At 35.0% G+C, this 72,089-nt stretch overlaps 5 protein-coding genes and 1 pseudogene across 6 annotated transcripts; 3 read left to right on the forward strand and 3 right to left on the reverse strand.

The window, feature by feature from the left end:
• The first annotated feature begins 5,192 nt into the window (after positions 1-5,192).
• Positions 5,193-11,877, forward strand: LOC143588800 (sialyltransferase-like protein 1). The gene is made up of 11 exons (XM_077069714.1): positions 5,193-5,343; positions 5,427-5,503; positions 6,324-6,410; positions 6,519-6,596; positions 6,681-6,772; positions 6,943-7,144; positions 7,266-7,356; positions 7,722-7,780; positions 10,253-10,401; positions 10,772-10,853; positions 11,445-11,877. The coding sequence occupies exons 1-11, from the start codon at positions 5,232-5,234 to the stop codon at positions 11,835-11,837; spliced, it is 1,422 nt and encodes a 473-aa protein (XP_076925829.1). The 5' UTR covers positions 5,193-5,231; the 3' UTR covers positions 11,838-11,877.
• Positions 11,878-13,990: 2,113 nt separating this feature from the next.
• LOC143588801 (uncharacterized) lies at positions 13,991-14,561 on the reverse strand. The gene has a single exon (XM_077069715.1). The coding sequence runs from the start codon at positions 14,557-14,559 to the stop codon at positions 13,999-14,001; it is 561 nt and encodes a 186-aa protein (XP_076925830.1). The 5' UTR covers positions 14,560-14,561; the 3' UTR covers positions 13,991-13,998.
• Positions 14,562-17,868: 3,307 nt separating this feature from the next.
• LOC143588802 (aspartokinase 2, chloroplastic-like) lies at positions 17,869-22,737 on the reverse strand. The gene is made up of 13 exons (XM_077069716.1): positions 22,342-22,737; positions 22,169-22,248; positions 22,056-22,096; positions 21,719-21,873; positions 21,301-21,450; positions 21,112-21,207; positions 20,904-21,020; positions 20,262-20,381; positions 20,090-20,182; positions 19,549-19,665; positions 19,115-19,231; positions 18,947-19,009; positions 17,869-18,122 (listed from the first exon to the last, which is right to left on the reverse strand). The coding sequence occupies exons 1-13, from the start codon at positions 22,735-22,737 to the stop codon at positions 17,994-17,996; spliced, it is 1,674 nt and encodes a 557-aa protein (XP_076925831.1). The 3' UTR covers positions 17,869-17,993.
• Positions 22,738-28,871: 6,134 nt separating this feature from the next.
• Positions 28,872-37,757, reverse strand: LOC143588808 (uncharacterized). The gene is made up of 5 exons (XM_077069722.1): positions 37,687-37,757; positions 35,596-35,728; positions 31,780-31,861; positions 29,695-29,778; positions 28,872-29,212 (listed from the first exon to the last, which is right to left on the reverse strand). Exons 1-5 carry the CDS (start codon positions 37,755-37,757, stop codon positions 28,896-28,898), a joined length of 687 nt encoding a protein of 228 aa, XP_076925837.1. The 3' UTR covers positions 28,872-28,895.
• Positions 37,758-37,798: 41 nt separating this feature from the next.
• LOC143588803 (pentatricopeptide repeat-containing protein At3g26782, mitochondrial-like) lies at positions 37,799-40,498 on the forward strand. Its single transcript, XM_077069718.1, has 2 exons — positions 37,799-38,775; positions 39,406-40,498. Exons 1-2 carry the CDS (start codon positions 37,828-37,830, stop codon positions 40,447-40,449), a joined length of 1,992 nt encoding a protein of 663 aa, XP_076925833.1. The 5' UTR covers positions 37,799-37,827; the 3' UTR covers positions 40,450-40,498.
• Positions 40,499-52,628: 12,130 nt separating this feature from the next.
• LOC143588809 (histone-lysine N-methyltransferase SUVR4-like) lies at positions 52,629-61,262 on the forward strand (annotated as a pseudogene). Its single transcript, XR_013145169.1, has 6 exons — positions 52,629-52,859; positions 53,055-53,714; positions 54,221-54,483; positions 60,665-60,731; positions 61,037-61,087; positions 61,161-61,262. The product of XR_013145169.1 is annotated as a histone-lysine N-methyltransferase SUVR4-like (transcript).
• The last annotated feature ends 10,827 nt before the right edge of the window (positions 61,263-72,089 follow it).

Below are 72,089 nucleotides of genomic sequence, written 5' to 3' on the forward strand. Positions count from 1 at the left end.
CATAATATAAATGTGACAATATCTATTTAATTATTTTATTTCAAATGTACACACAGTATTCAAATATAACAAAATAATTCAAATAAATATATATAACAAATTTAAATTCATGTTGGTCTTCATTTAAACCCTAAGGTCTTTCTAAGTGTCCATACTTCAATTCAATAGCAACATGCATATGCGTAGAAAACAGAGTTTGTCAACAACACATGTTGAATGAGTTTATCACCAGTTTTGCAATAAAATAATGTTAATATAGTAAATAAGTTGTTGTCGATTAAACCATTGACAAGCGAATCGGGCGCCGGTAAATCAACCATGAGCAAATAATAATAAGACCGTTGCCAAGCGAATCGGGAGTTGGTCAATAATATGAGAACCCAATACAAGGGGATATGCGGGACCTCTCCGAGCACGAATGCGCACATAAACAAGTAAGCACATAACAAGTATATTTGATTAATCACACACAATTACACGTTTGCTATTGTTTGATATATATATATATATATATATATATATATATATATATATATATATAATATGATATGATATACGCATATGTCCCCAAAACGTTTTAGAAACCTGAGTAAAAGAGGGGAATGATAAAACTCACCTTAGATTAATGACAAGCGATTAATAAATGCGATTAAACGAGCTAACGAATAAGCGAGTTGTCCACTACACGTCAAACGATATGAATAATCATAATTTGAATCTTTGAGATATGATAATACAAGTGAAAACGAACTAGTGGCCGCTGGAATCAATCCAAACGGACGTTTAGAACACAAGTTATGTTATATTTAAGATTTAAGCGAGCTGGTACTGACCAGAATCCAAACAGCGAGTCAGAAGTCGGGTTTTGGTCAGCAGCCTTAAAATTTCATTACAATAATAAAAGTCTTCTGGACCGAACGTTGAATCCGACCAGAAGTATAGAAAACGGATGGTCAAAGTTATTGACTATTTTGCCCTTAAACGGGCTCTAATTGATCTGTCGATACTCCTCGATCTCAAAAATTGATTAAGGGATCAACAGGTGAGTATTAATGAACGTTGGATCAGTTAACAACTTACCCGGATGGTGTTTGTTTTAGCGAGAAATCGAGGTCAAAGGTTTAACGAATGTCGAAGTCAAACTGCAGCTCTTAGTCTTCAAGTGAACTGTGACATTTGTCAATTTCGGGTCTTGTTTGTATTCGTTTTTGTATTTGTTTATTATGTAAACCGACCCGATTTGTAAACCGAAGCTTATGTTATAATCAAAATGATGGATTTATGTTACAATATTGTTTCACACTTGTTGGGTCTTAAAAACATCATATTTTTATTTGTATTTTTATTTATTTATTTTTTGTTGTTTTGTGTTTTTGTCTTGATCCTTTTGCATGAAAACTCTTGTGTCTCACACCCATATTTGACCACCAACATTACCCTATACATACACCACATTTCCTCTTCATTTTCCCTTGCTACAACTCCAAAAAAAAAAAACTCTCTCAAACATCAAAGATTCAAGGTTATCTTCTTAAGTGTTCTTGAAGGATTTTGGTCTTTCATCTTAATTAGTTTATGTAGCATTATTAATACTTGTTTATGGTTGTGCAACATACATATAATATACACCCTTTGTTTACCTTTGGTAGTTACTTCTCCGATTCCGGTCGGTGAGGTTTCGGACCCCATAAGACAAGGCTTCATGGAGGACTTCGTGTCCTTTATATATATACATCTATATAATTTGTTCATACATATTAATCTTGCTTATTTTAGTTTGTTGGTCATGTTTACAAGTTCTATGGTTATGGGTTTTTAAAAGTCTATGCTTCGGTTTAACCGTAAATAGCTCTAAACCGTAAACCGAACTTTGTTACTAATTTTGTTTGTTTAAACATACTTAGTGTTAGATCTAAGTTTCTAAAATCATTTTTACAAATTCTATGGTTATGGGTTTGTAGAATCTTACCTCGGTCTTAACCCGAAACACGATCCGAACCGAAAACCGAACTTTTGTTTAAAGACTTTATTGTTAACTTTTGGTATTTTTTTATTTGTACATTATTATACAAATTCTTTAGTGTTTGGACATGTGGAAACCATCTATGAACTTGTTGTGAGATGGAAACCGAACCAAACCGATTCTTGCTCGCTTAAGACACACAAGTGTGTTTTTTTTTTAGCCATCAAGACTTGTATATTTCTTTAAAAATAGTTACAAATTGATTTTTAAATATTTTCTTAAGTACTTTGAAATGTTGGATCCAACTTGATCTCATAACAAAGTTTGGACCGACAAAACTGAACACTCGCTTAACGTGCGTTGTTAGTTCTAAAACAATGGAACTACATGCTTGGTTAAGTCTTATTAAATTTTATTGAGTTATCTCATAACATTCAATATTTTGGAAAGTTGACTTTGGGTTTGACCAATTATCAAGACCCGAACCGACAACCCGAACACTCGATAAAAAAAACTCGTTTTAGTATCTTTATTCCAAAGAGATTTGCATTATTGCATTTACCCACCTTATTACTTAACATAGGTTGAGTAAATATTAAGGTTAGATACTTTAACCCGGTTTCGAGCAAACTTACATTTTTAAAGGGTTATTATTATAAATTCTTAAATAGTCACATTTTAAACCTTGAACTTTAACTATTTACATTTATCAACATTTATTTTGTTTAAAGACCTTCAAGACAACCTTTATAAATTCAAGACTTTTTTTCTTTTTAGGCATTGTGCGTTAAACTCGTCGTTCCGACAAATCTCCAAATTATCATATTTAAATACTTGAAGGTGATTACTTCATACCCCATTTTCCATCTTTTATTTTGGGGGTGACATTTCATACTTATTCAACAAAATGCTTTATATTTGAATCTTAAACCACAAACGTAGTTGTATACTTTACCTAAATAATTGCTCGATTTGGTGTTCTATGCTTATATGCCTATGTGTTTATCGCTTTTGGTTGGTGGAACTATAAAATCCTAGACTATTTGGCATCCCCTTATAGCAAGGTGTCGTTAACGTAATCCAATTAACGATAACTATAAAATCCTAGACTATTTGGCATCCCCTTATAGCTAGGTGTCGCTAATGTGTTTAGCGATATCTATTTATCCAAATCACCACTTTTATTTATCGTTTCATATGCAAGTTTTGTGGCTATCTTTATTATATACTAATATGATTAAACTTATGAATTGCTCACCGACCTTTGTGTTGACAAACTTTATTTTATGAAATGTTGCAGGTTTGCATATTGGTTGATTTATGATTGTGAAGAAAACGAAATCAAAGACCTTAGGATATTAGTAAAAATGAACAATATCAATTTGCCATATTTTGTGATATCTTGTTTATGGTTATTTTATGGATAATTGTTATGTGACATTTTCGATGTTGTGAAATGAAATGAGTTTATTAAATACTGTCACTTTAATTAGTGTCATGTGCTTATGGACAATCGTTACACCTCGGCATGTTCCGCCGCCTTTGGTCGGGGTGTGACATGAACGAGCAAGAAAACGTCGGTTAAGAGTAGGTGACGATTGGGAATACTTAGGTGCAGTAAACTTTAAGGTTTGGAGAGTTTATATAGATGTTAAACCAACTCGTTGGACAAGAAACGAGTCGATTTTGGTAACGAATCACATAATTAAGAACGAAATCGGGTCATATATTCATCAATATATTAACCAAATTACTGATTATGAACCTAGACATCATTACACGCTAAATACAATAACTTGTGGCTCAATTTTCGTGATTTATGGTTGATTTATGAAAAGATTTAGCATTAAACGAATATCTGAAACGAAAATGGCTGATCTGATGACATCTTCGCGCGCGCTAAGTTGCAAGGCTGACATCTTCACGCCGCGTGAAGGTGCAGCTTCTCCAGACTTTCAACTTTTGACAGTTTTAGTTCCTATAGTTCCAAAAACGCATTTTTAAGCCATTTTAAATGATTTTAAGAGTTTCTAATAGCTATTTGGCACAAATGAAAGTTAAGGAATTATAAACTCAGATACAAATAATTATTTCAATAATAATAGCATAACTTTATTAATGAAAAAGATCCGAATAAGGTTCGTAACCCGATAAACGAATACAAATATGAGTACGGAAAAACCCGAAATGTTACAATATAATGTTATGAAATTATAAATAAAATTACTAAGTAATATATATTATTTTATACATAAAATTATAATAGAAAAAAGTATAAAAATAGCTATAACTATATAAAAAATAATTAATAAATAGTAAACGAGTCGAGCATGAGCTTGAAAATCTACTCATGAGCCGACTCAAGCTCTGTGTAAGTTAAACGAGCCGAGCTCGAGCCTAGTCGAACTGTAGCTCGGCTTGGCTCGTTTGCACACCTAGACTCAAGTTGTCTCACTCTGGTTAAACTATGATGTCTTGACTGAGTCGACATTAGCTTCAGAGTTTGGCTATAACGTTCCCCCGAGAAATCATACGGTCTGTTTTTGGTTTATTTACGGCTTTTGATTATTCACACACCCTTTAACTTACATTCATACGAGTTTTGTGATACCTATATCACTTTTAAATTACCCTTCATTTTCTTTTTTTTTTTAATGAAACCCGGTAACACTCATTTTATGATTTCCTTTTCTTTTTTAACTTAAAACTCGATAATACAACTGTTCTTTTCTTTCCCTCATTTTCCTTTCCCCTCTCTCATTGATCGGCATACCTTTTCTATATGTAGGACTGTCGACACATTAAACATTCTTTTATTTAAAAATAATATAAACATACCAGACAAAAAAGAGCAATTTATTATAATACTTCTTACACAATCTAAAGGGTGTTTGAGATTGCTTATTTTCACCGACTTATAACTTATTAATTTTATAAAAAGGAACCGGGTGTTTTGGATTCTTATTATTAAGTTAATGAAAAATTCCAAAGAGTTCAAATACCCCCCCTTGTCCCCTTCATCAAAGGGCTTGGGAAATTTTAACCAAAACATAACACACCGTGAATCAACCCGCATTGGTGCGAATCTGGAGAAGAAGACGAAGAAGAAGATCAATTGCATTCTACGTTTCCTTCACTTCACTCCAATCCGATTCATATCAATTTAAAACCACCAAACACCACTCACGGATCACAAATCTGAACCAACTCACACTCCACCACCACCGACCGACTGACATAGATCGAACAAGCTAGGGCACCGGCCACCATGACCAGACCTCTAAAATCCTCACCAAGAAGACCTACATTCATTCACCTCATCTGCGCCGCTACTGTCTTCTCTCTCCTTGTATTCGTCCTTCAATTGGTTTTCTTCACCGGTAAACCTAATTTCGTTTTGTGAACTATTTTCAGCTTAATTCAACTGATTGCTGTTTAATTCGTGTGTTTCGGTTTCTGTTAGGTACTCGAACTAAGTTACTTAATGCGGAAGATGTACAGATCTTAACTGATTTTCAGTCTGACGTTCAGCAGTGCGTTGTAAGTGATAGCTTCCTCATCACTCTTTGTTTTATATACACATGAAGATTTATGAGTTAATGTATGTAGTAGGTAGTTATGTTGTGTCGAATTGTTGTGTGAATTTGGAGTGCTGACTGCTTGTAAGATGTTTGCTAGTTTTTTAGATGTTGTATCGAAATTAGGCAGATCGCTTCATACCGATTGTTTATGTTCGGTATATAGTGTACACACTTTAGTGTCTAGGAACACAATTTAACCTCTAAAGTTGTGTTCTTAGAGACCAAAATATGTACACTATATACCGAACATGTAAGAAACGATATGCATATTTTAGAGATTAAATTGTGTTCTTAGAGACTAAAATATGTACACTAGTTTTTTAGGTATTGTTGTATCCAAATTAGTCAGATCACTGCATACCGTTTCTTATATGTTTGATATATAGTGTACATACTTTAATCTCTAAGATCACAACTTTAGAGATTAAATTGTGTTTTTAGAGACCAAAGTATGTACACTATATACCAAACATATAAGAAACAGTATGCATACTTTTGAGATTAAATTGTGTTTTTAGAGACTAAGGTATGTAGTATGTACACCATATACCGAACATATAAGAAACGGTATGCACACTTAAGAGATTAAGTTGTGTTCTTAGAGACTAAGTATTGAAGTATTGAACACAGTGAACTTTTGGATGATTACATACTTTCTAAGAACACAAACTTTAAATGCTTACTTTGTGAATACGCTATATATAGTCCACTATTATTTATTTGTTCAAGTATAATGATTGCTAATTCTCTGTGGCATTGTTTATCTGAGTCATATGCAGGCAAACAGAGGATTTGGACTTACTGCACATATCATTGACCATTGCAAGTTGATTCTTAAGTTTCCTGAAGGGACAAATAGCACCTGGGTATCTCTCTCTTCATCTACCTGTCTGTCTGTGTATTTATTTATTTGTTTATGGATTTCTCTTCCTATTGTATCCAGAAATTGACCGCTGAATTTTGTTCACTTGCAGTTGAACCCACAGTTTAAAACTTATGAGCCATTGGAGTACAAATATGATGTTTGTGAGGCAGTTCTCTTGTGGGAACAGGTTAATAATCTATTGTTGGATGTTCACAGTTTTTTAATCTCAATGCCTCTGCTCTAAATAATTTTTTTTCTTTGTTTAATGCAGTATCGCAACATGACTACAGTTTTGACAAGAGAATATTTAGATGCACGGCCTGATGGCTGGATGGACTATGCAGCCAAAAGAATAGCACAACTGTAAGTTTTATTATTATTATTATTATTTTCTATTTTCTAATAACCAAAGAAAGATATATTCGGGGTGTATAATATTTTCCATGTGTTTGCATCATTTACTTGGTTGAGTGGTTCAAACTTGACAATTCACATTGGTTCTTTTCTCACTTTGATTTTTTTGTTAACCCTAGAGGCGCAAAGGATTGCAGCAACCGAACACTTTGTGAAGAGCACCTTAATCCAGTTTTGCCAGCCAAACCTCCATTTCACCCTCGACAGTTTCACAAATGTGCTGTTGTTGGAAACTCAGGTGATTTGCTAAAGACTGAATTTGGTGAAGAAATTGATAGTCATGATGCAGTTATAAGAGACAATGAGGCTCCAGTTAATGAGGTAAATTGATCACCACAAAGGTGAAAGGTGTCTGCAAGCCATAATTAGAATATTTAGCTGACATTTTCCAGAAATCCTAATATTGTCTAAGTTACTCCCCTGTTTATACACTTTCTTTCAGAAATATGCAAGACATGTTGGTCTAAAGAGAGATTTTCGACTAGGAGTTAGGGGAACTGCTCGTAACATGGTCACCATCCTCAATGGATCAGGTAAACTCCAAACCCTACAAGGCAATATTTTAATGATACAGTCATCATTTTTCTTTGAATTTGAGCTAAATATATGGTCTCTATGTGTGTGTTAGTGTCACATTGGCTGTCTACCAATAATATATTCTTAACAAGCCCTAGGGACATTGTTTTATATAACTGCTAGCACACTTAATGGGTGCTATGCTACATTTATTTTCTTTTCTCTTTTAATAGTAAATTGTATCTCATGTTTTTGTTTTCACTAGAAACCACAGTTGCTCTAGAGACCTTAGATGAACTCATGAACAGAACAGTTTGCAAACGTGCCTGTCTTAGAAGTTATTTGCATGTCACATTTTTACAGTTTTTTCTCTCTCTTGCAGATGATGAGGTACTTGTTATCAAAAGTGTGACTCACAGAGACTTCAACAAGATGATTGATGTACGTTCTTTACTTCTTTTATGCAGATACGTTAAACTTTTTGGCATCTTTTTTTTACATGTGTTGATTACAATAAATCTGCTATTTTCTGTGTATTATTAGTTGAACACTTGATCCCACTATATAGTTGACTTTTGTGAAATATGGTACCATCTTTCTAGTCATATTTCTAAGTTGCTGTCTGCATCAGTTGTGAGAAACATATAGACAGGCAGTTGACCACATGAAAGTCATGTTTTTGATTTGTACCTTGCATGAAAATCTTTAGGAAAGAAAGAGAATCTGTGTTTATTGGAGAGACAGATTCAGCAAGATGTGCCAGTTGTTAGGCACCAGGCCAGTCCTCCTCCTCTCTATCTCTAGGGTTGAAAGATACATGTTCTTCTATACAAACTTGGTTTTTGTGTATAAAAATAAATGCACTTGTAGCAACATAGTATTGCACATCTACTCATAAAAGCAGCATACTTTGGAAATTACTAGAAATGGCATCACACTTCCATTTTTCTTTAGATCTTTACTTATCATAGCTACCACGCGGTTCATTTTGTTGCCATTTTTGGTTAAAAAAGAGATTAAAGTGGTGCATTGCTATCGCTGATTGTTTTTAAACTACACTGCTAATATTTGTAGAAAAGTTTAATGCTTCTATTTTGTGCAATCATTCTTAGTATATATGCGCAACTAGAGGTAGAAACCATAAACCTGTATGCACCAATACTTCAAAGCTCATGGGCAGATAAAACAATATGTCAGCTACACAAAAAAGGACTATGTTTTTATGTTAAATCAACAAACAAGTATTTGGTCAGACTCTATGCACTTTAAGGGCCTTTCTTAATGGCAACCCTAATGAATTATTGTATAAAAAATAATTTAGATGATTCCAAATCCAGTCTAATTTTTTTTTCAATTGAGCACACTTATTATGTGTGATATTGTTGACATTTATGGTTTCATTGTTGATTGTGGTTACACTGAATGGGTATACACATGGGGCAGACACCATAAACCCAAAAAGTCAATTGATATAATCCAAACCCAACTTCTACTTTAGCAAAAAACCCTCTTACATACCTAATTAACCTTTTGTTATTATACTTTCATGAACACATTTTGGTTAGATGTAGTGGACCGAAGAAGTAAAAAAAATCTTACCAGTGAATCACATAGATTTGAAGGAAAATTTTCAGCATTATCATATCTTTGCATGAATTATACAAATTTTATAAACTTACACCTGTTATGAGAGTAGTAGAGAACGAAATGAATGTACAATTTGGTTGGATAGCGGCACCAAAGGCACCTTCTTGGTACCAAGGCGTCTGTTTCTTTTTAAAAGAGTTGTAGTGTCCAGCAACCACTAGATCTCGGCCGACCGTAACCAGAATCATGTGGTCGTTGCTTGCTTCTGTTTATGACTATATTGATTCTTGTATGGTTGACAGAGATCCGGTGGTTGTTGCTCGCTTCAATTTCTTTAAGAAGAAAGAGATGCCTAGGTTCTGGTGAGGTGTCTCCGGTGCCGTTGCCTGGGCATTTCGTTCGTTCGGTTTCTTTCAACTGGTCCCACAAGTCTAAGAGGATCATATATCTATGTGTCGTTGGAAGCATCGGATAATGTTGTAGGATTTGTATCAAAATGTGTGGTTCACTGGAAAGATCCTTTTTTTGCGTATAATTTCATTGCATTGAACTGAAATTTGTTCATGAAAACACCATAACCAAAGCTTAATTATGAATAAAAGACTTACTTTTTTGTTATGAAAAGTTGGATTTGAATCACTAGACTGTATCAATTGACTTTTTAAGGTTTGCTATAGTGTGTTTGCAGCCTCAATATCAGTTGACATCAATCCGCACATATACCAACTAACAAACATACCCAGTAAAAATACCACTCATATGGTAGGATTTTTATTTTCATTTTTGTTTGTTTTTTTTTTGGTGGTGGTGGGGGTGGGGGGGGGCATAAGTTGTGTGTATTAGACTATTAAAAGAACTTTGAAACGAACTAGAAACAACACACTTCCATTTTCTTTTAGACCCATCTATCATAGCTACCTTGAGGTAAAGTTCGTTGATATTCTAGGTAAAAAGGATGAAAGTAGTACATTGCTGTCTCTGATCATTTTCAAAGTACACTAAAAGGTATTTTGCGCATTATCCTTATTATATATATATGCAACTGGAGGTAGAAACCAAAAAGCTGTATGTACCTATTGCCAAAGCTCATATTGAATGGCTTGATTATAATTTTAATTTAACATAGAAGGCCTGTCTTCTATATTAAATTAACAAGCAAGTATTTGGTCTAAGACACCCTCATGAAACTGTTCAGTGAGCCATCAAAAACATAGGTGTGCACTCAGTCAGAAAAGTTATAATGAAATGTTTTTAGTTTGGTGTAGATATTAGCCATCTCATCACTCAATGCAAACCTAACAGATTATTTTATCAAAATATATTCAGACAATTCCAAATCCAGTCTATCTATTCCAAGGTATTGTATTACGCAGAGGTGCCAAAGGAACCGGGATGAAATCAGTTGAGCTGGCACTTTCTATGTGTGATATTGTTGACATTTATGGTTTCACTGTCGATCCTGGCTACACTGAGTGGTCAGTTTACTCTCTCTCTCATACACACACCACACACATTAAATACACACTTGAGAAATGTATAATTATAGTGATATGAGAGAACATGAATGTAAGTATGGCAATTAAGGTGTAGCAATGTAGCTTGATTTGTAGGGTATAGGTTAGGGTCAGTTTGGGTCTATATCAGCTTAAAGGATACAGTTGAAAGTCAATCAAAGTGTAAATTTAATGTATATGATCTTTCAGATTACTTTTAAGTAAAAAGAAATAGGTTAGTATTGTAGTTATATAGGATTTATAACTATATACTCAATATTACTTTCAAAAGACCAAACGTGTTTGCAGACCTGACCCTGACTCACATTAAAATTACCCCTTTTGTCTGTAGGACCAGATACTTCTCTGAACCAAGAAAAGGACACAATCCACTTCAAGGAAGGGCTTATTACCAACTTCTAGAATGCCTTGGTGTAAGTAAACATTCTATAGTTTCTTTTTTGGTATTCATATGTTCCTGCCGTCGCAAATTACTGCAACATTTTCATGTTAGGATATATTCTACATAAAGAGTAGGGCATAATAAACTACAATTGGTATCTAGTATCTATATATAACAATAGTGCCAAAATTGTACATTGTGCTTGATTAAAGCGTTAACTTTTAAATTATCTTGACTTCTTTTTCTTCTCTTTTCAAAAAAATCCTTGTTTTTGACATTTTGTGATAACTCCTACAATTTGTTAATAATAACAAATTCGCCAGGTAAAGTCCCTAACTACATAGAAAGGCCTTTTCGTTGGCTTTTATAGTCCAAGGATTTGATCATACAAAAGTGAAATCAAAGGACTTGTATGATAACTCAGAAACAATTCTTAAGTTTCTTCGGCTTTTCCATCAATTTATCTAATGATAGTATATTAATTTAAATCTTATTTAGCACATTGATAATTTACAGAATAAAAAAAATAGATACAGATGTAACCAACCAGTTTTGACCGCTTACTCAACCTTTTCGACCCACCCATTTTGCCATCTCTAACGTGTAATATTTAACATTTTAGGTGATTAGGATACACTCTCCTATGAGAGCAAAACGGGCCCAAGACTGGTCTGATGTGCCAAGTCATGAGAAGATAGGCAGGGCTCATGCAGCTGCCACACGACTAAAAAGAAGTGAAGAGGGCGAGTATGATAAAGTAGGACAATTTGGCAACTGTAAGGTGTGGGGCAATGCTGGCCCCTATGGTAGCGGGCCCGTATCAGGGCCAAGAAATATGAGCAGCAAAAGGAGGAACTCAAATTACAGTAAGTGGGAAGTTATGCCTTTTAAGAGTTTAAGAAAAGAAGCACAAGAACACTATAATCAGATGGAAGGCGTTTCACTGTATAAAATGGATGGCAACAAATTAGATGATCTTGTGTGTGTGAGGCATTCGTTAGATTCTGAATCATAGGTTTAAAGTGGTAGATTGTGAAATGACGGCTAGTCATGCTTAATCGATTTTTGGGCGTGATTAGTGTGAATTTCAAGATGAAGGGGAACTAGATGGTAACGTGGAGCTCCATCGTGTTTATTATTTCCAAGCGCGGGTGGAAAAAGTGCAAAGAAGACTTCAAAAAATCTGCAGTTGTTCTATAATGTACTGTTGTTACCTCTCACTTTTGATATGTAACGTTTTAAACTATATATTGAATTATTATCTTCATATTTATTTATCATCATCATCATCGTACTCAGTATATCCCACCAATAGCAAAACTATGGTAGGGTCTGAGGAGGGTAAGATGTAGACAGCCTTACCTCTACCCCATGGGGATAGAGAGGCTGCTTCCGGTGAGACCCCCGGCTCGATAGTAGTTTTGCATCAAGCCTTGGACATATTACATAAGGCACATAGCACTCAATCATCGGGACGCCGGCTGATTGGTGCATGTACCCTTGTCTTTCGGCTATCAACGCCACCACATGATGCCTGATGAACCTTCCATCACTTTTAACGTTATTTTCACAAAATTAGTAAAATAACGTCAAAATTAGTGCAATTTTACTTTTGCCCACCCGAGGGTTCACACATATATACATTATATGCGCGCACCGCAAGCACGGCACTTCATATTTATTTATAAAGGTTATAATTGTCACTTGTAACTCGAAGCAATGAAGTAATGGTTAGGTTTGCTTTATAATACTTGGCCCTCAAAAATGAAACTGAAACCAGGCTGCAAATAAGCCTGGCTTCAGATTGTCATGGCTTGATCTGGACTCCACCATCTTAGCAACAAAGATTAAAGTTTGAATAGTTTGAAAACAATAAAGATTAGTTAACCGAGCTTGATTCAAGCTGTTCAGATTTCGAAGAAGCTTGAATAATGCGAAAAGAAATTATTTAATAATATGAAGTCAGTTTTAAACAAGGAACTGGTTAAATCTATGCACACAAATGTGCTAATTACTTTGAATTTGATACATATACAGTTATCTAAACGAATAACCACTTTTTTCAATCTCAACGTCTCTCACTCTATTTGACCAACACCATATGCCTCAAGCTTGGTAAAACATACTGATTGAGTCAGGTGATGGGTCAAAACAAGTATAAAGCAAATTGAAATCGGGTCAAAACATGCTCTTTGCTCTCACAAAATAGACACAGATGCTAATGGACCGGCGGTGCTGACGAAAGTCAACAGTAGGGGGCAAGGACGATGGTATAGAGGTAGCGGTGGCGACATAGCATTGACAGGTAGGTGATGAAAACGAACAATTGTTATAAGTAGCGCAAATCCATTTGAACTCGTCAAGTTACAAAATGGCCCGTTTTAAGTTCACGTGCTTATAAGATTACCCGCTTTAAACCCATTGTATGATTCAGGAAACTAAGCTGACCTGTTTTTAATTTGAAACTAGTTTTTCCAAAATATCTTCAACTAGTTCATTAGTTGTTTCATGCTATCACACTCGATCTTTCCATCCAACTTACAGAGGATTGTGTAGGTTGTAAGAGATGCGAATCCACTGCCCACTTTTACCACTAATCTATACCCGCTCCAACGCAATTATTATATATAAATAGCATGCGCGTGTACACGGTGGCTGACCTCTTTAAAATAAAAATTCTTGTAGAATCGAGAATGAAGTGTTTATTTTGTACATGCCAGCTCATACTTTTTTCCCTGGGACGGCTAATAAAACAGGATCTATACATCTCGATCAGAAAAGAATCAAGAGAAAAAGAAAGAATCGAAATCGATCGATATATTTCTCAAAACAAATGAAAAGAAAAAAAAAAGATGAAACCTAAACCAGAGGACACAGAGTCATCACGGAAATTCCCTGTTTCCTGGATCCGGATGCAACATTTTGTTATCGCACTTCAACGGGCAAATACTCCCCTGTTTTGCCTGTGCTCTTACAAGCTGAAACTAGAAGAGCTTAATACCACCTTAAGCCTAACTTATAAAAGCACATTGATGATAAAATTAAAGCTCATATAATAAAAACATAGCATCACAATGAGCATCAGTCATGTAACCATCAAAATTGAACTTTGTTATATAAATTCTAAACCAAACAAAAGACATTAAAACCAAAACAACCAACACAAAACACAACCCCTACTTCTTAATCAGACTATCCGGCACCACCTTCAACACCTTCTTCTTCGACTTCGACTGCGCAATCTTCTTCAACGTCTTCGGGTTCGTAATCTTCTGAAACTTCGACCCGGACTTAATAATATTCTCCTGCTTCCTCTTCTCCCGCTCCTCCTTCTTCTTCCTCTTCTCAATCTTATTATTCCTAATCTCCTCCTTCAACTCCGTCATCTTCTCCTTATACGCTCTCTTTATCTCCTTCTGCTGTGCTCTCTCCTCAAACGTTGACTTCTTCAGGCTAACCCTAACCGCCGACGACCGCTGTGTCCTCGGCTGCTTCCACTTCCGCCCGGACACTCTTCCGGCGATGACGCCGTCGTAGGTAGGCTTGCCGAATATCGGTTTGTTAGGGTTTTCGGTGGAGGAGATGGCTATGCGTTTGGAGGATTGGATGTCTTCGGTGGAGTCGAAGTCGAGATCCATGGCGGCATCGATCTCTTGTTGCTGTTCGGCTCGCTTTCGCTTGTAGGTTTTGCCGCCGAAGCCTTCATCTAGGCGTCTGAAATCAATGGTGGACGCCATTGATGCAGCCGCCGGTTGGTAGAATAAAACCCTAGAGAGAAATTGAGAGGAAGAGGGAGGCTTTTATACGCATGCGGTCTTTAATATCTATTGATATAAACGGTCCCTGCATTATTGATATTTAACAATTCACTCTGCTCTATTTTTTTTTTTCGAATTGTGAATGACAATAAACCGGGCTATGCGCTAGGTAGGGGTGTCTTCAGGTTTGTTTTTTGGGTTTCAGGTTTTTTGGATCGGGTTCTTCGGGCTTCAAAGTTTTAAATATTAACTCGAAACCCAACCCAAATCTCTCACGGGTTTTTCGGGTTCGGGTTTTTTCGGGTTGGGTTAATCGGGTTTCGAGTATTCTAGAAAATGAAACAAAAACAAAAAAATTTAAAAAAATTCAATGCTAATACTAAAACTACATTTTCTTCTTTGCTCGTAACGCAAATAATCAAATAAATAAATAACATAACTTGATAAAGTCATAAAACAATTCAAAAGAAAAGTAAAACTAAGTAACTAATTCGAACCATAATCGTCTTCAATTAGACGTGATTTGGTTGTCTGATCATGGTTGCTATTAGTAATAAACGGAAAACATAAGTTAACAATAAACAATCTATTCATAATAGTTGTAATGACAAAAGTCGATTAGGTTTAGATTCTGATAAATTTATTGACTAAGACTAAACATATTTTATCTAAAAATATATTTAATTTCTAAACTACGAGTTTATTCGGGTTTTTCGGGTTGACCCGAAACTTATAAATTAAACCCGAGAACCAACCCGAATTACTTCGGTTCGGGTTAATCTTTTCTTGGGTTTGGGTTTTTCGGGTCGGGTTAGTTCGAGTTTGGGTACAGGTTTTTTCGAGTTGGGTTTCTGGTAAAAGTGACAGCCCTAGCGTTAGGGATGAGCAAGTTATACTGGGTACCAGTACTGAACGGAGCATTTCGGTACCAAAACCAATTTCATAAGAAACTCAGGATCAATACTGGCACTGGTATTTACCAAACTTTTGCCTATGGTATCAGTATTGAACCAGACATTTTCGGTACATGTACCTAGTTTTTGAGAAATTTGGAATCTGGAAATTCAGAACCAGTGTCGGTTCCGTATTGAGATTATCTCTAAACAAGGCCGAAGCAAACAATTAGTCTACAAACTGGAGAGGGACAAACGGTAAACAATTACAATAAGACAAATTTACACCAAGTGGACTAAATTCACGACTTACAAGTTACAATTCGATTTATTTTTGAACCGAATAAAACCCAAAGACTTGATGCCATTAATTATATTTTATATCTTCACCTACTTACCTTTAAAAACCTTCTCGTTTTTTACTTTCCAAATGCTCCAACAAAGGAATAATCCATGGAACACTTCCTTCTCATGAGCTCCGGGACCCACATTCAAGTATAGCTACACTAAGTTGTGAACCGAGAAAGCAAACAATAGAGGAACCTTGTGTCACGTGCTCAAAGCATCCCAAACAACGGATGTCACCGCATAACTTGTGAAAATATGATAGGATAGCTCTAAATCATGATCATACACAGGCGATACAGAACCTGAATAATTCTTTTTTCTAATTTCATTTTACAAGGATGTTCCCATCTCAGCCTTTCAAGCATGTATGCTGCACTTAATCGGTACCCATTTACTCCATATTGTCCCTACTTAGCATCAATTAATGTTAATGCGTGCATTACAATTGTATAAATTAAAAATTAAATAAATGAAAACTTTTTAATCTTCGTATATAAATTTATATATTACGAACGGCTGAAAGGTGAAATAAGAAAAATGAGAAAAAGAATGTTGGATTCAAAAAATTATAAAACATGACTGTGGATTTTTACTTATTTATTAGGTATAGATTAGTGGTTTAACAATAATAGCTTTTGTGTACTTCATTTTTTTCTTTCAAGAGTGCCTTCCAATTCTAATAAACCACGAACTAGATCAGAATCATTCTCAATGAGTCCATGCTCAACAGTTAACTTTGAACTAAAACGACAATGAAAGTGAGTCTTTTTGATAAGCTATTGTTGGCATAAGTAAAATTATAAATAAAATGTTAATTAACCCAACCTTTCTTTAATTAGCATATTGACATAAACATACTATTATTTATACTTCTCTACTTTTGTTCGAATGATCTCCCCTTTTTCTAGCAAGCAGTGATTCCTTGTACTACGTACATATTTTATGTGTACGCATAGATGCATACATGTGATATGCGCCCTGAATAAAGAGCTACCAATAGGCTTATAGCTCAATGGTATCAAAGTGTTGTTAAAATGGAGAGCTCACAAATAGTGACGGTTCAAATACCATAGTGGACAAAAGAAATTGGTGTAATAATTTGCCGTTAAAAACGAGCTATAGAAATACAGAAAAACTTGAAGCATGTATGCTCTGGTGTGTGCCAAATAAAATAACAAATCCAAGCTTGATTGCATCATCTTTAGGTAAATGGGATTAACAGAACACTAATATATATATATATATATATATATATGGGTTTCTAGTTACTTTGTGAATAAGCGTGGTTTGTTTTCGGATTAAAGCCTTTTTATTGAACTTTTGAAATCTTAATTGTATAATTCAAAGCATATATGCTAGTTTTATTTTATAAAAACATGCACCCGAATTAGACAAAGACTATTGAGTCTTCACTTGTAGACGATAGGTATGTCCAATTCTTTATATGAATACATCTTGAAATTCCAAGTTAAAACTGGCCTTGCCCTAATGCCCCATCAAAAGTGTAAGATGCCACAAAATTCAGTAGATATGTATATTACTTGCTCATTTCATTTAGCATTGCTAGTGTATTTATTTGATGTGTCCTTTAGAAACATCTCAGGGTGTGAAGAAATCGAGAATCAAAAGTTCAGTAGCTCATATTTTGTGTTCTGTGACGACTTTTTTTTAGTCCGTATCTGGTAACCTGGTTAGTTTTGGATTCCATCAGTGTCGGTATACACATATATAAACACTTTTTTAACTACGTGTTTGATTTAATACTAAGGAAAATATAAAGCTAAATCGAGTAACATTATTAAAAAGTTTAGAAGAATTAATTAAAATCACTAGAAATGAAAGAAGCCCTACTTGATGGTTGCATGCTGACTAAAAAATACAAAACATAACCAACTTATTGTGATGACAACGCACAGCAAGAAGATAACAATCTTAATAAGGAAACACAAATACTCTGGTGACCTTCCATGGAGTCGCGAGCATGACTAATGGTTTTAAGTTTGTGACAATTAGCCTCTATAATAGAAACAACCCATAACGTGTAAGTTATGGGTTGTTTCTATTATAGAGGTGAATTGTCACAAACTTAAAACCATTAGTCGTGCACACGACTGCATGAATTATCGATTTATTCAGCCCTGAGCCTTCTTAGAGATTGATGATGCTTAAGTTCTAGCTTTCATTTGGACGTGTACCGTTCTCATAGACTAGGTCGGCTAGATTACTCTCAAAGAAAGCCTCGTGAAGAGCCCGGACACATTTTTCAGATTCGCTGTCATTAACTATCAATGATATATTCACCTGCAACAATCATATAAACACTCAGCATCTTGTGCATCTCAAGGCCACAACTAAAAGACAAGTGGTCAAAATATGTTTTGAGTACTTTTATGTGGGATAGGCTAGGCCAACTAGAAAAAAATATTAAATTTTGTAAATAACTATATGCAGTTAGTATGAATGCATGATTACAAATGCTGCTATGATATTAAAATAAGAGTTAATAAATGTGGAGGCAACACATGTGCAACTTTTCTCTTGATGGCCGCGTGGTCTATATTAGGCTACCAAAGTATGTAGCTGGTATCGTTTTTTATAAAGTACACCCTAGTTTTTACATCAAATCATCATTTTATAGTATATTGATACAAGGGGTATTTTTGTCTTTTCAGAATTTTTTAATGCATTTCCGCAGCAGGCATGTTTTTAGCCAAAGCAGTTTTAGTACAATGGATCTCTAGATGAAAAAAGGTTGAATATATAGTTGGGCTCCACAAACAATATATCAAAAAACAATAACATACTGTTTCTTTTGCATAAGAAAATTTCACATGTTAATATTAGAATACATAGTAACCAGGTTTTTACCAGATCAGCCCATTAGTGTTTCAATTTTAGTTATGTTCTTAATACTTAAGTACTTAACCCATTATCAAAAACAGAAAACCCAAATTGACATCAAATCATCATTTTATAGTATATTGATACAGGGGTATTTTTGTCTTTTCAGAATTTTTTTAAAGCATTTCCGCAGCAGGCATGTTTTTAGCCAAAGCAGTTTTAGTACAATGGGTTCAGAATTATCACCTCTACATTCAATCACATTAGATGGGCGGAATAAATACCTTGGATGCTCCTTGAGATATCATCTGAACATTGACTCCAATTTTGCGAAGAACATGAAATGCCTATTTAGTACACATAAGATATCAATTAAAGAAAGATCACACAAAGAGTCAACACAGCAAAGACTTTTTTAAATTAAGGTTTGACTTTTGAGTCTGTAACGATACCTTCTCTAATATTAGTGAGGACCTTTGAACATTCCCGATCAGTGAAATAATCGATCGGTGTTGTAGGAGATTCACTTTAGCAATTTTTTCAAGTTCTTCCACAACATTATCAAGTTCCTGCTTGACAAAACAGCAGGCAACATTCACATCATTTGGGTGTAATTTGTAAAAAGAGCATATTCAAGGAATATGCATGCACCATATTTATTTCAACTCCATTGAGTGCGCCAAATTTCTTTATCGTATATTTACCTAGTTCTTTCAAACCTAATTATTCAATCAACTTACTAGTGACTAATAAAAGATTCTAACGACCATATTCAAAATGGTTTAGAAATAAATTATTTTTACTTTTTATGTTTATATTTGATTAAGCATACGAATTATAAAATCTTTGTCAAATTGAGAATAAAATCATATATTCAAATACTTGCCTGCTGAATCAACTCCCTGCTCCAAAGCTTAGAAGGATCCAAAGTTAATGAAAGACTAACTTCACTAGTAGCTACAACATCCACCGAAATACCCAACTCTTCAAAAGTAGCGAATACCTAAAATATGTGAAAAATACACATTAAAAACTAAATAAGCTGTTCAAAGAATGATGGATAGTAGTGGAGGCAAATTCTTGAGTTTGGGTTGGGTAACAACTAACAAGTTGAAAATTTGTAATTTTCAGCACGGGTCAAAACGGAAGGTTGGCTTCCATTAACATTTTTTCTTCTTTTACTTATATACTTATATATAAAATTAATGATTTAATTTTGACTGCAAAATTAAGATATGTGCATTTGAATACATATCAGATGACTTTTAATTTGTTTGACCTGCTCGACCCGTTTGACATGCTACTCTTTTAATCTATAAGCTTAACCCGTTAGACCCACCAGCGAAAAAAAACCCTATCCCAAATTGACCAGTTTAGATACAAACGTGTCCAAATGGCCACCTTTAGATGACAATTATTTTTTTTACCTTGGCCAAGAATCCAAATTGCCCAAGCATGCGAGTGCTAACAATGTCCAGCATGGTTACGTTACGTTTTAAAACAATGCTAGTCAGAATTGCCTGAAATTGTGGAAGGCGGATGTTTAGGGTTTCAGAATTCTGATAATGACTTTTTGGTTATACTTAATATGCTACTCACCTTTGACATATCCCTTGATTTAGTGATTAGGGTACCTGGAGCATTACGGTTGTAAGAATTTTTAACCCGAACGGGAACATCACCCTCTCTTGCAGGCCTCATTGACTGTGGATGCAGAACCTACAAAAAAGAGCAAAATGAGAGAATAAGAATTATATGGAAAGGGTAAAGCAACAATGTTTTCTCATCTTTATCTTGTTATATTGACATACATGATGCAAATGGAGAAACGGGGAGGAACACCCTTTGTCCTAATATTTGAACTCTTTTAATAAATGATTAATATGTTACTTATTATTAAAAACAATATTCTTACAATAATCCAAATCTTTGAACAAAAATATTTTGAAGGTTGGGTGCATTAAATACATTTAGGTGACTTTCACCACGTTTAACCTGCTCAACCAAATGACCAATTTGACCCATTTTCCCTATAACTAACTTTTTATTTGACCATTTGAGACAGACCAAAACACCAAGAGACTCGTTCATAAGAAAATGGGCCGAAATTGGCATCATTAAAACCAAGGTACATAAAAAAGGCCCATTCCTTTAAAAGATCCCCTTTAAGAAAAAGGACATTTAGATTTAGGAAGCAACTAACTTTATGACATACAAACATTAAAATAAATAAATAAATACCTGAGCACCAAAATATGCAAGTTCAGCAGCTTCGTCAAATGTTAAATATGGCACAGGTTCAGCACTAGGATATATGGTAGGGTCACATGTCAAAACACCATCCACGTCCTTCCAAACCTGTATAACAAACATACAAAAATAATTAATTTTTTTCATGTCCAGTAGGATACACCAAATTAGTAATTACACTTGCTTTGAAATATTTAACCTGAATTTCTCGTAATCCCAATCCTTTACCGATGGTTGTGGCGGTCAAATCACTACCACCTCTGCCCAATGTAGTTACTGCACAAGTCCTCCAACCCTATAAATTAATATATGAATTTTGTTAGTCGTTTTCAGGAGAGCAAACCTTAAAAGAAACTTTAAAAGATACAGAAATTAACAAATAAAAGACCTTTCCAAGGAAGCCGGTAACAATAGGGATTGCAGGATCACTTATCCAGTCACCATGAAGTCTGTTTGCTACAGCTGGATAAGTTGCTTCTAGAATATCAGCATTAGTAAAGTCATCTGTTGTTATAAAACCAATATCAAATGCATCGTACTGCAAAAAAAAAAATAAACAAAAAGTTAGCAGAGAATAATGTTCAACAGGTGTACTTAAGTACTTTGTCTACTTATGTAAAGCTGTACACCTATAGCTTTCAAATGGAGGAAGTAAATCTAATAAAAAAATATTTGAAGCATGAATAGCAGCAAAATGTCATCAATCATAGAGGGCCATTAAAAATAACCCTGTAATGACTTTGTAAAATGAATGACCAATATTTGTAGATTCTAAACTTAATGCAAGCAATTAAAAAACTGCATACTTGGCGGGCTTTGACACCGATTTTATTCAAGTAAGCTGCAAATACTCTAGTGGACATGCACTCCCCAAACGAGACCAGGTAATCTCTGGAACGTGGAGTCAACTCTTTCAGTGCATTAATCCCATTAAGCAGCCGCTCTAATTTTTCTAAGTGGTCTGCAAAACATCAACAATATATGAAACTAAACCCACATAGCCATATGAAGCAAAAAGAACCAATATCAGCCAAAATGTGCCAGCAATCATGCACAGGGCTTAAATGTTGAAATCAAAATTAATCAAGGAATCTGAGACGAAAACTCTTCAATATTAAATCATTGCAAAAATTGGAGGCCTACCTTTAATGATTGATCTGTCTAATCCAAGTTCATCCACTGTCCTGAGTACACAAACCAACGCTCAATCAGCATAAGGTAATGTCTATACCTTCATATAAAATCAAGATTTTTACCTGTTGTGCAGTTCTTTCACAAAACTCAACTCATCGATTTCAGACGCATCAGAAACACAGCTAGCCGCCTTTTCTCCAGCCTAAATGAAGCACGATAAAACACTGATTTAACTCAATCTTTTTTAAAGAAGCAGATAATATATCAGTTTTAATAAAATAATGATTGCACAAACCAATATAAGCTTGTTGGTGGTTTTGCCCATAGCAGATAGAACAATCACTGGATTCTCTTCCGGAAAACTAAGGATAAGCTCAGCTACTTCTTTCATTCTATCTGCCGAGGCTACCGACGACCCACCAAATTTCATGACGCACGATAGTTGGTTATTTGATCCTTCTAAACCTTTTACTTTGGATTCGGTCTGTATCAAAGCATCGTTCTTACTAGCATCACAAACAACCTTCAGTCCTCCTCCCCTGCTTGGAGCTGAAACCCTAATTGCTCCACACAATTCAGTGAGTGAATCAAAACTAAGTCGTCCCTGCGAGCACAAAGAATGGGACCGCTCATTACTCTTGGAAAAACAATAAGGTGTTTTGATTCCACACAAGTGTGCTGCAGCTGCCATTGATACAATTAAATTGTTTATTAATAGCTGAGAGAGGGCTTAGCTCGCCTCGCTATAAACCGAAATCTTCAAAATTTGATCCAATAACGAGCTTTGGTAATGACTAATGAAGTTGTTACAGAATCTATTAGAGACCTGCAAGCACCAGCATAAAGAGGTTGAATTAGTAGCAATGGAACACCAATCCAACGCCAAACTGACGGTTTTACAAATATGAACCATCTAAAAGAATTAAACACTTAAACATGCCTAGATTTGCAAATACCAGTTAACCGTGTTTTAGAATGTCGATTACTAACCGTAACCAGTTACTGGTCAAACGGTCAAAATTTTTTATTGGAAATACCGGTTGCGGTTCCTAACTGGCTTTTGGGTGGAAATTCCCTAGCCTATGTAACCGGTTAACCAATATAACACTAAACTGAAGATTTTACCATATGAACAATCAAAAAGAATGAAAGACATGTAAAACATGTTAAACGTAATTCCCTCTCAAACACAAGACGATGTCAGGTTGGGTCGAGTGGCCGGTTACGAGTTATGGAATTAGGTTAAATAATTAAATCAGTTAAGGATAAAAAAATTGAGTTGTATATAAGTATAACCTATAATAATAGCTAATTAAATTAGTAGATTAGTAGATTGGTAGATCGAGTCCATCTCTAAATGTACCTAGTCATGGTGTATATAATATAACCTAATCAAAGTTGTGTATTATTATGAGTTTGTAATGAGTTTTAGAGTTATATTTTTCCGGTTAATAATAATAATAATATCGGGAGTTATTGAATCCAAATTCATTTTGATTACTGTGAACGAGAAACATATATCAAATGTGATATCGTATTCACATCAGATCAGCATTCAATTATCGGCTTATGGTTAACATATTCGTACACGGAATCAATGCTAGAAATTGATTAATTGAACGGCGTACCTGAGTGTAAACAGAGAGAAAGATAGGGTTTTTTGAAAGAGGTATGAGTCGCTACGGCGGCGAGGAATTGAATGTTGGAATGGAGAATGGCGGGACCGATGGTGACGTTTGTTTATAAACAAATTAAAATACGCCACTGGTGAAGCTTCCACTCTCGTCACATTAACTGACTTGTCATTATTTTAAGGGTGGACGTGACGAGACGGGCCGAGTCTGAGTTTAACCATGCCCGGGTCGGTTTGTTTAATTTATAGAGAGCTCGAGTGTGAATATTGATCTTTTGAGCTCTGTTTTAAAAGCTTTAAGTTTAACTCGTTAGTTTTCCAGGCAGAAGCTTGGCTCGGCTGCTTGGGTTTGCTTGGTTTATTATTTATTAATAAATTTTACAAATAACATTAACTATTGAATAAGTATATAACAAGCTCGTTTAAGTGTGTAAGCCGGCTGAAGCTCGATAAGTGAAGTTCAGGTTCAGGCTCATTTACTAAGCAAGCTCGTATTTAGGTTTAAGCTCGCTTAGCCTCAGTTTGATTCGAGTTGCTTGCGAGTCAATAAATCGTAGATATTGATAATTTGTTTGGTTTTACTCTCGGTTTTAGAATCTTTCTTATGTTCACTTTAGGAGTTTTCTAACCGTATATAACGGTTTAGGTTACGGTTTATGCTCAAAACTGGTTGAAAAACCAAAACGGAACCGTAAAACTTTAGGCTATGTAACACTATACAAATAATTGGGCTCTACTTGACAATGAAATACATAGAGTCGGTCTTTCATATTTTAATGTTGGGACATTATGGCTTCTATAACTTAATCGTGTATTTATACTTTTTTGTTAATAGAATGGTTCAATAAGCCCAATAAAAATGAATCTCAATCCTCAAGCGTTAGTAGCAGTTTAGACTGATTTTGTTTGTTTTAAATTCAAAGGTTTGGTTTTAATTTATAATGATGGACAAATGTTGCTTACGATATACCTCACAGTTTTATTAGGATTTTGTATACTGTTTGAAAAGGTAATTATAAAGCGAAAGCGTTCTGAAATACAACCTTACTAAACATTTTAGTAGAATTCCACAAATGATGAAAGAAACTTGAAACTATAAAACCAAAACAAAAAAAGTTGAAAAACTAACCTTTTGATGGTAATGATAATCCTTTGATGAAGATGAAGACTCCACTAAGAATGCATCCACGCCAAGCATTTGATTCCAAGAAGCTGATTGTCTTTTACCAACAGTGTCAAGATCAAGATAAACTACAAGAACTAATTTTTTTATATATATAATATGATTTTTTTTTAACGACAAATGTTACTTCTATCCTTACTCACTGTTAAATTACATAAAATTTATTTATTATCAGAGATTAAACACAAGACATTTCTCCTAAGAGGCTTGCACCTCTATTATATCGATTAATTCCATAATGACAACATGACTTATTTGATGTAAGGAAACACACATAAGATCAAACACAAACTTTGTTAAAGACTTTATAAGTTAAAGTTTCACTGAAGATTGATCTAAATATATACACCTATTCAAGTTTAAGTGTGTGTGTTTGTTTTTCGACTAGCAAAGCCATGTGATCACGCCCACACAGAGTGTGACCCTTTTCTCACTACTTGAAACCGAACCCACCTTGTGTATTTATAAACTCGTGGCCTTTATGGTGTACCAGTCCAAGTCGTCACTTGTTGTTACCAACTAGTTTAGAAAGAACCAATCCTAGGTCAAGCATCTTACCAATCTCGATTCTAATCTTTGATCAAGTCCATAATGGGTCTACAACTGCAACAGCTTTCTTGCAGTAGAAGTGGACCGTTTCTAGATCCAAAAGGGGTTTGTTAACTTTCCATAAATATCACAAGTTTATATACTTCTACAATATGCAATACGGTTATTACATTGTTTAATATAACCAAATTAGCTCATTTCCAACTAGTTGAAATGTTATTATAAACTGATAATATTATAATTCATCTAGATAATTAACCAACTAGATTAATGAATCACTGGTTACTAATGGGGTGGTGGTCCACCGACAAATACAAAACTTTTAAACATCTGGGTTTAAAAGTGGGAGATATTGGGTTCAAGTTTCATAGATAAGGATTAAAAAAATCTATCTTTCAACAAAAAAATGAATTGATGGTTAATTGTATATCATAAATATTTTATTTTATTTTTTGAACAACTAATACAATTAATACATCATAAATAAACAATAATTATTATTATTTAATTTATATTTATCTATCATTTCATTAAATAAAAAAATCTAATCTAATCTAACTATTATATTAAAGCAATACATAGTTTTCACATGCCATTTAACTAAGCTATCCACATAGGATTCCACCTCAACAATTTCTAAAATTATAATTTACACATAATAAGCTATTTAATTTTAATGCTATTACCATTTATATAATTATTAACAAAGTTACAAATATAACTTTAAATGTTGTATTAAATAAAGTTTTTATATATTTATGAATTATTAAATTTTATTTATCATAATTTATATTTTATTAATCCATAAGGTATTATTATGTCTATTATTAAGTTTAATTTTTTTGTTGTATTTTTTTTAACCACCTGTGTATTACACGGACTAGATCCTGGTTGTTTAAATATAGCCAAATTAGCTCATTTCCAACTAATTGAAATATTATTATAATTAATCTAGATAATTAACCAACTAGATTAATGAATCACTGGTTACCAATTGGGTGGTGGTCCATTGACAAATGCAAAACCTTTAAACACTTGGGTTTGGAAAGGGAGATATTGGGTTCAAGTTCCATAGACGACAAGGATTAAAAAAAAGTCATCTTTCAACAAAAAAATGAATTGATGGTTAATTGTATATCATAAATATTTTATTTTGTTTTTTGAACAACTAATACAATTAATCTATAATAGATATAAATGAAAACCCCAAAATCATATGTGTCGCGATGTGGTCGCTTCCCCCTTTTATGGAAGCCATCAGATTTCTTGATTTTTAAATGAAGGCCTCTCATTGATTTAACCCAAATTCATTGGTATGGGTCTTACCAAAACCAGATAGCTCTTAAATGAGTTATAACATCTCATTAAATTAAAAATTAATCTTACCAGTTATTTGATATGAAAATCATACAAGATAGGAGTATACTAAAATTTAATATCCAATATAAAAAGAAAAAGATATTATTTATAATTAATAAACAATTTTATAGTAAAAAACATAAGCGGGTCATGGGTCACCAAATCCAAATAGTTTTTAAACAGGTTATAACATATCATTTATTTATGAAACCCTTTCATCATCAAACCCTTAGTATTATTAACTTTCTTACAATAAAGAAAATTAAAATTCAAAAAATAAATATTAAAAAACGAAAAATTTAAAACAACCATTCTCTTAAGCCATCAGATTACTTTATTTGGAAATGAAGGCTTCTCACGCATTTGACCCGAATTCACGGGTAAAGGTCTCACCAAACCCAGATAGCTCTTAAACGGGTTATAACATCTCATTATATTAAAAAATAATCTCATCAAATATTTGATATGAAAATCCTATAGAATAGGAATATACTAAAAATTAATATCATATTTTATTTTAAAAAAAGATATTATTTATAATTAAGAAACAATTTTATAATAAAGAAAATAAACGAGTAATGGGTATCACCAAACCCAGATAGCTTTTAAACTGGATTATAACATATCATTTATTTGTGAAACAATTTCATCATTAAACCTCAAGTATATTAATTATTAACTTCCTTACAATAAATAAAATTAAAATCCAAATATACATATATAAATAATAAAAACGAATAATGTAAAATAACCCCCGTAATACGGGGTATAAAATCTAGTACATCATAAATAAACAATAATTATTATTATTTAATTTATATTTATCTATCATTTATTAAATAAAAAATACTTAAATATGTGCGTGTGTGAGAAACTAGTTTTGGTTTAACAAATTAAACATGCGTTATATAATGTTGTTTATTGTCTGACCTAAAGGCATCACACATTAATAGTCATATTGGGCATATAAGTCCAACATATTTGAACAAAAAAAACGAGCTATAAACAAACCTGGTGTAATTACATGTTTAAGTACCAATACTCATTTGCCCTAGCGGGTCACATGTCTAATTTATATGAAACTGGAGTTCAGTATTATTTTTAAAAACTTCAACTTAGGTTGAGTTCTAATACTTATGTTTTTATCCCTTGTACTTGTGACACCCTTGAGAAATTATTCTGTCCCATGTCTAGAGATTTTGTATTCTCCAGCATTGATCATCTTCAAATCCTCACGATGGTCAGTGTTGTTTTTCAAATTATGGCGTTTTGGTTGGAACTTTAATCTCAACCAAGATTTGTTTGCCATTCTTAGCCCGTTTTTTAGAACCCTAATTTTTTCTTGCCAAAGAGAAAAAAGAGCATGTTCTTTTGATATTGTAACATCCCAATTTTCAGTCTAGTATATATGAGATATTTTAAATCTCATGTTAACAAGCATCATTTCCACTTTGATGGGGTGGTTAATGTATAAAATAAGAGGTCATATGTTCAAACTTTATACTAGCAAAAAATTTAGCCTAAATAATAATAAGTATTGTTTGTAGCACGTCAACATTGATCCACTTTTTTGCAATTCTATATTTTGATTGTAACATGCCAACATTGATCCATTTTAATTGCTGTAAAATATAGGGAAAAAAGTAAAATAAAAAACCTTTGCAAAATAAACAAAAAATCTTAAAACCACTAATAAACTTAATGGGCTACTGTGAACACCTTCAAAGTTACTTTTAATGGCTGGAATGTACAAGAAAGCTATTTAGAAGGATAAAATCAAAGTTTCACTTCTATGTGTGCTGGTTCTTGTAGAAACATCAAGCTCAGCCTCAAATAAATGCACTACGCGTAATGGGGCTAGCATGTTTGATGTCGGTTTTCCAGTTTTGAACCAAATAAAACCCTAAGCTGTCAAAGTATAAACCAAGAACCGGACCATAAATCTATTAAACCCTATCTTAGTGATTTTTGCGTAGCCATAGTCATGCCCTAAATAAACAAAATACATATGATAATGTAGAACAAGTGACAACTAAAGGATCTCCAGTAAACAATACGGTATTACGCCCACAAAAATAGTCATACGAGTCGAAATAAATAAAGAGAAGATCACAAATAGCATATCTCAAGCCATATGTTTCTTCTTTGCTTTCTTTTCTTCCGAATGGCCCGAGCTTTGGCCTGAGTTCTGACTAGACCTGCTAGGCTTGGGCCGCACCTTTTCTTCAGATAAAGAACTTTTACGCCCACTGCTGTGAGTAGAAGCCCGCCCGCTTGACTGGCCGGGTCTTATACTCTTTGAAGGGGTTGCAAAGCTAGAATTAGTCAATGATGTTCCAGAAGACCTTTCATAGAGCTGTTTTAGCTTCTTGACGTCATCTTTCGGCACTTCACTAGGCTCCATATAATGAACAAAGGAAACTCGCCTTTTAATCTTATGACCTGTCAACAAAATAGCAAGTATCATAAAGTTTGAGAATATTTTAACATAAATTCGCAAACATTTATGAATTCCTAAACGTTCATAGTCGTACGTGAAGGCAATATGAATGGGTCAGAATCTAACACTCCATATAAGATTACCTTCTAAAAACTTTAAAATATGGAAGTTAATAGTAAAGCAAATGACCAGGCAATGGTCTTTTTAGTAAGTAACCATTTAAAGTTCCGAAATCACCATTCGAAATTAAAAAAATAGAAAAATAAATAAGCATCTTGATTTTGATACTTGCAATTTGCAGGTTGATCTCTTAGTCGAAAACGATGAGGAAGAGAACACTGTAAATTACATTTTTACCTTGTAAAATGGTGCAGGAAGGTGATTATTAATTTATTATAACAATCTAAATCTGCATTTCATGCTAAATTAAAAGCAATGGTAAATTGGTAATCATCTAACATTAACTAAATATATGAAGCCATACGAATATTTGCACCTCCTGCAGATTTTAGAGCCAATCTGGATTTTGGTTCGTGTGCTGTAGAGCTAACAACTTCATAAGATTTTCCTGTCAAAATGAAAATATGGAAAATAAGAACCTCTGTTGACAATAATTGTTCAAATAGCATTTAACTGTTCACGTTTAGGAATGTAAATGAACCGAACATTCATGAACTGTTCGTGAACATGTTCAGAGAGAAGTTCATTATGTTCGTTTATTTAATAAATGAATGAACATGAATATAATTTTTTAATGAACGAACATGAACACATGTTTTGTTCGTTCATTTATGTTCAGTGTTCGTTCATTTATTTCCATTCAATTTCGTTTATGTTTGTTCGTTTAGGTTCGTTTAAAATTTAATAAGTATATAAGTAGTAATATTTATATAGATATGAGTATGAAAGAGGCTTGTTTAAATAAATTAGTGGGCTAAAATCCATATCAAGATGAGTTTCAAGGTGATTAACCGTGAGTCTTGGGTCAGCTATTTTTAGATGAATAGTGATGTATTAGCCTTATTCATTAGTGTTCATTAATTCCAAACTTATGTTCATTTATGTTTGGTCAATTATGATCATTTTTCATTTATGTTCGGTCATTTGAGTTTGTTTATGTTTATGTTTTTGTATTCGTTTACGTTCGTGAACTGTTCACTAAGGTTTTAAACAAACGAACATGAAAGGACATGGAGATGCCTATTTTATTAATGAACGAACACGAGCATGTCTATTTCCTTGATGAACACACACGAACATGCCTATTTTCTAATGAACAAACACGAGCATGCCTATTTTTTAAAAAAAAAACAAGAACGAACATGAACATGCCTATTTTCTTAATAAGCAAACATGAATGAACAGGAGCATGCCTAATTTCTTAATGAACAAACATAAACAAACACGAGCATGCATATTTTCGTAATCAACAAAAACGAACATGCCTATTTTTGTAATCAACAAACATGAACAAAAAAAATCCATTTGGTTGTATGCTCGTGTTCATTCGATCCATTTACAAGGCTAAATGAACATGAAAATCCTATTGAATGTTTACATTACAACGTATAGGCTTGCATGATTCATGATGATGCTGTATATACAATACTTGAGATAGGTTCGTGAAAAAACTCGATCGAGATTGTTCGCATATATATATATTAATGATACGCTTGCGAACAATCTCAATCGAGTTTTTTCACGAACCATATATGTGTGTGTGTGTAATATATCAAAACAATTATAAATATATAAAAAATTAATTTAATTAATAAACAGTAACCGAGCCGAGCTTGAAAAACTACTCACGAGCCAAGCTCAAGCTTTAGAAATAGAGACGGAAATGGGCCAAGCTCAAGCTCTGTGTAAGTTAAACGAGCCCATAGTTAACAAATTCGTTAGGCGCACTCAAGGCGTATAGGCCTCGCTTAGGTCCTAGGTGCAAGGCGCACTCAAGGCGTATAGGCCTGAGGAAAAATAAGCGCACTTAAATAAAACATTTAAAATATATTATGTATAAGAAAAATAATACTATTCTTCAAATAAAATAAGCAAAAGCTATTATATAACATTTAATATCTTCTAAATAGTACCAAAAGTTCTAAAATAGTCAAGATTAAAATGTGATTCCAAAACTTGAATTACAAAATGTATCAACATAATGCCTTTCACTTCTCCTAGATCTAAGTTTCAATAGCACCCCTTGCATTTCTTTTGCTCGGCTTTTATGTTCTCATGTTCTTAGCATAGACAACGCCAAAGCGCTCGCCTAGGAACTAGAAGCGCATTTATTGAGCCTCACCTTAAATCGAGCCTAGGCGCAAGAAGCGAGGGCTTTTAATAACTATGAACGAGCCGAGCTCGAGCCTAGTCTTAATAAAAATATTTATAAAAAGTAAATTACATCAAGTGTGGTAAATTGATGATTTTGCCATCTGCCAATTTAGTTCTAACATATGGGAAAGTTGTGAAACTTACTACTATATAATACTATCAAGTAATTTATTTTACAACTTACAAAATCAGAAAATTAATAAAAAAAAAACTTGAAAGTTTAAGTTATGCTCACCAGATGAAGCTTCAAAAGCTGCCAACTGTCCGTCATCATCTCGATCATCGATTCTAAATTCTTCCCCAATAATATCAGGAATCTGAGTCCCAAACCATAAAACAGCTTATTGAATAATAATAATAATAAGATGTTACATGTTTAGGCCATTGTATGAGCTACAGCTCCTCCTCCTCCTCCTCAGAATCTGAATTGAGTTCAATTAAAGGATCTAATAAATCCTCTTCGTTAGGATCAGCCATTACAAATCTGCTTCTGAAAACACAAAACAATAATGAAACATGACTATAAATCCATATTAAATGTTTCAGAAAGGTACCTGAGATGAAGAATATGGCGAATTTTGATCCAAGAATCAGATGAGAACAAAAATCCTAGCCGGCTTGAGGGTTTAGGAGGCGATTTTTGTTATTTTGATTGGGGGGGAGCCCAAACCCTTGTTTTAGGTACACTCTTTCTTGGGCCGCTCCTGAACCGGTTCTAAAAAAACGTGCAAGTAAATTATATTATTATTATTATTGTAAGATATAATAATTTATATATATTGTAATTAAACTGAAGATAGGAAAATGAAAATATAAAAGAATAATATGTCAATGATTTCCGGTTTAAATGGTTGACGTGAGACACTTAAAAACTTTTGATTTTGCTTCTTTTCGCGTGTCAATCATCACGTGCTCGTACAAATCCAAATTAACCGTATTAACAGCCCGTGACATGTAACACAATAAGCATGTACAAAGTACCATAGTTCATACAAATAAACAACTAAAACTATTCAGCTAACGCAATAACATGCGAACATAATACCCGACCATCATGTTTCCTCCTAAAAGTGAAATGGAGATGATATTGATCAGGATGCTTAGTGGACTGTCAATGATCAAAATGAACGTTCAAAAAGAAAATTGAAAAGGATTAAAACAATGTAGATTTAATTGCAATCATATAGCAAGCTAAATTATAACCATTGTTATTGGCGGGTTGTGTTTATAAAACTTTCGCAAGTTGTAAGTAACAAGGATAATGAACTAAAGGTGCAAACTTAAGTGTTTCGTTTGATTAGTTTAAGTATTAAGGATAATGGACGAAAGGTGCAAATTTCGTACGAGTTGATGCTGCAAACAAGGCAATTGGCACATGAAGCCATTGACAAATCTTCATGTCTCATTTTCGTGTACAAAATAGCAATCATAAATTTGGGGCGTGTTTCGACGGCAATGGAAAATGAATTTCACTTTTCAAATATGCAGGTTGGCATAATGTGGTAGAGTTGAAATTTAAAATTAATGTGTTTGGTTAATAAATAAATTGAAAGTGGAATTAATTCACCCAAAAGTGCAGAAGAATAATCACTCAAATTATTTCATATAACATATACAAAGTTCCTTGCAATCCACAAAAAATTCAACTAAAGAAACTTGGAATATTCGACCACCCATCATCATTGCATCCGGCTACCCTGTCATTGAACCCATCTTGTCGTCTTTCTAGTCATCCAGACAGTCCTTGGGAATGCTTGGGCCTTCATAGATCCTGTGCGAGTAAAAAAATGGGCCCTAATATAAACTCACACACACAACATATATTTTATATCCGTAATATAACGATAAATGTGATTGCATATTAACATTAAACAAAACAATACTATTGTAGCAAAATGATATGTTTGAAATAGATTTATAATCAAGGATATTTAACTGCATTCTAATAAAAAAAATTCATAATGAGAAAAAAAAAAGAAAGAAAATAACAAACAAGCCTGTCTCAATTTCAAATAATAATCTCAATTTCAAATAATAAAAATAAGAGATTAAACCCCAATGGCAAAATAGTATGCTTTAATTAAAAAAAACTTATTATCTTATAGAAACAGCTAATCGTTTATAACGCTAGTAACAGTAAATAGCTCAGTTTAATTAAATCCCACATAAATATGGATTTTATTTGAGTCTTTTTATTAGTTTCAAATTATTTTTGGGCCAGACAATTTTCAATTGGGTCAGGACCAAAAAAAGTTTTACTTGGGCTTGTTAATTAACTATTGGATCAAGGCCGCAGTGTACAAAATATATGGGCCCCTTTCGGTTTTGGGCTTGTGCGGTTGCACATTCTGCACAGGCCCAAATCCAGCCTTGCCAGTCATCAGCTCATCGCCATTGTATCTAGAGGTGCACAAAAAACCCGAACCCGGAACCGTACACGAAAAAAATACCCAAAACCGGTTTGTTATACCCGAGATTTTAATACCCGACCCTACCCGTAGGGTACGGATAGGGTATGCATTTCAGTACCAAAACCCGAAACCGGGCACGTTTTATACCCGGTAATACCCGAAACCCGGAACCGGTTCCATTTTTCCAATACCCAAAACCGGGTTTTTCAAATACCTGATCTATAACCAAAAATACCTGAAAAAACCCCTAAAAATTGTAACTCCTTAAAAAAATCCAATATGTATCCGAAAAAAACCCAGAAAATACCCAAAAAAAAAACCCAAAAATAGGGTTTTTCAATACCTGGAAATAGGGTATTCAAATACCCAGTTTTAGATACCCGGTTCTATACCCGACCCGAACCCGATGCATATGGTATGGTTATTAGAGACAATACCCGAACCCGACCTAGGTATTACCAATACCCGATTTTCCAATATCCGGTCATACCCGAACCCGGTTCCATACCCGAATCCGGGTATTTGAAAAACCCGATTTGTGCACCTCTAATTATACCTACCAACATCCATACATCGACCCCCATTCTCCCTTCTTACACTCGATCCTGCCCCTCGCTATTGCCATTTCCTACCACAGTTGTCGCCACCACCACTCCTTCTAACATCCACCCAGTGGCGGAGCCACACTTTCATCACCGGGTTCGGCCGAACCCGGTTCTTTTTCGATTTTATATATAACCTATAGTGTTGAATTAACGAGCAAACTCATTCTTTTTCGGTGAGCCAACCCAATATCATTTTTAAAAAAGTATATTCGAACCCATTGATTATAAAAAGTTTAGTTATATTTTTTTAGTAACGAATATTCTTTTTATAAAATATAAAAAGCTTTTAAAAAAACTATAAAAATTATTAACAAACATTATATATGGGCCGATAATACCCTATTACCCCATATATAGATTAATAAAAAGCCCAAAATACTTATAGAATTGATCAATAAGCCCAACCCAATTAATATTCTTAAACATAATACCTAAATAAAAAATATATAAATAAACAAATAAAAACATCGGTCATCGACTTAGCAACCGATCTGCTTCTTTCTATCGACCAGATGAACATTGCTTCATCGCCTTCGCCTCGCCTCAAGGTTTCAACCATCGCCAAAAACCAATACCTGTTGGTCTATCATTTGAGAAATGTTTTTATTCAATGAAGCATGTGAAGTCGAATTTGCATAATCATTTGGGTGACGATTATATAAATGACACTTGTATTGTATTTGTATTTTGATAATGAGTTCTTTTCAAAGTCGCGATTGAAGATATTTTTCAAAACATGAAAACACGTAATGAACAATTATAATATGCAATATATTTTTATTTAATAACTTTGTATTTTATTGATGCTAACGATATATTTTTGTTATGATATTGATATTGCATTTTATTTATCTAACCGTATGATCGACCCAACCCGATCCATTCGGCCCGAAAACGTTGACACCAGAAAAAAATTAAGCATCAAAAATTCCGAACCTATGGAAAAAAGTTCCTGGCTCCGCCACTGCATCCACCCTATGATCATCATTGCCATCAACGCGATAACTACCACACTTTTTTACGCCGCCCAGTCACTGACATTGCCACCACCACAACCACCAACATCACAACGTCACTCTTGTTGCCACAACCCCAACGACATTGCCACCAATGTAACAACCGATATCCTGCATCCATAACCGCACTACCATAGCCATCGTTCCATCCCCTACCACAACAAGTGATGTATATTTATTCATTGGCGGGTCTTGTTGTCGGGTTAGTCCCCATCTAGCATTCTAAGCATAGACACGAGTTGTAAGATATAAATAACTCAACCGATCCCATAAAAAATATGAACCAACAAAATGTAATAATTCAACATAAAACGAGTGCCACCAGCTATCCTGCAACCATAACCACACTACCATAGCCATCATTCCATCCCCTACCACAACAAGTGATGTATATTTAATCATTGGCGGGCCTTATTGTGTGGTTAGCCCCCATCTAGCATTCTAAGCATAGGCACGAGTTGTAAGATATACACAATTCAACCTGATCCCATAAAAAATATGAACCAACAAAATGCAATAATTCAACATAAAATGAGCTTCATGTTACATATATCAAAGTTAAATATTACAACATACCGATGCCGTAAACTCGGTCATGATCGTTACTAGTTTATGGAAACATTATTATAATTTATAAATACTTATTACTATTTAGTAACTATTTTACCTTAAAACAACCCAAACTTCATGGATTACCTTGGTTTGTCCTTCCAAAATGAAATAGTTGTTAGCCACTTTTACCTAAGGATGAGCAATGAGCTTGGTATCGATATAGGTATCGAAAATATCGATACTGAAAATCGTAAAAAAGAGTATTGGTACTGACAATGGTTGGTACGGTACCGGTACCCGAGACAAATAATTAGGACTGTCTTGGCTTGTTTGATAAAGGCTCAAATAATATAGTTAAAAAAAGTTAGATTTGAAACAACCTGAGCTGAATTGGCTCATTTTTGTAATCCAACCACAATCGACCCAAGCTCAGCTCGGGTCATGGCTCGTCTCGTTGGCCCGATCTTAAGTTCGTTTAAACTTCAAAATCGAGCTCGAGCCTAGTTGAGCTGCCTCGTTTAGTTTCGAGCTCAAGCTCGGAACCACTCTGACTCAACTTATGAACAACCCTACAAATAATGGTTAGAAAATCTCATACGCAACACAACTTCAGATCTACTTCAATTCCTACAAATATTGAATCATCATGAATCTTCAATCCCAATCCACTAGAGCCCAAACTCCAATTCCAATCACAACTTACAACTTCAAATGGGAGCATCAGAATCCATGCAAGTAACCGAAGACAAATGTTGAAGGCTGCTTGTTCGACATAAAGTGTTATTTATTTGATCTTGTTAGTTAGCAGGGTATTGATAGAATAATGAGTTTTTCAATAAGTCCCCATAGTTAAAAAAAAGAAAAAGAAAAGAAAAGGAAGGCTCAACAAGCATATTAAATACTTAACTGTAAGATCATCTGTTGTAGGACGTGAAAGCCCACCATCAAAAAGCTATGTTAGTTCGTTTAACGAAGTAACGCCCAACATCGCAACACCCTTAGCGCGGAAAGCACTATGACATGAGGGTTGCGGGCGTGTATGCTTGCTTGTTTGATTTTTTAACTATTAATTAAAAATATAAATTTATAACCAATCGTTTCACCCCACCGTATTATTATTTTGCCATTTTCACTCAACTCTCTCATCACACTCTTTCGTGAGTGTGAAAGGTGAAAGCCTCTTTGCCATCTTATCGCTTAGGTGTACATCATTCTTGTCATTAGACAATCTAATTCTAATTCTAATATATGCTTGAAAAGAATTGAATTGTATGTGTAGTATGCAACCAGTGTTTATATGCTAGTTGCTATTTATGTGTGAATATACGTGTTTATGTTGATTGCTTTCTGTTTGCTGGGAACTAATCAAGGTTCCGTGTCTCATGATTTTGTTATCAAATCTTTATCTCTGCAATAGAAAATGAGAATGTGGTTGCAATAATAAGTTTTTCTATTCATGCACACCAAGTGTTTGATGAAATGCTTCACTGAGAAAAACAATATGTCACTCTTTACCAACTTGTTTTCAGTATATGTTCTTCAGTGGTTACCGACTTACCTCGCTATTGCATCACAGGTTATACATTTTGACAGCTTAAAGAAACCTTGCAGTTCTGTGTTGCAAGACATTGAAGCCAAAAATTGACAATTATCATAATTATATGATAAACACGGCGTTGGAAGAGCAAAGGGGAAATGAATGAAGATCACCAAAGTAGCTTTGGTTGCTGCTGATTCTTCTTTGCAGCTTGCCATCAATCACTTACCACACAATAACCCTAACCTTATTACTTTCTTCAACAAATATGTGGACACCACCAATGTCTGGTCATGGAATTCGGTCATCGCTGACCTGGCGCGTGGTGGGGATTATGTGGAATCCCTCCTTGCATTCTCAGCCATGAGAAAACTCTCTCTTACCCCAAACCGCTCCACGTTCCCTTGCGCCATCAAATCCTGTTCTGCGCTATTGGATCTTCACGCGGGCAAGCAGACACACTCACAAGCTTTTGTTTTCGGGTTTCAAAATGATGTTTTTGTCTCATCTGCTCTCATTAACATGTACTCCAAATGTGGTTACTTGGATGATGCACAGAACCTGTTTGATGAAACGCCTGTTAGAAATATGGTTTCTTGGACTTCGATGATTACTGGTTATGTTCAAAACGGGCGTCCCTATGATGCTTTATCACTTCTTAAAGACTTTCTGACTGAAGAGAGGTTTGGTGGTATTAATAATATTGAGAGCGAAGTGTGTATCGATTCAGTTGCTATGGTTTCAGTTCTTGCTGCCTGTTCCAGTATTTCAAACAAGAATGTCACTGAGGGGGTTCATGGGGTGGTTGTTAAAAAGGGGTTTGCGGAAAATACGAGAGTCGGGAATACTCTGGTGGATGCTTATGCCAAATGCGGTCAACTAGGTTTTTCAAGGAAGGTGTTTAATGAAATAATCAGCAAAGATGTGACAACTTGGAATTCAATGATTGCAGTTTGTGCTCAACATGGGATGTCTACAGAAGCATTAGATCTGTTTTATGCCATGGTGCGAGATGCTGATGTTAAGTACAATGCTGTCACGTTGTCTGTGGTTCTGCTGGCCTGTGCTCACTTGGGTGCTCTGCAAATTGGAAAATGTATGCATGATCAGGTAATTTGAAATGAAATTGTTTAACTTACAAAGTTTGACTTTGTGTTTGATAAAGTAGGGGTGTGCATTGGTTGGTTTTGGCTCAGACCGAGCCAGAAACCAAGAGTTCGGTTTTAGGTTTTTCGAAAGCCGTCCGATTTTAGTTTTTTTGGTTTTCACAATGTTGGTTCGGTTATAGTTTCTTCAGTTTTTGCCATTTGGGTCTGAAAATATTGGGGCTAAAAAGAGTGGCCCAAATTTATTGAACCTAATTTTTTTGTTAATTAATGATTATTGCATATTAGGGCCTAAAATATTTTGGGCGACACAGTTTATTAATATGTTATGAATTACTTAACATTCAAAAATAAAAATTACAATTCATAAATTCAATCACGATAGTCAGTTTTTTTTTTTAACGGGTGCGGTTCGGTTATAAAAGTCTGTTCTGTTTTTCGTCAGTTTTAAGTACATGCAAAACCAAACTGGAAATTTTGTTTTTAATATTAAAATAATCAAACCATCGGTTCTGGTTACTTCGATCGGTTATGCAGGTTATTTTGTTTACAGTTTGGTTATTTCGGTTTTATGCACACTCCTGGATAAAAGCATATGTAAGCTAAATACTTTCATTGCTTTTGAATTGTATAGGTTATAAAGATGGGTCTAGAGGAGGATGTAGTTGTGGGTACATCGGTTGTAGACATGTACTGCAAATGTGGAAGAGTAGGGACCGCAAGAACCGTTTTTAACCGTATAAAAAACAAGAACGTGAGGTCATGGACTGCCATGGTTGCTGGTTATGGCATGCATGGTTATGCTCGAAAAGCTCTAGATGTCTTCTATGAGATGATTTGGGTTAACATGGTTCCAAATTCTATAACATTTGTATCAGTTCTATCAGCCTGTAGCCATGCTGGTCTAGTTGATGAAGGCTGGCACTGGTTCCGAGCCATGACCCATAAATATAATATCGAGCCAGGGGTGGAACACTACAGTTGCATGGTTGACCTTTTCGGGCGGGCAGGTTTCCTCAACTGGGCTTATGATTTGATCAAGAAAATGAAAGTAAGGCCTGATTTTGTTGTTTGGGGTTCTCTTCTTGCTGCTTGTAGAATGCACAAGAATGTGGATCTTGGTGAAATCGCTGCAAGAAAGCTCTTTGAGCTGGACCCGCAAAATTGTGGGTATTATGTTTTACTTTCAAATATTTATGCTGATGCGGGACGGTGGGAAGATGTTGAAAAAATGAGAGTTTATATGAAAAGCCATGGGCTAAGCAAAACACCTGGGTTTAGTTCGGTTGAGTTGAAAGGTCGGGTGCATGTGTTTTTGGTTGGGGATAAAGAGCATCCGGATCATGAGAAGATATATTTATATTTGGAAGAGTTATGTATGAAGGTGCAAGAAGCTGGATATGTGCCCAATATGACATCAGTGTTGCATGATATTGATTGTGAAGAAAAGGAAATTACATTAAAGATTCATAGTGAGAAGCTGGCGGTTGCGTATGCAGTTATGAACTCGGTTCCAGGTTCAACAATTCAAGTGATTAAGAATCTGAGGATTTGTGGTGATTGCCATGAAACGATTAAGTTAATAGCCAAGATTGTGAATCAAGAAATTGTGGTTAGAGATTCAAAGAGGTTTCATCATTTTCGTGATGGATTTTGTTCTTGTGGAGATTATTGGTAAATGGCAAGTGTTTGTGTTCTTGTAGAGACATAAATATAGATGAAAAACTAAATGGTTAGATTTATCATTTTTTAGTATTCGAAAGTTTTAAACATTAGTAGAAATATTATTAATTTCGCTAAGTATACGGAAATTTTAACATTAAATATTATGTTAACGAACTATTTGAAGGTCATGTACTAAACCTAACAAACGATCGGGTTACCTGGTAACGGCTTAAAAAGGTATGGGGGTTTAATATTTGCTCTAATTTACTAAAGGTGTTGGTGTATATACCTACATGAGAGGAAATTGTAGAAGCCAAGAGAACTAAAGAAGTGAGAGATGGAGAGAACTCAGAAGAGATCTGCAGATATAAATTTGATACTGTAGGTTGTGGTGCATTTGATTTCACATGAGTGGAAGAGTGGATTAGACAAAATTTGCTAGACTTCTAACTCTCTACTAATATGATACGAGTTAGGATTTTTTAGAAACAAAGTTATGAATTACTACCACTAAAAAGGTTTGGTTGACCAGAGGGTCACCGGACCCTCATGTGGTTCCATCACTAGGGGCGAGTTACTCCATAATTTCTAGGTAACAATACTATGTTGAGTAATGCAATTGAAGAGTTGAGCTCTAATTACTATTACTATATATATTAAAACACAACTTTGTTGAGCAATGTGTTTTGTACACTTTGCTTCTTTTGTTGTACACATTATCTAGCTTCATTATTAACACTTTGCTTTCATTTTAGCACCTTTCATTAGCAAATGACAAAAACAAATTCAAGCCATGACAAACAATAAATTGTGTTTTTAATTAAATTATACTGAAATCACTAGACTAATAAGAAAGCCAACATAACTACTACTTTAACACCTCTACAAAGATTAGCTAGCCTGTCGCAACGCGGCAGGGTCTGAAAACTAGTTTCATCTAAGTTACATTTCACTACTGTTTGATTGTTTTGAATTTATTAATAAGCATTAAAGTTAAGTTTAGAACTATAGATTAAAAAAAAGGAAAAATGATCAAAATAGCCATTTTAACCTAGTGTTTTCGAAGAGTAACCATAACTTTCACAAAATCCCTAAAATAGGCACCTAAATCGTTACCAGCGACGTTTCTTGAGACAACCGCCGCCGGCTTAGCTCTGTCACCCAACAAAACTCATGGCTGTTGGAAATCCGCCAGAAAAGCCAAACAATGGTCGGAATCTTCCTTGTTTTAGCCGGATTTCTTCACCATTTCAATCCAAACATCTTTGTAGCTTTAAATCAGACTACAGGGGTCATGTCTCTATCAAAACCCCGGTAACTCCCATCTACTTCCAGGCAATAGGACTAAACCTAAAGTATCTTCTCTTCTCCGGTTCTAGCTTATGATTGAGTTTCCTCTGACTACAAGGTAATTTTTCAGCTAGAGTAGAAGTGGACGAACAACTCCTCATTTACTTGCCCAATTTTTATGCTCACAGGAAAAACGGGTTTTGCCGGAACCCCAAAAATACGTTGGAAACTCGCTAATGAGCTTATTCTCCCGTTCCCAGCCAGAACCATGACTCCAGAAGGCACTCTCATCTTGTCTCCACCTGAACCTCGCCGCCTACACCTCCTGTCACGATTATGTCACCGAACACTTTATTTCAAAAAAAAAGAAAAGAAAAGAACTGTTGTAACACCGCGAAATTTTACGATCAAATTTTGGGCTAAAAATGCTAAATTTGAAAGCCAAAGGACTAAAAATGACAATTTTGGAAGCAGGGGGACTGAAAAAGAAATTCTGCATCTTCGCGTATCGCGAAGATGCAAGGCAGAACATCTTCGCGTATCGCGAACTTGTCGGCACACACTTCAACATTATCCAGTAACGTGGTGACACGTGTCAGCACGGGGTTAATTTTGGGGCGCCGTACATGCAACTTCGCGTATCGCGAACCGCCATAGGCTATACGCGAAGATGCACAAAAACGGCTATAAATAGGGCAGCCACGAACTCAGTCCATTCATCCCATTTTCACCTTCATTTACACACACTTAACCTAGGGAATCGTGCCAAGGACGTTCCAAAGTGCCGAGGGCTGTTTTCGCAAAGAAACGAGGTGTCGTTACGCTGTTTAACGAGCTGTTGATCCTATAAACGAAGCACAAGCTTAAGTGCTGCCGATTTTCTTAGTCATAGCATCGACTAGCCGCTTAATGTAAGATTAAGGTTAAGTTACGTTAATATGTAGTTATTCGAACCTAATTATGTTTATAGTCGTTAACCTATAAACGTTTTCCAACTAATGTTTTACAAAGTGAGACATTACTTCCAAGTGAAGTAATGATACCAAAATTATTATTATTTTGACGGGTACGTAGTAACTGGAAGGGGGATATCATTAGTAGACTCTTCTTACCTAAGGAAAGCAATTCGTACAAATCCCAATCAACCGCGGGACCCGTTTGCTTACCTGGAGAAGTCTACCAACATGATATTCTTTATTAGGCCAAAGCGTGCTATTCCAAACGTTATATGTAAATCCAAAGTATTTTCATAAAACGACTATAACTCTAGGTCAGACCTAAGAATCTGCTGATCAGACCTCGAGTTTGTTGAACTGAAACAGATTTAAAGTCTGCTGACTATTATCAACTAGATACTTATACATACCTATTATGAATATAGGTCAATAAGCATACTGAAGAAAGAAGTTCTGATATCACTGAACCGATAAAATAAGGTGAATACGTTAAACCTTTTTCAGTCAGTCAGATTAACGGGTTGTTTATCTTAAACAGTCAGTCAAATATGAGATTACGTGATCTCTACATTTTAAAGGGATTACGTGATCCCTAAGTCACAAGGTAGATAATAAAAGCAACTCAGACCGAGTACACATGTGTCTGGATCCGAACATATTTGTTAACCTATCAATCAAGGCTACGTGGCCGCAGGCTAACAGACTTAACGAAAGTTCTCCAATGAGCAACAGTTATTGGAGAACCAAAATTGTGTGTGTATGGCAGTGGCACAAGTTCCCAGAAATAAGAGACGTTTATGCTGATTTAGTTACAAAACTATCTTGTCAGTCAAATGTTTTCAGAGTCAACGATTCACCAGCATATCACTGACGTATTTTTCCCCTCATTACAGGAAAGCAAGTATAGCACAGATAGCAAGACATTAGAGTCACTCTTGGAGATAGATGCTCGTCGAAGAGATGGCTCAGTTTTTAATAAATAAAATATTGTAAACAATAGTAAACAAAGGTTTGTAAAACAAATACTAGGATATTTATTATTCAAGAGGTTTTCAAAATAAATTAATATTTTAGTATAATCAAAGACTTCTGCTAATAACCTGCAACTCTGATATATTTTCAAAACTGGATACCAACTAACGGGCGTCGCACTCAGGCCCAAAGTCGGCGTGTGACAACTGTCGAGTTTCATTAGATTGTCAACGAGTTTTGTTGGAAGTTTGGATCTTCTGTCGGCCGGTGGAAACCGACAACACGGGGCGCGATATTACTCATCCACGAGTTTCATCGGGCGGCATAACCAAACTGTCGGCGACGATCTCAAGGAACATTGCCGACAACGGTTTAGGTAGCTATTTTGAGTATTTTGTAAAAGTGATAGCTATTTTTGAAAAACACTTGATGAAAATGGCTATTTCGGTCATTTTCTTCTAAAAGAATGAGGCTCGCATTGACCATCATTTATCTCCTCCCTCAAGTTAAACCACCCATATACCCCCTCTCATTCTAAAATTAGAAACAATCTCTCTCCACTCTTCTCCCACTACACCCTTAAAATCAAACATTTTTATTAGTGTACTTTTGTTAAACTTATATGAAACTTAGTTATTATTTAATAGTTATATGTTTTTTTATAAGTTTTGCCAATAACATAAAGTAATTGTGAATAATAATAATAACGTCTATTATTGTTTTCTTGTTTTATTTAACTCATTCAAGCTGAACAAAGTTAATGAAAATTTTCAGAGACTTCAATATCTCACAAGTTATAAGAGGTTTTGACTTTGTCGTGACTCTTTCTTTATCAATATCATTACACACTCCAGCCGTAAACCTTCACTCAAAAACCCTCAGGGCTTGTTTGGTTGGAGGATTTCAAGGGAACTGGAATTAGAATTCCATTGTTTGGCTTGTTTGGTTGGGCATGAGAAGGAATTGGAATTGGATTTCATTTCCAATCAAATCCATCATTTAATGGAATTTAGATTCCTTACATATATCAAAGGATTTCAATGGATTTCAAAGGAATGTTCACAATTTACTCAAATAACCCTAGCAAGTAGCAACACATTCACCAACATATTCATCAACTACCACCACCATTTTTTCCGGCCACCAACATTTTATTCCGGCACCACCATTTTTTCCGGCCATCACCAATGCAATTCCGGCGAGGTTTGAATCATGTTTTTCTGAGCCGGAAACAACGGTTAATCAACGCGTTTTCCGGATAGATGTAAGCGTGCGTTTTCCGGCCGGATCTAGACCCACCTTTTCCGGCCATGTTTAAATCAACGCATCCCTTTTTTTTCGACAGTTTTGATTGCTAGCGGTGGTCGGAGATGGTAGTTGACGGTGCCGACCGACGATGGTGAGTAACAGAGGAGCAGTGATGGTGGTGTCGATTGTGACCGGCGGTGGTGGTCTGTAGCTTCAAAGAAAAAGAGGGAGTCTGATATTCAAATCAAATGGGTAGGATTGGTTATATTTGATAGTTTGAAAGGGTAATTTTGTCTTTTTAGGTGTCTTTACATTCCAATTCCTTTAACAAATGTATAACCAAACAAGATAAGAATTTTCAATGGAATTCATCAAATTCCAATTCAAATTCCATTTCCCATTCAAATTCCAATTCCAATTCCATTAGAATCCACGAACCAAACGCACCCTCAGTTTTTGTTAGACTCGTGGCTGGATTCTTCAATCTTCATTCTTTTAAACATCGATTACTGCTCAAATTAGGGTATTTTAATCTTCATCTCACGTTCATTTCGTGTTTGATCACATTATGTTCTATGCCTCTATGTGTTTTCAAACCCTAATTGATATTTGTTTTCCTGGATTTATGGTTTACGAACTCTGTTTTATTCCATGTTATGATGTGTAACATTAGGTTAGAGTCAATGTGTAGGTATTTATGTTAGAAGAACTCAAAGTTGCCTTGATCTATTCTATATTTATTATCTTACAATTTACGTTAGAAAACGTAGAATATAATAGCATCTATATGACTATACCAGGTTCTAGAACTTAGAAGTTTGCTTTAGTGTTTGTAAAGGGCCTTTTGATTTGTATACATTATGTTAATGGCCAGAGTTAATGTTACAAGTTGATTAACGAATACCTTCTCTTCCATGACGGTGTCTGAACTTTGAAGCCATTGTTGTAGATCCTTTTTTGTTGTACCGCAACATATAAGGTTAGAGAAATATTACAAAATTTGGCTCTTTATTTCACTCAATCTCTCGTTCGTTTAGTTCGAGTTACATTAACTCTGGCCATGAACATAAAGTATACAAATCAAAAAATCTTCATGAAAGTAAAGCAAGCTTCTAGAATCTAGTATAATCATATAGATGCTATTATATTCTATGTTTTCTAACGTAAATTGTAAGATGATGAATGCAAAATAGATTAAAGCAACTCTGAGTTTTTCTTGCATATAAACCTACACATTGATTCCACCCTAACTTCATGTATCATAATAACATGGAATAAATCAGAGTCATAAACCATAAAATCTAGAAAAATGGATATCAATTAGCCAATTAAGGTTCGAAAATACGTAAAGGCATAAAATATCATAATGTAGTCATTGTTGTAGATCCTTTGTTGCTGTTGTACCGGAACATATAAGGTTAGAAAATGCCCTTTTGTTGACTGATATTGCTGCCATACTTAGGCAGAAAAATATTACAAATTTTGGCTCTCTATTTCGCTCAATCTCACTTGTTTTACTTCGTGTTTATCTGGACCTGGTTGCTCTGTTAGGAAAACTCAAATATAAGCTGAATGGTTGTTATGCTTTCAATAATGACATTTTTTGAAACTTGATAAGTGTTCCAGAAATAAATGATTTCTATAGTCCTTCAGTGTCTTCCTTTTTGTTCATGCCACTCTGTTTCTGTCCATTTACTTTTGTTTATAATATCTCATTTGTCATGCTAATGAAGTGTAATTTATTAGAACATGGATGCTAAGGTTTTTCCTAATTTTGAGGAAGTTGATTGAAGATTGACAACATGCTAAAAAATGTGTGTTCTTATGAATTGATTTTGTTAGTAGAATACTAGATGATGATTTTGTGTTTCAGCAAACAAACCTTGTTTTATAGGGCTTATGTTTCAACTTTCAAGCAGTTTGATACTTCAGAATTTGTGAAAGTTTAAGCTTTGTGAGGTTAATAATTAGGTGCAAGCTGTATGAATTTTAACCTTCAAGTTGCAAAATTAACGATTTTAATAGGCCATTATATCTAGTTCTATTGTAGAATCGTAGATGAAGATCCATAAATGTTCTGAACTCGTTTATGTTTGTAGCACCCAATTAACAGTACATGATGCCATATCTAATGATTGATACCACATCTAATGTTATGCACCTTTTAAGTTTCATTTTTAGTGAAACATTCGCTATGATCATTTACTGTGAATGAAGTTGCAAACCCAATTAACGTAATGACCCATTTCATCAGAAGCTGCCGTGAATGCTCTTACTTACAAGCTCCTGTGAATGCTCTTACTTAGAAGTTTGTTCTGTTTTTAAAGTTTGTTAAGTTGGCCAGTTCCCAATTAGTGGATTGTTTCATGTTTTAGTGGGTTCTTAAAGCGTGTATTAGCCTTTATATTATTGGCACCTAAACCTAATCATTTTGTTTTGATTTTGATCTTATCTACTCTACTATTGTATGAATCTCATCACTCAATTTCCAGTTTTTGATAAGAAACAATAAGTAGATCAAAACATAAACATGGAAGATACAGAGATAGGGAGGGGATACAAACCTAATGTCGTGCCTCAACACGATCAACACATGTTGGGTGCTTTGACTGTGAATGAGTGGAGAATTTCACATTTAGTTCCTGAATGGGTGACTTTCTTGTGAGTTTCCTCCCAGGCAACGAAAGCAAATCAGTGAGCTCCTAGAGCAAAACTAATATTAGGTGGTATGAGGGGCCGAATGTTACAATAACGATGCTGAGATACAAAGTAACAATTTAAAGTTATATTCTTGTTACATGAAGACATTATTTTTCCAAACTTCTTTAGTTTTCTCAACAAAAAACACTCATGTGATTGATTATTCTCTCATCCTATCGTTTTACTATTTAGAATTATATAATTTGTGAGTATTTTCTCATTTATTAAGTCTGATATTGGTGAGCATTTTGTATACATCCTAGGGGTGTGCATGAAACCCAAAAACCAATCTGAAACCGAACAAACCAAACCAAAGCAAGCGCCGAGGGTTTGGTTTTAGCTTTTGTAAAAACATAACTTTCGGTTCGGTTTTGGTTATGCGTGTAAATTACACCGAACTTATAGATTTTCGTTTTTTATTTTAAGTTTTAAGTAATTTATAATAATTAAATATATATGTTGAGTCATTGACCCATATATTTTAGCCCAAACCAAAAACCGAACTGAACCGAACGGTTCATAAAAAATCAAAAACCGAAATTTTGTTTTTTGGTTCGGTTTTAGCCCAAAACCGAGTCAAACCGACCCATGCACACCCTAGCCAATGGGCTCCGCATAGGCTTTTCTTGGGTTTGTTTCTTGTATGAGGATGTCTCTTTTTTGTTATTAACTTAGATATATCCCCATCCTCCATATGAGCCAATATTTTGTAATAACCAAATTTGATATTTTGTAATAAGTGATTACCTGCTTTGTTTATGCAGAAAGCATTGCAGAAAGCTCCACATCGTCTACTACGCACAAAAAGTGGGCGTAAATATATCCAGGAGGATGATGACATGGAGCCTAGAGCCGAACCTACACGCCCAAGCGTACAATCAGATCGTTCTAACTCGTTATCACAAAGGAACTCTAAAAATTCTTGCAACATTGATGACATAACTAGAGGCACAGAGAAAATTAAGATTTCACTAATAGACGAAGTTGGATTAGAACCACCTAAGTTTCTCTACGTACCACAAAACATACCGTTTCATAATGCGTTTGTCTTTTTCATTAGCCTGGATTTCTGATGGCGATTGCTCCTATTATTATGAGTACGTTCTATCTTGTTTTAATTTGTCTTCACGCTTTATGTTATTTGTTTAATCTTATGAGGGGAGTTTTAACGTGAACGGTCTCTCTATGACTCATTATCTCTTAGGAATAGGGGTGAAATCGCCCGGTACCGAAAATCCCTACCGTTTAAAAAAGGGCTATTTTAGGTATTATTTAGTTTAGGGGGTTAGTTAAGAAATTTGTGTGGATAAATAGGTCATTTTTGTCATTTTCCCTTAGACAATTGGGTATCTTAAAGCTTCATAAATTATTAAGAGGAGGATCCATTGGTTGATAAAAGAATGTGACTACACCACTCACACTCTAACCGCCACTGGCTCCTGCTATAGCACACCCATAGGTAGCGTTTGATATGGATGAATGATATGCGGAATGGAATAGACCATTATGATGGAATAAAAAAAAATATGTTTGGTTGGTCAATGAAATAGAATCATCAATTACCATGTCCATTCCATTCCTCCTAAAATATATCAAATTCATTCCATCCACCCCCTTTGTTTTTTTTTCACTCAATCCTATCCTACTTTCACACTATGTCACCTCCACCACCCTCCCACCATCATTACTCATTGCCCTCTCACCACCCGCCACCACCGCCTCCACCGCCCGCCACCACCCACCACCGCCTCCGCCATCGGCCACCACCACCACCCTCCTTTGCCACCCGTCACCACCACCACCCACCTCTGCTGCCACCACCCACCACCACCTACCAACGCCGCTCACCACCGCCACCACCATCCATCGTCACCGCCACCACCCCACCGCCATCATCGTCACCGCCACCACCACCACCGCCCACCATCGTCACCGCCACCACCACTCACTATTAGCACCACCTGCCACCACCAAAAATCGCTCCTGGCTCCCGCCCATCGCCATCGCCTCCCACCACCATTACCTCGCCGCCCACCACCACCATCCCGCCGCCACTCACTACCATTTTTATTTTATTCCAACTTTTCTAGCTTATCAAAAAATAAAGACTAATAATTCATTTCATTCCCACATGGTAACCAAACATGTCAATGGAATGGTAATTATCCATTCTATTACCTCGTTCATTCCATTCCATCGTCCATTCCATTACCCCATACCAAACAGACCTAGGGAAGATAAAAACATTTGTTTTCCTAGTGAATAAATTTTACTTATAAATTTGTAGTTTTCGTAATTTATATATTACCTATTTTACAAAAGACGAACAAATAAAACTATCGCAAATAAACTCCCTTTTCCCGTAAAGTATGCCGAGTATTGGTATCATAACAAACAGAATTGTTTTAGAATTATGCATTTTTTTTTGTGACGTGAAGTATAGCAACCGCCGATGCAGTAACAAGAACACAATGAAACCGATTTCAGTATATTCCTATTATCATAACTGAATTCGGTTTTCATTCTATAGTTTTTTTTGTTGATGTCACGTATTTTGTTTCTTTTCTAATATAATATTTTATAAAATTCCGAATATATCATCACGACACACTTATTTTATCAAAGTATCGATTTCAGTTTTATTCAAAACTGAACTGCCGCAATGTGCAGTAATGCCCATAAGTACTCACCTAACTAATTAACTTACTATAGAAACATGCAATGAGCGAGTTACAACATAAGTCCAAGCTATCAATACTATATACAAAATGATGGGTAATTCAAGATAACAGTTGAGCTTTAATGTCATAACTTATATGAGTAGCAAAGTGATGAGCAATTTAAGATAAGAGTTGAGCTTTAATGACACAACTCATACGAGCTACAGCTTATGTATCTTTAAATGTTTTGAAAACTTTTAAAACCTGATTTATATCAACCCCATAAAAATCTTAAAAAGAAGTCTTACATGGACCACCATCTCTCTATCGTCTCAATTTGTCCCACTTTATACACACTCTCTCTCATTAAATAACACTCACAAACAAACTTGGGCAAAGTACGTCCCAGACTCAAATCTAGGCAAAAAAAAATGTAGTTCAAAATTATTAGCCTAAAACAGAGTAAAAGTAACATTTGTCGGAAAAAAAAAAAACTTAAGTACTATTTACCGATTATTTCTTATTTCAAGAATGAAATAATTGTGAATGAAAATAAAACAAATATAAAGTTTGGGGGCCAAATTGAATAAATAGGGCTATGTGATTTTGTGAACCGCGATGCGTACTAGCCGGCCAGCCAGCATGCATAGGTAGCCAGCCAGCCAGCCAGCCAGTAGAAACGTACTGCCGTGCGGCCTCATGATTGCCTGATACCCTGATTATTGGAGCAGCACAAAATCAGATAATAATAAATAATAATAATAATAATATTATTATTATTATTATTATTATTATTATAATAATAATAATAATAATAATAATAATAATAATAATAATAATAATATGCAGCACAGCACATTAATCGTTCAATAAACCCTCCGTTTTGTTAGATCTCGTGGCTGGATTCTTCTCTTCATCACTAAACGACTTCCAAAGGCTACACGTTTGATCATCGATCAGTGCTACCTGAAATTAGGTTATTTCCATCTCCATCTCTCGTGTGTATTTGATTACATTATGACGACGTGGTATGCCGTCATGTCTTTTCAAACCCTAGCTGATATCCATATTTCTAGATTTTGTTGTTTCCGACTCTGTTTTATCCCATTTTATGACGTATAACGTTAGGGTGGAATCAATGTGTTAGCGTTTATATGTTTCAGAATTGCTTTGATAGACGCTACATTCTATCATTTTACAATTTATGTTATAATAGCATCTATCTATATGATTATACCAGGTTCTAGAAGTTTGCGCTAGTTTTTATCTTTTTATAAGGTTTTCTTTGATTCGTATACTTTTACGTTGATGGATGGCTAGAGTTGATGTAACTAGGAGGTTGTTGATCAACAACTACCTCGTCTCCCATGACCGTGTCTGAATCTGTGTTGTAAAATTACGATTAGACACTGATTAATAGGAAATCGGTGGGCAATCGATTTGATTTCACCTAATCGGCCCTTAAAATTGGAGCTAGTGGTGAATATCGATAAAATTTCGGTTAAAATTGGTCAAAGTTTTTGAAGTATTTGAAAAGTCATATGCATAATTTTGTATATACAATTTTGAAAAGCAACATATAAAATTCAAATCCAATTAATCCATAATTAATCGCTAGTTGGGGCGGCCACTGACTAGCGCCTAACAAGTTCTACAACACTGGTCTGAAACCATTGTTGTAGGTCTTTTGTTGCTGCTGTACCTGTACATAAAAGGCTAAGAAAACGCCCTTTTGTTGACTGTTGCTGCTGCTATATCACAAATATTTCACTCAGTTTCATGTGTTTTACTCTGTTTTTTTCTTGGGCCTGTTTGTTATCTTAGAAAAACTCAAATAGAAGGGTAATACATGTATATACTGAATAATTGTTACTGCTTTCATTCATCATGGATGTGTTAATGATATATAAGCTGATTCATGTCGAAACTACCCACTAAAACATGAGAACTTCTCACGAATTGGAAACTGGAAATTAGAAAACCTAACAAACTTCTTAATAACTGTAACACCTTTAGGCAAATCCCATATCGGTTGGGGACATGAGAGATGTTCGGCAATGAAAACAAATCAGTGAGCTCCTGGTTAAAAAAATGATAGTAGATGCTGAAATACAAAGCAACAATATAAAGTTATATTATGGATACTGGAAGACATTATTTTTTCTGGCTGATTTAGTCTTCTCAAAAAAAAAAAAAAAAGACACATGTGATGCTTATTCTCTTATTCTATCGTTTTACTATTTAGAGTGTGGATTTGTATATTTGAACAGTCTTCTCATTTGTTAGTGTGATATCTTCTGAAATGCATGATGTTATTTCTCTTTTTACAGTTTGAGAGAATATCACTTGTAAACTCAATTTGGTAAATGACAACTCATCAAAGAGATTCAGAAACATCAGATCGGAGACCTCCAAACTCAAATGAAGAAAAAGCAAGAAAAGCCATAAGTGCCATGAAGGACTTATCGATTTCTCCCGAAGTTGTTAAACCCGTCCTTAAAAATCTTCTAAAATTATACAATCGGAACTGGGAACTAATAGAGGAAGATAATTACCGAACACTTGCAGATGCTATTTTTCAGTCCCAAGATGACAAGGTACATTTTTGATTAAAGCTCCAAATTGTTATTCATTACTTAATCCAATGCACTTCTGCTTTTCTTTTTCCACTGTTAATTATATGTATTAATATTGCCTTATGGGCCCAAGATAGGTTTTTCTAGGGTCTGTTTCTTGTAACAGCTGCATTTGATATTTTGTAGCAAGTGATTATGTGCCTTCTTTTAATGCAGAAACCCACTGTAGAAGGATCCACATCCACTAAAACGAACACCATAGTGCAAAAAAAGAGGTGTAAATATATCCAGCCGGACGATGACATGGAGCCTAGAGCCGAACCGACACGCCCAGGTGTACAATCAGATCATTCTAGCTCGTTATTACAGAGGACCTCTAAAACTTATCACAACATTGATGACATAACCAGAGGCACGGAGAAAATTAAGATTTCACTAATAGATGAAATTGGATTAGAACTACCAAAGTTTCTCTACATACCACAAAACATAACTTTTCAGGATGCATTTGTACCTTTTTCATTAGCCCGGATTTCTGATGGCGATTGTTGTTTAAAATGTACCAGCGATTGTCTTTCTAGGCGGGTCCCATGTGCGTGTTCTCATGAAACAGGTGGCGAGTTTGCCTACACACCACAAGGCCTGTTAAAAGATGCTTTTTTAGATGAGTGTATTTCCATAAATCGTGAACCGCAAGATCACCATCTTTTTCATTGCCAAGAATGCCCTTTGGAGAAGGCCAAGGATGAGCATAATCCTGAACCGTGCAAAGGTCATGTGTTGAGAAAGTTTATAAAGGAGTGTTGGAGAAAATGCGGATGCTCAATGGATTGTGGCAACCGTGTTGTACAAAGAGGTCCTGCTTGCAAGTTGCAGGTAAGTTAGTTTTGACTTTTTATAGACAAAGGGTCCAAAATAATTGCAAAAGACTAGTGCGGTTAAAATGGGCCGGTCATGTAATGAGTTGTGGTTGAAATGGGCCGCTTTTAAGTTTTAAACTTTAATACATGCTGATATGGGCCGGGCCGGGCCGGGCGCTAGGTGACCCCAAACACTTTTGTCCAATTAAAATTTTTTCTTGTAAACAATTAATGTGTGGGTTTTGAATAGATAAACAATAACATTACAAATTTACAATAAACAATTAGAATCTTTGAGTAACATATCTAGGTGGTTGTAAGCACTAAAAATGGCCTAATGCCATAAGTTAGAATCTTTGCTAATTGTTTTCATTTAACCCAACTGACTTGTTAGAGATATAGTACAACCAAAATCAGCTCATCCATAATAAGTAGAAGTAGGGGTAAGCTTCTGTTGTGTGATAAACATGAAACATCTACTTCGTCAATTGCAAGTTAATTCTGCTTTAATCAAAATTGCAGGTGTTTTCTACAAAGGGTAAAGGTTGGGCTGTTAGGTCAGTTGAACATTTGCCAAAAGGCTCCTTTATATGTGAATATGTTGGGGAAATATTAACAAATACCGAGTTATATGAAAGAAACAAGCAAAGTAGAAAAAATGAGAGGCATACATATCCGGTATACCTAGATGCTGATTGGGGGTCTGAACAAGTACTAAAAGATGAATAAGCTTTGTGTTTGGATGCCACTCATTTTGGGAATGTTGCAAGGTTCATAAATCACAGGTATTGGTGTGCATGGTTGGATTCAGTTAATGGCAATAACTGAAACCATCCATAATTGATCGGTTTCGGTTAATTCGGTTTCTGTTTAGCAATATAAAGTGAATACAGTTAGATTATAAAATGAGTATTATAAAGAATTAGATTATCATTTAATGAAAATGATAATAAGAGACCAATGTGTAATTCAAAGACACTGTCATTTGAAACAAATTAATGAATGCCATAGAAAGCTGGATAAGATATCATTAGAAGATGATTATCATTGATAAAAGCTTCATATTGCTATAACCTTTATGTATAATTGGTTTGGCTTGTTTAATTTGGTTAGGCAAATTGGATTTAATAATCTCACTTTTTTGCATTTTGCAGTTGACTGATAATAATCCCACCTCAGAAATTCCTGCCATCCGTCCCACCTTTCAAATTAATTGTTTCTATTGTACCTTCGTTTTTCTAAATTTCAAACTGATGGTTTAGGGCTTTTGATAGGAATGAGGATACGAGTCGATTGATGCAAAACTTATCTCGAAACGGTGCTCCAAACGTCGATTGATCAAAAGACCCAACTCTGTTAAGTTTTTTTAACAGAGATTCAATGAAATCAGTATGAAAGATGAGACTGGTGACAACTATTTTTTATGTATTTTCTAAGGTGAGAATATTATCGGCTAACTGCAAAAAAGTGAGATTATTAAAATCCAATTTGCCATTTGGTTATACCACACACCATAAACTAAAACCGAACCATTAATTTTGGTAATCTGATAGAAACACGAAAATAAAGCAAACAACAGCAGACTAACTTCTTTATTGAAACAGAATTGATAAGGCCCAATTCGAGAGGGGCTCGGTCTCCGATTACAAAATGTAGTAGTAAATAATAATGAGATACTAAACAGATAGCTAGTCTGCCTACTTATAATGAAAATATGAAAATAAACTGATCCTAGAATTAAGGTGTGATTTATTCTAGAATTGAGCTGATTGATATCAGTTGCTACTATTACCGAATGGGTTGAATAAGTTGCCAAAAATAGTGTAGACTCCTTCTCACTCACAACTGTCTTGATTTTCTTCCCTTTTTTTCTTAAATATGTTTTTAATGCCTCTGATTTCCTTGGTGATTGGCCCGGGATTGTATCATTACTTCCCCCCTGGAAATTAGCCTTGTCCTCAAGGCTGAAAGTAGGAAATTGCTCAGTCAATAAATCATATGGTTCCCACGTAGATTCTTCTATCGGGCGTGATTGCCATGAGACTAATACTTCCAAGACAAGTTTTCCATCTTCATTGATCCAGCGATGAGCGTGAACAGCAGCTGGTTGCACATGTAATTCCCAATCGTTTGTGATGGGTAATGGAGGCGTTGGTGTGGACGATAAATCACCATGAGCCATTTTGAGCATGGAGACATGAAATATCGGGTGAATTCTTGCATCAGCAGGGAGTTCCAACTCATAGGAAACAGGGCCAACAACCCTTTTGATACGATACGGTTCAAAAAACCTTGATGACAGTTTCTCGTATTTCTTTTTGGCCAGCGTTTTCTGTCGGTAGGGTTGAATTTTTAAAAAAACAAAGTCCCCCACTTGAAAGGAAACATCGCGCCGCTTTGTATTAGCTTGGTTCTTCATGCGGCTTTGGGCTTTTTGGAGGTTGTCCCGCAATATCTTCAGCATATCATCCCGGTCGATAAGTTGTTGTGCTAAATCAGCGTTTGTAGTTTCTCCCACCACATAAGGAACCAAAGGGGGAGGTTCTCGGCTATAAACGACTGTGAACGGAGTAGTGCCGGTTGATGTATGGTACCCCGTATTATACGAGTACTGAGCCCATGATAAATAATCATCCCATTTCTTCGGTTGTTCACTAGCAAAACAGCGCAAGTAGGCCTCCAAACAACGGTTTAAGACTTCCGTTTGACCGTCTGTTTGAGGATGATAGCTAGTACTTAGTTTGAGCTTAGTTTGACTCAAACGAAAAAGCTCTTGCCAGAAATGGCTGATAAAAATGACATCCCGATCAGAGACAATGGACCTAGGGAACCCATGTAACCGGACAACCTCTTTGCAAAAAACTGCAGCTACGGTTTTGGCCGTGTAAGGATGAGATAAGCACATGAAATGTGCATATTTGCTCAAACGATCCACAACAACCAAGATCGTATCTGCTCGATTAGAAGGGGGTAACCCCACAATGAAATCCATTGAGACATCTTCCCATATCCGTTCGGGAATGGGCAGTGGTTGGAGTAAACCGGCTGGAGACAGTGCTTGGTACTTTTGTTGTTGGCACACTAAACATTGTTGTACAAAAAGTCGCACATCAGCTTTCATTTTTGGCCAAAAATATCGGACAGATAACCTTTTGTAGGATTTTAAAAAACCTCCATGGCCAGCACTTGGAGTATCGTGCGCCTCCTGTAACATTTTGATGCGGAGATTGGGGGTGGCTGGTATCACCAATCTGCCATGGTAAAATAATAATTGATTGACCAAAGTGAATCCCGAAGTATTGTCGGGTGCTTCACTTAATTTATCAATCCAATTTCTGGTGAACGGGTCTGTTTTAAAGCCTGCTTTTATTTCTTCTATTTCAGCACAATAAGGAGTGATCAGTGCTGAAAATTCTCCTGTGTGGGGTCTTCTTGAAAGTGCATCAGCTCCTTTGTTTTCTTTCCCTGCTTTATGAACAATGGAAAAATCAAAAGGCATTAGTTTCAACAACAATCTTTGTTGTTCAGTAGTTGTAATCCGCTGTTCCAGCAAAAACTTCAGAGTGTAATGGTCTGTTCTGATGATAAAGTGGCGACCTAATAAGTAATGGCTCCATTTTTGGACAGCCATCACTAAGGCTAGTAACTCCCGATCGAGGCCGACTTAAACTTGTTTGAAGGGGAAAACCCTTTGCTGAAATATGCCACGGGATGATCTTCTTGAGACAAAATAGCCCCTATGCCTTCTGATGAAGCATCACATTCCACCACAAATGACTTCGAAAAATTGGGTAAAGCTAGAACAGGAGTAGACATCAAGGCCTGTTTCAGAGCTTCGAATGCTGCCAATGCTGTATCCGACCATATAAACCCATCCTTTTTGGTTAAATTCGTGAGAGGGCGGGCTATAATACCATAGTTTTTGACAAATCGTCTATAGTACCCCGTTAACCCTAAGAAACGCCTCACTTCTTTAACATTTGTTGGGATCGGCCACGACTTAACCGCTGTTATTTTTTCTTCTTCCACACCAACCCCATGTCTATTGATGACGTGTCCCAGAAATACCACTTGATCTTGCCCAAAACAGCATTTCGACATCTTGGCAAAGAATTGGTTTTCTTGTAATAGCTTCAGGAACTGTTTTACATGCTCTTGATGCTGCTCAATGTTAGCACTGTAAATTAAGATGTCATCGAAGAAAACAAGGATAAAACGACGTAAAAAGGGTCGAAATAAATCATTCATAACAGCCTGAAAAGTGGATGGTGCGTTTGTTAAGCCGAAAGGCATAACTTTGAACTCATAATGCCTGGAATGAGTTCGAAAGGCTGTTTTTTCAATGTCCTCGGGTGTCATTCGGATTTGGTAATAGCCTGCCCTTAAATCCAGTTTTGAAAAAATGGTGGATCCATATAATTCATCTAATAATTCATCAATATTCGGGATCGGGTATTTATCGGCAATAGTCACTTTGTTAAGGGCCCTATAATCCACACACATTCTCCATGAATTATCTTTTTTATTCACTAGTAATACGGGACTAGAAAAAGGGCTGGTGCTGGGTTAGATAAAGCCATCGATGAGGAGCTGGGCAACCTGTGTTTCGATCTCATTCTTTTGGGAATAAGGGTACCTGTAAGGGCGAATATTGGGAGGGCTGGTGTTGGGTAACAGAGATATGGAGTGTGTTTGGAAACGAACAGGTGGCAGGCTGGTGGGTTCGTCAAAAACCGTTCGGTATTGGTCAACAATCGGCTGAAAAGGGACAGGTATGGCTGGTGTAGATATGGGTTCAATGGCTAAATGTTGAAAACTTGATGATTTATGAGGACCCGATTCAATACCACACAGCTTATATTTCTTTCCTTCAATAGTAAAGACCATGAACATTTCCTTCCAATTAGCTTGCACCGTGTTTAAAGTTGCTAGCCATTGGATTCCCAAGACTAAATCCGCCCCACCCAATGAAAAAGGATGAAAGTCTTGGGTAATTTTGAGGTCATCCACCTCTAATTTTAAGCCCTTACAGATCTTGCTACATCTTATGATGTCTCCATTCCCAATCTGCACACCAAAGGGTGCAACAGGTTGGGTAGCCAGTTGTAGCTCAGTAATGAGAATATCCGATATGAAATTATGTTTTGACCCCCCATCCACCAGAATTAGTACTTCAGTTGCTTGCAACGTACCTTTGATTTTCATTGTAGTTGGAGGAGTTTTACCCAGAATAGCGTGCAGACTAATCTCCGCGGTGTTGACTTGATCCGAATCTGTTTCCATCTCTTCTTCACAGATCTCTCCCGCCTCCTCCTCAGCCTCTAATACTTTGAGTGTCCCGGTTTTGCATCTGTGACCCGGGCCGTATTTCTCCCCACATCTAAAACATTCGCCTTTCAAGAATCTCTGTTGTTTGTCGGTCTCACTGATTTGATTGCTTCTGTTGGTATTTGTGGTGGAGTTTGAATTTGGTAGAGAATTGGGTCGGGATTCAGAATAAGAGTTCTTGTTGTTGGTGGTAGCGGCCGTGTTTTTTACGGCTCGTGAGTGGGTGAGTTTAGATTCAAATTCCAATGCCAAACTCATCGCTTTATACACTGTGCGCGGCTTGTGTATTCGTACATCGGCTTTCAGTTCATCTTTTAATCCATTTAGAAACACCCCCAATAAGCAGTGGTCCGGCCAATTTGAAACTCGGGAAGAACGTTTTGCGAATTCTTGCCGATATTCATTAACCGTACCAGTTTGCTTAATGCTACAAAAATACTCATCGGGATTTTGGAACTCGTGCGGACCGAAATTTTTTGTGAAAATCTTGGAGAATTCTTCCCAAAAAACCAGAGGTTGATCCTGGGATAACCAGGAATATAGATCCAGCGCATCTCCTTCTAGATGCATAGAAGCTACTTCAACTTTTTCTTCATCGTCTATGTTGTAATACTTGAAGTACTTCTCAGCTTTCAACAACCATCCGCGAGGGTCCCCACCACTAAAAGTGGGAAAATCAATCTTGTTGTAAGGTCGATACTGCTGCCTATTCTTCCAAGAACTTTCTCCCTCTTCATTCCGGCTCCCCCCTCGTGAATGTCCTCCCGCTTTTAATGCCGCAATGTCATCTTTCATGGATTCCATGGACTCCAATCGAGCTGCAATGTCAGCCAATTGTGTAGCGATAGTATCATGCTGCTGGTTCCCTTCTCCTGTACTCCCCCGGGTCTGAACCATTGTTCTTCAATCGCTTGTTTCGTGTTTCCCGGCAATGGAACCAATGATAGAAACACGAAAATAAAGCAAACAACAGCAGACTAACTTCTTTATTGAAACAGAAATGATAAGGCCCGATTCGAGAGGGGCTCGGTCTCCGATTACAAAATGTAGTAGTAAATAATAATGAGATACTAAACAGATAGCTAGTCTGCCTACTTATAATGAAAATATGAAAATAAACTGATCCTAGAATTAAGGTGATTTATTCTAGAATTGAGCTGATTGATATCAGTTGCTACTATTACCGAATGGGTTGAATAAGTTGCCAAAAATAGTGTAGACTCCTTCTCACTCACAACTGTCTTGATTTTCTTCCCTTTTTTTCTGAAATATGTTTTTAATGCCTCGGATTTCCTTGGTGATTGGCCCGGGATTGTATCATAATCAATTTTGGCTTAACCGAACATCAACTAATGTTCAGTTTCGTTAATTCAATCATTTGCTCACCCCTATCGTATTGAACATGTACATGTTTTTTTTCTTCACGGCTTCAGAAACTATGTAAACCTTTTTCAGTTTATAACACATAAGCGTATAAAAGATTTTGCATAGTTTCTTAAGCCATGCAGAAATATGTGTGCAAATCACATAATATGTTTTAGTGGTATATTTATCCCAGATTATGAATGTTGGATTTCAATATGCAATTTGAGACTATAACTTTTTATAATGTAGCCTATTCTTTTTCTAAAAATTTAGATGCTTTGATTCAAACTTGATCGAGATCCCAGTTGAAGTGGAAACGCCAGACCATCACTACTATCATGTATGTATTCATGCCCTATTGTTAGTGTATAAATGTGATATAAATCTGATTCAAGAGTTGGCAGACTCATATTTGGACCAACACAAAGTGAAACGGAAATTCGGTTTTCGATAAAAACATTAAACCAAACCACTGGTTTTTGAGTTGGGTTTTGATTATTTCGGTTTCATGCACACGGCACAACCCTGGGTTACATGCCCCAAAAGTAATGGATAGAAATGTCTCAACGAGTCGAGCGTTTGTATTAACTTTCAAACACTCTATATGGTTATTTTCAGATATTTTCATTGGTTTTTTTTACGCAGATTGCTTTTTTCGCTAAAAGGGATATTGATCCATATGAAGAACTAACATGGGTAACTGCAACTATCTTATTACTGCAACTACCAATTTCAACCACTTATTTAAATGGCGTGTTAATAATTTCAGGACTATGGAATCGACTTTGAGGACGTTGACCACCCCATCAAAGCATTTCAATGTCAATGTTCAAGTTTATACTGTCGAGATGTGAGAAGAAAAGGTTGGTAATACACTCTAATTCCTTAGAGCATTTTAATGGATGGAATGTGTCAAACAAATTGGAACTAGTGGCAGATTCACATTCCATCCATGATCCACCACAATTCATCCTATAATTTATAAATTAAAAATTATAGTTTTTAAAATTTATCACTAATTTAAAAAAAATGTGTGTTCTATAATTTTTCTCTAATTCATAAAAACCTCACATCGTATCTATCTTCAAATCTAAAATCACACTAAAAATTAGTACATTTTCTCTCTATTTTCAATTAAGTAATATTTTTATTCATTTATCATTATTTTTTCTCTTTTATTCACTCATAACAACTTTCAAAAAATATAAAAAAAAATTTAAGAGTTGAACAGTAGCTTTTCGAATATACAACAAGATAGCACTTTCTCTCTCATCCACTCACAATATCTTAAACCACTCTCCACATTATAGAAACTTCCCTCACACAGATAAGGGGATAGGATGTGAATGCTCTCATACATGAAGAGTTTACAATAAAATGGTGAAAGGGATGGGGCGCGCTTTTGAAGAATTTTTATATTTTAAAATGAGGAATATTTGATGGATAAGTGCGTTCACATCTCTTTCCCTGTCTTCAAATCTAAAATTACATTAAAAATCACAACATTTTCTCTCTTATTTTCAATTAAATAATATTCTTTTTATGTCATTATTATTACATTCTCTTTTCTTCACTAACAATCACTTTTAAAAAATATTAAAAAATTTATAGGGTGGAACAGGAATTTTTTCAATATATAGAAAAATCTTTACATTTTTTCTCTCATCTTATCTTTATATCTTTATTATTACATTTTTTCTCTTCTTCACTCACAACTACTTTAAAAAAAAATATTAAAAAGTTTATAGGGTGGAAGAGGAATATACAGAAAAATTATTACATTTTCCCTCTCATCCACTCATAGTATCCTAAACCACTCCGTGCATTATAAAACCGCACTCACTAAATATGATTGATAGGATATGAATACGTATACTATACATGTAAAAAAAGGGTTTTGGAGCTGGCATCTTAGTGAAAGGTCTATCTCTTGGGACAGAGGAAATACTTTCCCTCATCCTATCTCCCCATACCCTAGCAATAACTATGCTATAAGTGAGATTTTTTATTATGTATGTTTGTTTGAAATGCCTAATGATAGTTGATACATGAACAAATAAAAATGTTAAGCGATTAGACCATGTATAGTCATAACACTCTATTTAGGGGCGGTTTGCTACACATGATACCCCAATCAGCGAGACATTTTCTAAAAAGTGCCGCGTTGTCATTTTGACCGACTCTTCCCTCTCCGCTGTCATGTGCAAAACGGTGGCCACCAAAACTGTCCCCAAAACGCCCCGGGGGTGGTGTTACCCGGTGTTTTGGGCCGTTTTTCCCTTCCAAAACGGTCCAGTACACATTTTTTTATAATGAAACACTTGATAAACTTGATTATTATTGCGTGACGCTCTCGTTTTCCTGATGTGACACGTGACATTTGTCTATTTCTTTACTTTCTTTTTCACTTGAGAAAAAGTTAATAATGATTATCTTATGCAACAGCAGCAGCAGAACCAAAAGGTAAGATTCGGGGGTCAAGAAAACTGCATCAAGCTCTTCCAACAGAGGACTAAACTATAAACAAGTTCCTTAAATGGTTAGGGGTTATGGACAAGTTTCTTACTATGCGACATTTTTAGTTGATTTTTGCCAACAAGTTTCAAAACGGTCCGGCACATGATTTGGGCATGTGCTACTTTTAAATTGTGCGTCTTATTTTTTTCTTTTATAAAGTTTAGATTTCTATGCATTTAAGTGTATGGGTTTAAATTAAGGGTGGCAAAACCAAACAGATGGGTTGTTTTGGGTCAATTTGGATAATTTTTAAAATTAAGATGAGTAAAGAATTTTGCAAGAAGGTCGATATGAGTTGGGAAAATGCTAGTGACTTTTGAGTATATGTTAGAATTGGTTTGTTTATGGGTTAGAATGGACTAAAACAAGCTTTAACCAATTTTATTTCAAACAAAACCCAATGAACCGAGTAGAAACCTAGAAATCAAAACCGAAATCATTGAAATCGAACATATACCGAAACCGACCGAAATGAAAAAAAGCAAAACCGAAGCGGAAAAAATTGAAAAAACCGAACCTGTACCGAGACAAAACCAAGTGTTTTTTTTCAAATGAACGAGGCTGACGGGGGAAACATTTTAGTTATTTTACTTTTTATGTTTTTGATTTATATTTTGAGTTATTTTTTTTATTAATTTTTGAATGTTTTTTTGATGCGTTTTTGAAATGAGGTGTTTTAACCTTTAATTAGTTCAAGTCTTCAAGATGGGTTAACTTTACCCATCTTGACCCATACCCATCCTAAACTGAATAAAACTGAGAAATCGAAACCAAACAAAAACAGAAAACATTGAAATCAAATAGATACCGAAACGAAAAAAAACAAAAATGAACCAAAAAAAACCAAACCTGAACCGAGACGAAACCAAGGTTTTTATTTTTTTTATAAACGAGGATGATAGGGAAGACATTTTAGTTATTTTAGTTTTTGTGTTTTTTATTTATATTTTGAGTTATTAATATTTTATTAAATTTTTTAAATATTTTTTTGAGGGGTTTTTAAAATCCTTTGCATTTTAACCTTTACTTGGGTCATGATGGATTAACTTTACCCATCCTAACCCTCAATTTAAAAAACCCATCTTTCAAATCCAATCCAACCCACTTATATTGCCATCAATAGTTTAAATTATGGCAAATGTGTGAATGCTGTCAATTTCTCATCCCTACAATCAAGAATGTTATATAAAAAGCATCTATGTAACATTGGATTGGCCGTTGGTTTTGCTTCTATTGAACCTGGCGTTGGTCAAGCAACTTTTGCACGTCAAGCTGTAAAAGGTATTGTCAGATAGCCCAGACAGAAGGAAAAATATAAGGCATTTTATTACTTAATCAAGCTTTTAATAATTTATGGCCTGGTTGTAACAACGCTTATATTGTTCTCTCTTTTTTCACAACTTTTTTATCCACGTGCTTAATTTACATCTTTTGTCCAACACAAGACTTGATGAAGTAATGCATAAATCAACCTCTTTGATTTACACTTTTAATCAATCTCTTGTGGGCATCTTTGTAAAACGGAAAGACCATCTAAAAACACTCAAGGACTCGTTGATCGTCCGTGAGTTCTTGAAGGATGACGAAAGGCACCTCCGTCGGTCGTTTAACAAATTCAAAAATGGGAAATATCAATTAATTCACCAGATTGGGATAACTGATATGTGGATAGTTTCGGTCATAATCGTTTTAATTTTTCAAAAAATATATAAAATACAAAAGAGAACGAAAATATAACAAATTAATAACTATAAAAACAAGCATGATAATCTGTAATCTGTATTATAATAGTAAAAAGGTTTAAACAACATATAATCTGGGGGGGGGGGGGTGTTGGATTCATTGCTTGTTATCGACTTGTAAGCAGTTTGGAATAATAAGCTTCAAAGTCCAAACAAAAACCCTTTACACACATATCCAAAACAAAACATACATGTCCTAGAAGCAAAACAAAACAACACACGTCTAGTTCGAAACATAACAGGCAGCAGTTAGCTGTTTTTCCTTACACATATAATAAAAGTGCAGATGATACACACACACACACACACACACACAAAACCAGCAACATGAAAAGCATTGTTTTTCGCTTAAACATGAGGGAAATCCTCGTCAGACCCATTATCAGTGAAACCACTCGGTGGAGCTGGCGGGGGGTAAAGAATCAATGAACTCATCCAACGACATGAACGAGTTCAAAATGGCATCCAAATTGTCATTCTCGTTGCTAAAATCCGTGCACGCCATGCACTCTGGGGGGTTAAAGAATCCATGAACGAGTTCAAAATGTCATCCAAATTGTCATTCCCGTTGCTGCAATCCGTGCGCACCATGCACTCGGTGGAGTTGATGGAGGGGAAAGATTCCATGAACTCATCCCACGGCATGAACGAGTTCAAAATGTCATCCAAATTGTAATTCTCGTTGCTGCAATGCGTGTGCGCCATGCCAGCATGCGTTGCAGCATCAACACCACCATCAACACCAGCATCAACACCACCATCTTTCAACTTCACTAGCTTTAACAGCCCGAATAAACTGTTTATGCAGCAAAACACATGATTTTTATTCATATAACATAGAAAAAAAATGTATTATAATGTTTTTAATGTTTAGCGTATATAACATGCTTACATAGTCCGGATTCTTGGCATCCTTATCCTTGTACATTAGCACATAGTCGTCTGCTTGAAGTTTATACTTCTTGGTAAACGCCCCTGAAACAAGATTAACGATTTAGAAAACATAAACGTTTAGTGATCAGAGAGAACTAAAAGGGTGTATGAATGACACAACTGTGCCCTCAAACACGTACATCCGGCTCATGTTATTCGGCCAGTACCTGTTGAAAGAACACAAAAAAAAAAGATAAAAAGATAAAACACCGATAAATTTCTATAAAGTGAAGAAAGTAATAAATTCGAGCTTGTGCTTCATAACAACATACCATTTATATAGAGTTGTAGATTTCAACATGTTCATTTAGAAAATGGGTTGACTTGGTTGCATTTTATTACAAACGGGTCAAACCAGTAAATGTGGATTAAATAGGAAAGGGTTAAACGAGATGTAAAATACCCGTATAGATGATGAACACAATAATTATTTATAAGAAGCTCTAAAAATGAACAATAAGCTTTTACAGTTCAACCCAAATGACCCATTACACAACCTGCTGGTAAGCTAGACCAACCTGAACTTGAATTCCCTGTTGGGCCCACCATCCAAGTCAATCACAGGTACAGAGAGTATTTGATGTTCAACGAGCTTAGGCAGATGAGCCTCTACCGGGCGCTGAAATGAATACGAACAATTAAATTTATATATTCAACAAGCCAGACAGCATTATTGGCCTCTTTAACTCACTACCATACAGTCATACTTTTTAACGGTAACGAAAATATAATAAGACCAACCTTTGGCAATACGATTCTGCGGCCAATGTCACTATTTTGTAATTTTTTACAAAATATGTACTGCAACCTCTCAGAATTAAGGACCTGATATTGAGAGAAAGAAAATATGTGTTTAGAGAAATCAAGACCATGATGTGGGTAGAAAGTCTTACACTACATTGAATATGCATTTTCACATACTTTATTAACATGGCGTAAGAAAATGTGTACTTTGGAGATGTATAAAAGCCGTTAGAATGATAAACAACAAACGAACAAACATACCAAGTATAATCCCAATCACAAAAGAACTACTGGTAGGGTATGAGGAGGGTATGATGGGGTCAAGCAATACCTCTATCTAGGGGTGCAAACGAGCTGAGCCGAGCTCGAGCTCGACTAGGCTCGAGCTCGGCTCGTTTAACTTGTACAGGGCTCGAGCTCGGCTCGTTTCAAGCTCTATTTTCAAAGCTCGAGCTCGGCTCGTGAGTAGATTTTCAAGCTCGGACTCGACTCGTTTCTATATATCAATTATTTTTTTATATAATTATAATAATTTTTATATATTATTTTTTTATTATAAATATTTTACATATAAAATAATATATATTATTTAGTTATTATTAATTATTTTTTCATAGCATTATATATATTAATTAATATATATTAAATATATATTTTAAAAAATTATATAAATGGCAAGCTCGTTTAGGCTCGCGAGCCAGCTCGAGCTTGATAAGTGAAGCTCGGGCTCGGGCTCGTTTATTAAACGAGCTTACTTTTAGGCTTGAGCTCGGGCTCGGGCTCGATTAAGCTCGGCTCGATCGAGCTTTTTAACGAGCCGATCTCGAGTAACTCGCGAGCAGCTCGGCTCGTTTGCACCCCTACCTCTATCCAATGGACAGAGAAGCCGCTCCCGTTGGAAGCCAAGAACCTCATCTTTTTTAAAGGTTATGGCATAGTCAACCGTAAGTTGTTTGATAAAAAAATATTTTAAAAAAATAATAACCATAAACGAGTGACGACATGCGACAAAACATTGACTTAACCATATTAAGCGAATGACGACATGCGAATATGCGACAAAACATGAACTGAATTAGACGAGTGACGACATGCGAATATGCGACATTAACTAACAACCTAGTGACGACAAGCGAATATGTGACGAAAACAAAACCGAAACGGGCCCTACTTGCAGATGATTGGATAGAAATATGAATAAAGATCACAAATGGAAGGCGTGTCGCCTTTCTTTCCTTGTAAAAGTTATGCAGACAGTTAACATTAAACTGCCACTTTTTTGTAAAAATAAGCATAGATCATTGTCTAGATCATTGTCATCGAACGCAAAACCAAGAGCGCGTATACATATACAAAGCTATGCTAGTAATGTCAAGAAGATTAAGTATCAATGTCAAAATCTATTTAAATGATATGCATTGCCCTTGTTCTACAATGACTGTTGGTTCAAGAAAATCAACTGAAATCTTTATTCGAGAAGTCATACAACATGCGACACTAAACGGACCACCATTAAATGATTATTGATTCTATACTATTAAACGACTTTTTTTCTTTTTCCACATATTGATATCGGCCTCCAAAATTCATTTAAGATTTGCTTCTCATTTTTGGAAAATATGATTAAAAATAGGGGGAAATGAATACGGTGCTGTTAGCCGTCTAACCTTACACGCAAAACCTATCAAAACGGCGTAGTTTTGATTAAAAAATAATATAAAACATAATTTTATTCTTGTTTGTAAACAACTAAAAAAGAAAAAAACCCTAAAAATTGACGGAGAAAAGAACCCTGTTCGTTCTTCCCCTAAAAATACACTCAGTATCTTACTGTTCTTCCTTTTGATAAGAACTCAACATATTCATAATGGGCCAATTAAATACTTTAATTGAAAAACCTATTGCATTTGGAAACCAACGGATTCATATGTTTATTCAATTTAGCAATTTCAGAAGTAATATTTAATTGATTAAAACGTTATTGACTAAGGATTGGCAGGTTGTAGGGGTTGAAGAAACCAACAAGCAAGAATGTGGTTTCATTTCTTTTTCAGTATTTAGGGTTTTTTTTCTTTTCATTTGAATTATCTGAACATGAACAAAATCAAAATTATTATTTTTTTAATCAAAACAACGTAGTTTTAATGGGTTTTACGCATAAGGTTAGACGGCTAACAACATCGTATTCACTTTCCCCTTAAAAGTATCTGGGACTCAAATATTTGCGTAAACATAATATTTGTCAGAAAAACAAAACCAGCAAGATTCTTCTTAATGAAAGAATCATTAAATGTTTTATTATTGATTCAAAACTAGTGACCTTTTTAGTCAACTTCAAAATTCATTTAATTAGTTTTTTATTTTAAACGGATAATATTTTTTTCCTTTTTTTATGTCTCTAACGAGACTAGAATCCAGAACCTTTCGATTCGATTAAAAGTCATACACCTTTGTCATTATACCAAACTAGTGGTTATTCATTTAATTAGTTCACTATTATTGTAGATTTGCTTCTCATTTTTGAGAAAATACGAATAAAAATATCTAGAACTCAAAAGATTTGCATAAACATAATATTTATTAGAAAAAGAAAAACAAAATCCTTCTTAATTACCATTAAATGATTTACTGATTCTAAACTAATGACTTTTTTTTTCTTTTTCCAAATATTGATATCTAACTCCAAAATTCATTTAATTTAATACAAACATTTTTGCAAATTTACTTTTCATATTTAGGGAAATATGAACAAAAAATATCTAGGACACAAAAGATTTGCATAAATATAATACTTAACATAAAAACAAAATCAACAAGATCCTTATGAATTTCCTATCTAGACTGCCTTTTGATAAAACACAATTCTTTTGAATTAAAAATTTATAAATTAAAAAATAATCAATTTCTTCTTTTTAAAAGATTTGCATAAACATAATACTTATCATAAAACAAAACCAATAAGATCCTTATGAATTTTTGATCTAGATGGCCTTTTGGTAGAACATAATTCTTTTGAAATACAAAAATTTATAAATTAAAAAAATGATCAATTGCTTCTTTCTAAAAGATTTGCATAAGCATAATATTTATCATAAGAACAAGACCAACAAGATCTTTCTGAATATTTTATCTTGATGACCTGGCTTAAATTATTAAAAAAAACATGTTCTTAATAAATTAAAAAGTAATCACTTGCATATGTCTAAAATAGTTAAAAAAACATGTTCAAATAAAATCTTCTTTCATCTGAATCTTGACACAAACAAGAGGAAAACATTCCACCACCTTTTTCATCATTTCTTAGATTAAAATAATAAAATTTAAACTACATGAAAACCTGCACTTCAACATGAAAAAAATAAATAAATAATCAGATCCAACAAAATAAATTAAGAAAAAAAGAAAACAAAATCAATTGAAAAACAACAACAACAATAATAATATCAAAACATATGCTTCAAAGCAATAGATCGAAGAGATCAGAATCATACATAAGCAGGCAAAGGAGGCGGAGCGAATCCAGAATTACGACCATATGGAGTTGGCCTCTTTATTCTCTCCACGGTACTTCTAGTTTTCGTCACCATTTCCATCCTCCAACGCCTCGCCTCCCAAATTTTCTTTACTATTGTCATCCTCCGACGCCTCGCCTCAGCAGCAAGCGCCTTCTTCATCTCCGGAACTCCATAAACGTACACCGGATATGTCATTTTGGAATTGGAAACAAAACTAAACAAGCCTTTGCTTTGCGAGGCTTCATATATACAATCATGATGATACGTATGAGTTTGTTAAATACTGAGGAAGTGTGTGAGTAAGCAATAAGCGGTGCGAGTTGGTTGTAGAGATAATTAAAGTGATCTCTATATTTAGAAACGAAGAGGATTTTACATGGTGCATGCATGATGATAATGAGTGTGCTAATGACTTTGATTAGTAATAAATAGGAGTGCAATGAGAATGGTGACGGAAGATCGATGTATGAAAGAGGTGGTTGGGAGTTTGACTATTAAGTATTATTATTCATTAGTGGCCGAAGATTTATACTGCGTTGGAGGATGGCTATGGGAGGGGGGGGGGGGGGGGGGGGGGTTTGGTTACGTTTTGGATGCTGCATATTTCACGTAAGAATTGGAGGTGAGGGGTGATGTAAGATAGGACCCACCACCGATACCCAGCTGCAGCCACGTTATCCTCTTTCTGTTACGTTACTTGGCAGTTGGCACCGTCTGATTCTTTTTTCTTTTTTTTTTAATCTAAGTCAAATGTCAAATACTATTTTATTTATTTGTTTAGAGCGTTCACACTAGACAGTCAAGTGTTGTAGTAAATCGCTAGCTGGATGGTGGGGTATAGACTTATAATTAATCGAGATTAATGCTTACAACTTAACGATCAGCCTAGCACGTCATGGTTATCGAACTTGAACCAGGTTTCGTTTTATATTTACTTAGTATGAAGTCGTTAGTGTTGCTTTTTTAACTAAGACATGTTACATTACGTTTTGTTAAGAGTATGTCGGCTATGATATTAAGCATGAACAGTCTAACGATCAGCCTAGCTCGCCAAGCTTATCAAATTTGAATCAGGTTTCGTTATATATTTTATTATTATTATTATTTTATTATTGTTATTGCTAATATTTTTTATTATTATCATCATTAATATATTATTATTGTTTTATTATTATTATTATTATTAAATTATTATTATTATATTAAAATATTATTATTTTTATTATTACTGTTGTTTGATTTTAACTAATATATGTTAGGAGTATTTCGCTTACGATATTAAGCCGTCGAACCAGTTACCTGTTGTCGGGTCTGATTATGGAGGTCAGTCTTCTTCTTCTTCGTAGCAGTTACCAGTAGTAGAGGCCCCGTTTTATAGAACCTAGTCTTCGTATCACTGGGGAAACGAGCATGATGAGGATAATCATGATGCTGGGGTAAACTTAAATGACAATGATGAGGATGCTGGGGGAAAACTTTAATGACGAAGATAATTACGATGACGAATATAAAGTCAACAAATGCGTTATCCCTATTATGCCCTTCACCTTGTTCCACATTTGATTTCCTCCCTAAACTAATATCAACCATCCATGTTCAAAATCGATGAACAATATCACTTCTTATCCTTCCTACAAAAACCGTACTTCCTATTATAACCTAACCCATATTTATATTTATACTAGGTTTAATCCCCCGTATTACGGGGTTGTTTTCATTTTTCGTTTCTAACATTTATATATTTTTGGATTTAATTTTATTTATTGTAAGAAAGTTAATAATATACTTAGAGTTTGATAATAAAAAAAAGTTTCACAAATAAATAAGATGCTATAACCTGTTTAAAGGCTATCTGGTTTGGTGAGACCCATAATCCGCCTATTTTTTTTTTACTATAAGATTGTTTCTTAATATAAATAATAACTTTTTTTTAAAAAAAAAATGGATATTAATTTTTAATATATCCCTATTTTATAGGATTTTCACATCAAAAATTTGGTGAAATTAATTTTTAATATTATGAGATGCTATAATTCGTTTAAGGATTATCTGGGTTTTATGAGACCCAAACCCGTGAACTCGGGTCAAATGCATGAGAAGTCTCCATTTACAAATAAAGCAATCTAGTGGTTTGAGAAAACGTAGGAATCAACCAGAAAGCTTTTAAATGGTTCGTTTAAATATATTTAAGATATTTTTTTATACAAAATAATATATATATATATATATAGGATAAGGATCATGTGA

Source organism: Bidens hawaiensis, unplaced genomic scaffold (assembly GCF_021521415.1).
Source record: "Bidens hawaiensis isolate Kalapana, Puna unplaced genomic scaffold, B.hawaiensis_p1.1 tig00036769_1, whole genome shotgun sequence".
Lineage (NCBI taxonomy): Eukaryota > Viridiplantae > Streptophyta > Magnoliopsida > Asterales > Asteraceae > Bidens > Bidens hawaiensis.

Coding starts and splice junctions, on each gene's coding strand:
- LOC143588800 (XM_077069714.1), top strand. CDS start 5,232: ATGACCAGACCTCTAAAATCCTCACCAAGAAGACCTACATTCATTCAC. Junction 6,411..6,518: donor AAGGGACAAATAGCACCTGG/GTATCTCTCTCT, acceptor GTTCACTTGCAG/TTGAACCCACAGTTTAAAAC. Junction 7,357..7,721: donor CACCATCCTCAATGGATCAG/GTAAACTCCAAA, acceptor TCTCTCTTGCAG/ATGATGAGGTACTTGTTATC.
- LOC143588801 (XM_077069715.1), bottom strand. CDS start 14,559: ATGGCGTCCACCATTGATTTCAGACGCCTAGATGAAGGCTTCGGCGGC.
- LOC143588802 (XM_077069716.1), bottom strand. CDS start 22,737: ATGGCAGCTGCAGCACACTTGTGTGGAATCAAAACACCTTATTGTTTT. Junction 20,382..20,903: donor TTGCATATTTTGGTGCTCAG/GTATTTATTTAT, acceptor TCTTTTTTGTAG/GTTCTGCATCCACAGTCAAT. Junction 19,666..20,089: donor AATTTGGATTCTTGGCCAAG/GTAAAAAAAATA, acceptor CACATATTTTAG/GTATTCGCTACTTTTGAAGA.
- LOC143588808 (XM_077069722.1), bottom strand. CDS start 37,757: ATGTCTTGCAACACAGAACTGCAAGGTTTCTTTAAGCTGTCAAAATGT. Junction 35,729..37,686: donor ACCTGTGATGCAATAGCGAG/GTAAGTCGGTAA, acceptor TTGTTGTGGTAG/GGGATGGAACGATGGCTATG. Junction 31,862..35,595: donor TTGTGGTGGTGGCAATGTCA/GTGACTGGGCGG, acceptor TTTGGGACTCAG/ATTCCTGATATTATTGGGGA.
- LOC143588803 (XM_077069718.1), top strand. CDS start 37,828: ATGAAGATCACCAAAGTAGCTTTGGTTGCTGCTGATTCTTCTTTGCAG. Junction 38,776..39,405: donor GAAAATGTATGCATGATCAG/GTAATTTGAAAT, acceptor TGAATTGTATAG/GTTATAAAGATGGGTCTAGA.